Source organism: Asparagus officinalis, chromosome 3, assembly GCF_001876935.1.
Source record: "Asparagus officinalis chromosome 3, Aspof.V1, whole genome shotgun sequence".
NCBI classification, from domain to species: domain Eukaryota; kingdom Viridiplantae; phylum Streptophyta; class Magnoliopsida; order Asparagales; family Asparagaceae; genus Asparagus; species Asparagus officinalis.
The window spans coordinates 55745910-55817998 of record NC_033796.1 but is presented as its reverse complement, the minus strand read 5'-3'; the positions used below and the strand labels follow the sequence as shown (position 1 = coordinate 55817998).

At 40.2% G+C, this 72089-nt stretch overlaps 2 protein-coding genes across 2 annotated transcripts; one reads left to right on the top strand and one right to left on the bottom strand.

Moving 5' to 3' along the window:
• LOC109835153 lies at nt 34260-37603 on the top strand (the record flags this gene model as incomplete). The annotated part of the gene is made up of 3 exons (XM_020403140.1): nt 34260-34391; nt 34953-35300; nt 36547-37603. Coding segments are annotated over 3 exons (1059 nt in total), but the record flags the coding sequence as incomplete, so codon positions are not given.
• On the bottom strand, nt 39222-70259 carry LOC109835152 (zinc finger MYM-type protein 1-like). The gene is made up of 4 exons (XM_020403139.1): nt 70046-70259; nt 69023-69090; nt 41320-41553; nt 39222-40889 (listed from the first exon to the last, which is right to left on the bottom strand). Exons 1-4 carry the CDS (start codon nt 70257-70259, stop codon nt 39222-39224), a joined length of 2184 nt encoding a protein of 727 aa, XP_020258728.1.

Below are 72089 nucleotides of genomic sequence, written 5' to 3'. Positions count from 1 at the left end.
TAAGAGTAACGAATCTTTCACATCGTCGAGTTAACATTACACTTCTGACGATCATCATCCCCACAGAGTATGCATTCAATTTGCATCACTCCTAATTTGTCACGTTAACAATATACCTCTGACAACAATCAACTTATCAATCCTTGACAATAGGATTATAAGTCCTCAAAATTGCTCAAATCGCAATCTTCCCCAGCAAGACGCTAAGTCTTCAAAATCTTGTTCAAATCACAAGCATCAAAATTTATCGCTTTTGATGATAAACTCATTTAGCAAGTTTCCCCAGTGAGACACTAATTCCTAAAATCTTGTGTAAGTCACAAGAACACATTCCTGTCAAGTTAACATCAAACCTCTGACAAAATCCACTTATCAATCCTCGTCAATAGGATGATAAGTCCACAATGTTGCTCCAATCGCAACACATTCCTGTCACGTTAACAATATACCTCTGACAAAATCCACTTATCAATCCTCGTCAATAGGATGATAAGTCCACAAAGTTGCTCCAATCGCAACACATTACTGTCACGTTAACAATATACCTCTGACAACAATTCACTTATCAATCCTCGTCAATAGGATGATAAGTCTCCAAAGTTGCTCCGATCACAACATTCTTTTGTCATGTTAACATCATACCTCTGACAACCCACTTATCAATCCTCTTCAATAGGATGATAAGTCCACAAAGTTGCTCCAATCGCAACACATCCCTGTCACGTTAACATTGTACCTCTAACAACCCACTTATCAATCCTCTTCAATAGGATGATAAGTCCACAAAGTTGCTCTAATCGTAACACAAATCCAATCAAGTTAACATCACACCTCTGACGACCAGACCAACTTATCGACTCTCTTCAATAGAGCAATAGGCCCATAAAATACTGTTAGGTTAACATCACACCTCTAACAGTCAAACCCTCCCCAATGAACTTGTTAATCCTTTTTCAACAAGAATAGCAAGTTTTTATTATAAAATCCCCAGCGGATTAAAGATTTTCTGGAATTATCCTAGTGATAGTGAAGAAAATTTCTGAATTTCACTCTAAGTGAGAATTCATGCCAAGTTAATACTACACCTCTGGCACTTCCAATTTTCTTTCAGTGTTTCGAGTGAAAATATAACATAGGAAGAAATAGTAACAAAGTCTACGTATTCAACATCGTAGCAAGTTGTTATTAATAACACCAGAATTCATGTCTCACACGCATGGGGAATTTTATCATGAATCCTAAGTAGGGATAAGTCAACGCCTAACACGCGTTGCCGGTTAGTCTTTCACCGTAAAAAGGACAAAAGTCTATGTATTCAACATCATAGCAGGTTGTTATTAATAACGCCAAAATTCATGCCTCACACGCATAGGGAATTTTATCCCGAATCATAAGTAGGGATAAGTCAACGCCTAACACGCGTTGCCGGTTAGTCTTTCACCGTAAAAAGGACAAAAGTCTACGTATTCAACATCGTAGCAGGTTGTTATTAATAACGCCGAAATTCATGCCTCACACGCATGGGGAATTTTATCCCGAATCCTAAGTAGGGATAAGTCAACGCCTAACACGCGTTGCCGGTTAGTCTTTCACCGTAAAAAGGACAAAAGTCTACGTATTCAACATCGTAGCAGGTTGTTATTAATAACGCTGAAATTCATGCCTTACACGCATGGGAGACTTTATCTCGATCCCTAATTAGAGATAAGCCTACGCCAAACACACGTTGCCGGTTAGTCTTTTTCCGTAAAAATGACAAAGTCTATGTATTCAAAATCATAGCATCAAGTCTAAGAGGGTTCATTCTCTTAGCACAACGTTACATGTGAAACGGATTCAAATAATTCACATGCTAGCCCGACTCAAACGGTAGTCGGTAAAGGGTTATCAAATCCGTTGATGGCTGAGGGTTTGCCAAAAATCCTATGCATGTTCGTAGGTCCATTAGCTTAATGGATATGAGCCCAGACTTAAAACAAATGAGCTAAAGACAAGTCTCAAAGACTTAGTCAAAAATGCACGAAAGCCACTTCCATGTCTTAAGTCAAAACGCTGAGGTCAGACCCGCGATGCAAAAACCAAACGCGGAGGTCAGACGCTGAGGTCAGACCCGCGATGCAAAAACCAAACGCCGAGGTCACACCCGTGTTCCAAATTCAACATGCAAGGGTGAGTCTCGCGTCTCAAGTTCAAAACGTAGGGATACACCCCAACATTCTAGAAGCAGGATTATGGCGCATACCTTCACACAGGTCCTACATGGCAAATCCCTTCAACCAAGATACCTTCGAAGCGAGGACAGAGAACGACTTCTTTACAACAAGGAATCAACAGCTCTAGGATCAGAGTTGAGATCCAAAGTATTTCGAAAATTCGTCCCAGTCAACTGTGAACTTTTGAAAACTTTGGAGGGGGTTCTATAGGCTTTCTAAAAATCATAATAGATAGCTTATCCCCCATCAAACACCGATGATGGAAGTTACAATCTGACGACTTCCAGAAGGCTACAATTTGAAGACTTTCACGTAGATCGCTGAAGGTTACAATCTGACAACCTTCACGACAACCGATGAGAGCTCTAGTTCAACAGCATTCATAATCAACATCGGGAGTTACAATCTGACGACTCTCATATTCTCAAGGAGCCAAGACGAAGATTACAGGACAATGATCTTTGCAACGCTATGACAAAAGAGATTACTTGTTGATAATCTCTCCAAAGCAAGACGCGGAACTCATCACCGCGCTCTAAGACTAAAACGCGGAGGTCCTCCCCGTGTATCAACACCAAAACGCGGAGGTCCTCCCCGTGTGTCAACAGTAAAACGTAGAGTCGGACCCGCTTCACAACATCAAAACGCGAGGGTCGAACCCGCGTCACAACATCAAAACGCTGGAGTCGGACCCGCGTTACAACATCAAAACACTGGAGTCGGACCCGCGTTACAATATTAAAACGCTGGGGTCGGACCTACGTTTTTCAACACCCAGCGAGTACCCAACTCCGCGTCTCAATTCTAAAACGCGGAGTTAGGATCCTGAACGCCCACGTGGGTGTTTGACTCGTTCAAACACGAGCTGAACGGTTGCAGGAACTGTTCACGGGAAAAATCGTAGCTTTCTTCATTGAATTCATTGTTCTTCTCAAGTAATCGTTTATCGGTAATCGTAGCTTTCTTCATTGAATTCATTGTTCTTCTCAAGTAATCGTTTATCGGTTACAAAAAGATCCGATCTTTTTATAAGATCTGGTTACAACGAAATCAAAGAAAAAGAAATAAAAAATTACAACTTTTCTCTTTTATCGAACGAATCGCGAGCTCCTGTTTTGCGGTCACTCGCTAGTGTGGGTTCTTTGCCTGTGCCGGGGTTTATCCGTGGACCACCGCGCGATCTAGATCCGATCGGATCTACGCAGTATGACGGGTGTTATTTCACAAAGGAAATAACAGCCGAGGGTACTATTTCGCCAAGGAAATAATAGCCTTTAGTTCTCGGGATCAAAGGCCAAGCTTTGATCCGGAGGGAAACTGCGTAGATCTCAGATCTGATCTCTCTCGAACTCCTACCTTATTTGGCGTGGATGATCGCCAAGAACCAGATCTGATATCTCCAAGTCCTCAAAGTTCCAAAGCTTTAATCTTTTTAAATTTTGAGCCTTCAATCCAGCAGAGCTTCGCCTCCAAAAGTTCCAACCCTTGACAAATGAACCACTGGGGTGGCTCAGCCATGGCCGAGCCACCATGGGGTGGCTCGGCCATGGCCGAGCCACCTCCGGGTGGCTCGGCCTCCGAGCCACCCTAGGGTGGCTCGGTGGCCGCCGAGCCACCATGGGGTGGCTCGGCCACCCCATGGGGTGGCTCGGCTTTGGCCGAGCCACCTGGGTGGTTCGGCTTTGGCCGAGTCGCCCGGGTGTGGCACAGTTGTGTCCGTTATCCGGTTCCGCACTTCGTTGTTGATCTGGACTTTGATTTGGCAGTCTGAATCCTAATATGGCAGTAAATCCGCCTTGGTGTTTGAGTTCAAATCCGTTCTATGGTTGGATGACTCGTTGACTCACCGAACTATTAGCTTGATTCCGCATGCGAGTGGATGTATTCTATTGTTTGCGTGCTGTTCGTTAGCCTCGTCGCCTCGTTTATCTGCTTCGTTGCGTGTCACTTGGCTTTGGTGTTGTGGACTGACGCTCGTATTTAGATACGTCACCCGATGGTTCGTCGGTTTGTGTCGAGCTGTGCTAAGGGACCTATAAACAGTTTTATACGCCTACAGATACCCCCTCCAAAGTATTTCAGTCTTGTTCTTTTATAGAAGAGTCTGGAATACTTTTGATATGATTGTCCCAACCTTCAGTCGGTGTAGCGGGACCTTGGAATGGCTTCTGTTCTTGATTCCTTCAATCCTTCAGGCTATTCGGTGCTTTGTCGAATGTCTGTAAGGATTCCGGTGCTGCATTTATTGTCTGACCGTTGTCGGAATTTTGGACTTGAAGTCGATTCTTGGTTTTCTGATCTTTAGCTCGTGTTTGCTGGTTCAACATAGAACTGACCATCGATTGTTGGCGTTGAGTCTTTATTTTGCAACGCATTGTCCGGCGTAGTGTTGTTGAGTTATCCTTAAGAATATTTTTAGAAAAATATTCTCCAGAAACTTCTCAACCAAAAAATAGGAAATAGTTTATACTCGTATACCTTATTGGAGTATTAAGAAGCAGTTTATACTCGTATACTTTTCGGAGTATTAAGAAGCAGTTTATACTCGTATACTTTTCGGAGTATTAAGAAGAAGTTTATACTCGTATACTTTTCGGAGTATTGATTCTTTCATTGCAACGCTTTGATAGGCGTTGACCTAGGGTTACGCGTTGACCGGCGTTGACCCTAGGGTTTCGAACATCGTACGTTGACTTTTTTATCGCAACGCGTTGACTGGCGTTGACCTAGGGTTACGCGTTGACCGGCATTGATCCTAGGGTTTCGAACATCGTAGGATGCTCAAGTCACGAGATCAACTAATGAAGCTGATGCGTCAGTGACTCTTGCATTTATAGGATTTTTGGCAAACCCCCAGCCATCAACGGGTTTGATGAGCCTTTACCGACTACCGTTTGAGTCGGGCTAGCATGCGGATTGTCTAAATCCGTTCCGCATGTAACGTTGTGCTAAGAGAGTTAATTCTCTGAGACTTCGTGCTATGATGTCGAATACATAGGCTTCGCCATTGTTACGGGAATAGGCTACCCGGCGACACGTGTTAGGTGTTAACTTTAGGATTTTTGGCTAACCCCCAGCCTTCAATGGGTTTGATGAGCCTTTACCGACCACCGTTTGAGTCGGGCTAGCATGCGGATTATCTAAATCCATTCCGCATGTGACGTTGTGCTAAGAGAGTGAATTCTATGAGACTCGCTGCTACGACTTCGAATACATAGACTTCATCATTGTTATGGGAATAGGCTACTCAGCAACGTGTATTAGACGCTGACTTATCCCTACTTAGGCTTCGGGATAGAATACCCCAGAATCGAACTCTGGTGTCTTTTTCTACGGAGAAAGACTAAACCGGCGACGCATGTTAGGCGTCGGCATATCCTTTCTTAGGATTCAGGATGAAATTCCCCATGCGTGTAAGGCATGGATTTTGGTGTTATTAATAACGACCTGCCACAATGTTGAATATGTGGGCGGGTGTTCTTTTTAACGGTTAAGAACTAACCGGCAGCGCGGGTTAAGCGCAGACTTATCCTTGCTCAGGTTTCAGGATAGAATACCCCAGAATCGAACTCTGGTGTCTTTTTCTATGGAAAAAGACTAAACCGGCAGCGCGTGTTAGGCACAGACTTATCCCTGCTTAGGATTTGGGATAAACTTCCTAGGATGTATCCTAGATTGATAAAATCTTGGAAAAGGTTGGTGTGGGAAAGGAAGAATTTTATATTCTATTTCCCGGTCTTCTATTAGGGTGAAGGCGAACCCGAATAGAAGGAAGGAAGAATTTTATATTCTATTCCTTGATTCTGGAAAGGAAGAATTTTATATTCTATTTCCAGCGAAAAAGAAACTAGAAGTGGGAGCTCCACCCCGAGAATCTGGAAGATCTAGATAAACTTACCTTTATAGGATGGGTTATCTAAACTGAAAATTGGTTCTTCGTTTATCGAAGTGGTATTTCAACTTTGGCTATAACCATGGGAAGGCTTGACCAAAGAGAAAGAGAGGGAGTTCTTTCGTTTATCGAAAGGGGACTCCGAAATGAAAATGGACCTCTTGTCTATTGGAAAGAGTCAAGAGGGCCAGATTGATACTTTTGGTGGACTCACTGTCAATTGAAACTGATCAGTGAGGGATTTTGGTGGTGAAAATGATTTTGGGTTATCCTCTAGAATATTAAGTGTAATATTCTTCAAGGAACTTCCCGATAAATGAGTTATCCTGAATGTACTAGGGATAGTACTTTTTCAGGAACTTCCCATTTATTGGTATTAATTGCCTGGCGCCCTCTTGAGTAATCAGGCGGTATGCGTCGTTTGAGTAGACTGTGTCTATCACAAACGGTCCTTTCCATTTGGGTTCAAATTTACCTTTCTTCTTGGAGTTGAGGATTATCGGTCGGCGAGCAGCGAGGACCAGATCTCCTTCCTTGAAGCTTCTCTGTCGGACTCTTTTGTTAACCTGGTGCCTTCTTGGGTAATCAGGCGATATGCGTCGTTTGAGTAGACTGTGTCCATCACAAACGGCCCTTCCCACTTGGGTTCGAATTTACCTTTTTTCTTGGAGTTGAAGATTATCGGTCGGCGAGCAGCGAGGACCAGATCTCCTTCCTTGAAGCTTCTCTATCGGACTCTTTTGTTAAAAGCCCTAGATATTCTAGCTTGATAAAACTCAATGTGCTGTTGAGCTTCCAGGTGCTTTTCATCCAACCTCTCGAGTTCTTCGAGACGTTTTTGATGTCGTTCTTTTGTCATCATCTCAGTCGCGAGGGCGATCCGAAGGGATGGGATTTGGATTTCCAATGGTAGCACAGCTTCACATCTGTATACCAACGAATATGGGGTAGCTCTCGTAGGTGTGCGTACGGTGGTGCGATAAGCCCAGAGTGCTTCACCGAGTTTATCGTCCCAGTCTCATTTATTGGTCTTCACGAGCTTTGACAGGATTTTAATAATCGTCTTGTTAAACACCTCAGCTAACCCATTCGCAGCGGGATAGTAAGTTGTTGACGAAATATCTTCAATTTTGAACTTGTCACAAAACCTGACGAAGGCGTTGCTTATGAACTGTGGACCGTTGTCATGAATGATCCATCTCGGCACGCCGTATCTGTATATGACATGATGCTTGATGAAATTGATGACGTTGTTCGTCTTCACTTCTCTAAGCAGAATTGCTTCGGCCCACTTTGAAAAGTAATCCGTGATTGCGAGAATGAATCGATCGCCTTTGACTGAAGGGGGAAAAATAGGACCGACAATGTCCATGCCCCATCTCTCGAATGGCCAAGACGGCGGTTGATGCATATAGTTTGCATGTATTTGACAAGCATGACACTCTCGGGCGTATTCGATTGCGTCACGAACCATTGTTGGCCAAAAATATCTCATTCTCCTGATACGATCATACAGTTTGGGACCAGGCTGATGCGCACCACATTCTCCTTCGTGTGCTTCCTTAAGAACTTCTTCTGCTTCTTTGTTAAAAAGGCATCGGAGTAACAAACCATCGTACCCTCTACTGTATAATGTATGGGTCTCGGTATTATAGAAGAATCTTGGTGCTCTTCGGCGGATTGATTCTCTTTCTTTTACATCCTCTGGCAAAATACCATATTGGACGTAGTCAATGATGGGAAAACGCCAATCTCGAGACTCAGACCCAATTTGAGTTGAATTCACCTCCTTGGCGCTTATGTTTCTATCATCTTCCTCTTCAATATCCATATCGTATATGGGTATGCAGAGTTGATGCGTCCTTACTGTAACTAATAGTTCAGTTTCAGGAGGCTGTGCAAGTGATACCGCTAGTGCTGCCAGTGCATCCGCATAAGCGTTCTGGAGACGAGGGATATATTCAATAAAGAATTCTTCAAAAGAATCTGCCATTTTGATGGCCTCCTGGTGGTACGGGATCAGGTCTTGGTTCCTGACTTCATACTCTCCACGGACTTGTTGACTATCAATTGAGAATCCCCAAAAGCTTCGAGATATTCGACCCCCAGCTCCTTGGCAAAACTGAGTCCAATGAGAAGCGCGTTGTACTCGGCTACATTATTGGAACATGGACTAGTCAATGAATAAGCCCGAGGCATCACATGCTTCCCCGGGGAAATTAAGACAACTCCAACTCCGGAGGAAACTGTAGAATCTCCTGGGGTTATTGCCCTATTAACCGCCCTCGAAGCACCATCGAAATATAATTGCCATACTTGTTGGTGCGACGTAGTGTTAACCTTGTGGGTTTCATCCGACAAATCATCATATACTTCTACCGTATCCGTGGTCGAGTTTGCCGCCAAAAGATCGCAAATCGCTTGTCCTTTGATCGACTTCTGTTGCTTGAAGTGCAAATCGTATTGGGACAAGAGAAGGGCCCACTTCGCTAACCGCCAATTCATAGAGGCCGGTTGCGTCATAAACACCCGTACTGGATTAACGTTGGAAATGACGTAAATCGTCTATCCAACCAAGTAATGCCGCATCTTTTGCATTGCGAATACCAATGCGATGTATTCTTTCTCAATCATCGGATATCGAGACTCGGCGCCTATCAAGGTCCGACTTAGGTAATAGACTGCCTGTTCGTGACCATTATCATCGTCTTGTGCTAGTAAGGCACTTATCGAGTGGTTCATCGCCTTGAGATAAATCAAGAACGGTCTACCTGATTTTGGTGCGAAAAGAACAGGAGGATTCGTCAGATATGTTTTGATATCTTCGAATGCTTTTTGGCAGGCGTCGTCCTAAATAAATGATACCCCTTTCTTGTTCAGTTTAGAGAATGGTTGGCACTTCCCAGAAAGGTTTGAGATGAACCGCCGGATGTAAGCTAAACGCCCTTGCAATCCTCTGAGCTCTCTTAGATTTCTAGGGGTTTGCAGCTCATGTATCGCCTTCACCTTATCAAGATCGATATGTATACCTTTAGTGGTGACGACGAATCAAAGGAATTTTCCGCTGGACATTCCAAGGAAGGATTTAGTGGGGTTCATCTTCAATTGATGATTTCGCATGAGATCGAACATCGTCTTCAAGTCCTTGATGTGATCTTCTTTGTTGCGGATTTTTACAACCAAATCATCAACGTAGCATTCGACTGTTTTTCTGAGATGTTCTTAGAAAATCTTAGTCATTGCTCGCTGGTACATGGCGCCTGCATTCTTTAGACCGAAAGGCATTACGGTATAGCAAAAGACATCGAGGGGCGTTCTGAACGTTGTATGCTTCTCGTCATCTGGGTGCATCTTAATTTGGTTATATCCTGAAAAACCATCCATAAAAGACATTCTCTCAAATCCACATGTATTGTCGATAATGACATCTGTGATTGGGAGAGGAAAGTCGTCTTTTGGACATGCCGTGTTCAGGTCTCTGAAGTCGATACAGATCCTGATTTTACCGTTCTTCTTCATGACTGGAACAATATTGGCTAACCAGTCTGGATGTTGCTCCTCTCGGATAAATCCTAATTCGATTAATTTTTTAACCTCCGCCTCAATGGCTTCCATAATCTGCGGACGAAACCGTCTTTGCTGTTGTTTGACAGGTTTGGCATCCGGCTTGATATCGAGGCGGTGCATTGCCACGTTGGGGTCGAACCCGGGCATATCTTCATAGTTCCATGCGAAGACGTCGATATATTCCCTGATGAGAGCAATTAATTCCTCCTTCTCATCTGGGGGAAGACTATCGCTGATGAATATAGGCTTTGGGTTGGCCTCATCACCCATGTTAACTTGGACTATTTTATCTTCAGTGGGGGGTTCCCTCTGTTCGAACCTATCACCATACTGCTTGTTCAGGTGATGAACCCACGGGTCTTCCCATGTTGGCATTTGATCGTCGTCTTCCATTGTGAACGGATTAGCTGTAGCCATGTTCGCCATTAGGGCTTTGAAAGCTTCCCCCAGACTTGTATCGGAATCCTATTCCGAGGAATCTGACGAATTTCCATCTTTGTATTGCTTAGATGATTGGTTATTGATTAACCAGCAGCATTCGTCTTCCGAAGAAGATTCATACCCTAACCCTTGTCTGTATTTATAATAATCATCGGGTTTCCCTTTTGGTACATACGTCGGTTTGGCTGGAGTACGAGGGCCTCGATCGAAGTATAGACCTTCTCCGAGTGTGAAATCATATCCCTGTTTTTCCATGAGCTTGCGCGCTTCCGGGCTATACTTAGATAGATACCGACCAGGTTTGTCATCATCCTCATCTTCCCTTAAGAAATGATCTGGTAATGGAGAGATTTTTCCTTTACCGTAAATCACTTCTTTTGCGCCTCCTATTTTGTTCGGGACGACCAGGGTTATTCCGAAAGAATGCTGGAGGCATTCCTTTGTTACATAGGACGATCGGAGCGGCATATACAAACCAGGATTATCATACAACTCTTTTATCACATCATCAAGAGACAGGGAGTACTCTAAATCGTTATTTATTTCATTATTGGCAAGTTGCCAGTTACAACTGCCCTCTGACAATTGTTCATCGTCAACGTTGATTACAAAGGGTACAATATCGTTTAAAACATAACCTCCATTGTAATCAAATCCGGCTTCGGTATCAGCTTCTTCTCCGCTGTCCGTGCCATGGGCCGATGATTCAGTATCGGATTCGTTACCATAAAGGAGAGAATCAGTGAAATAATTCTCATACCCTTTGAATGGTTGCTTATCCGCGACCACCGTCCTAACCTTATTATCAGTGTCGACATACTTTAAACACTGATGGAGTGTGGAGGGAATTATAACATTACTATGGATCCAAGGCCGACCCAATAGTAAGTTATATGAAGTCTCGGCATCGATCACATAACATGTGACTTCTGTCTTCAAATCTCCCATTTGACACTTTACCCGGATCTTACCCAAGGGTCTTGACCCGCTAGTGTTGAATCCATAGATAACAGTGCCCGTGGACGCCAACTTGCTAACTGGAATGCTGAGGAAATGCATCAAGCGAAGCGGCATAATACTCACAGCAGAACATGGATCCACTTGGATTCGGTTGACTTTGCTGGAGCCGATGTACCCGATGAAGTATAGCGGTCGATCGTGGTTCGAATTCTTCGTCTGCATATCCTCTTTGGTGAAGGTAATACAGGGAAGGTTTTTAGCCGCTATATTGGCTCACTAGGTGGTGGATAGTTGTAGTGATACTCATTTCCGCTTCGGGTCGCAAAAACTTCTTGTTCTTCTTCAGAGAGCGGGAAAGCTATGATTCTTTCGTCATCTTCTCCTGGGATAGCAGAGACTCCGCAGCAAGACTTTCCTTTCCCTTTGGACTTCTTCTTGGATGACGACCCGGCCCATTGTTCATCTTCAATGAGATCGGGATGAACCCAGAGGATTTCGCCGTTTGGGGCTGTGTGTGGAACAAGTCCTTTTTGGCGCTGTCCATGTGGGTCATCGTTCACTGTCTTCATTCCTACTTTGGTGATGCGCTCTGGTTTGAACCATGTTGTGGACACCGATCCAAAGCTGATTGAAACCGCGTTTGCTCCAACATTCTTGGACGGCTTCGGGGTTATGACGCCTACATCAATTAGCGCCTGGATCTTGTCCTTGAGGTGGTAGCACGACTTGGTAGGGTGATGGACCGCTCTATGGTATGCGCAATACTTCGGATCCGTCACTTTGCTAGCCCCTTCTTGATCCACGATTGCTGGCAGCTGGATTTTGTTATTCTCCAACAGGTACTTAAAGATGCCGGGAACTTCATCATCTTTGAAGGAGTACACTTTAGGAAACCTCGGCTCTGAAGATTTCTGCTTCTGAGGCCGTTGTTGCCATTGCCCTAGAGATTGCTGTGGTGCTTGTTGTTGCGGCTGTTGCTGAGGTTGCAATTGGAAAGTTTGATTAGTATCAACTGCATTAGCATGTGCATTACCTTTCCCCCGTGGGACGAAATTCTGTTGCGGAGCGTTCGTCGCCTGTTGGCCTTTTTCCGCCTTCTTCCTCCTGAGGAACCGCTCGGCTTGCTCTCCTCGGACCTTCAAATCCTTCCAGGTTTTGGACGGTGCTGTCCCCATTGCTTCCAACACGTCCAGTGCGAGGTTGTTGTGGTAAGTCTGGAGAATAAACTCCTCAGTGATCGGGTCTCGGCAGTTCATCGCCTTGTTTCGGAACCTCTTGACGAAGATGTCCACCAATTCCCCGTCCTTTTGTTTCTCGTCGAGCAACGTTCCGATGGATATCTCGGTGTCGTCGTCAAAGAAGTTAGCGAGGAACTTAGTCTCCATGTCGTCCCAGCTATTCACGCTTCCTAGCTTGAGGCGACGATACCAATCGAAGGCGGCTTCATGAAGAGTGCCAACGAAGGACCGTACCATCAGAGGCTCATTACCAGAGATAACCCCCAGGTGTGATTTGAAGTAAATCAAATGCTGAGTGGGTGAACCCATCCCATTAAACGGCGTGAAGTTAATTAGACTGAACTTCGCCGGATATGGGATCGATTCCCATTCTCTTGGGTATGGACAAGGAATGCCCGTCTTCTTCATCTCTTGAGCGGAAATCAATGTATTGATTTTGCTCTCGAGGTTCTTGATCTTCAAGTTTTCACCCGAGTCTTCGTTGGCATTCTCGTTACCACCCCCTGCATTGACGGGAGGATTATTGGCATTATGAGCTTCATTCGCATTTGTGTCCTCATCTTCCTGATTAACCTGGTTACGACGACTTGGTTCGCCTTGTTGGTTTGTCAGTGCTTGGATTTGTTGGTCATGCATTTCTCTCATGTTCTGCATGGCCATCTGCATTTCGAACCTGAAGGTCTCCTATTGTTTAGCCATGGCCTCTTTAAGCATCTTGGCCACTTGTTCCGCACTTATCATAAGTGCCTCGCGGGGTTGTCCCTCGCTGGATACCGTATTATCTGATGCGACCGCGGAGCCGGCATTAGATTTTTCATCTTCTGAAGAGAGTCTTGTCCGAACCCTACCATAGGTTGCTCGCTTGATGGTTCCGGACTGCAGACGGGTTATAGACCGGGATGCTTTCAGAATCGACTCGAGATTATCCCGTGCCGATGTCCCCTTGCTGGTCATATTGGTGGTGACCCTCGGAAATTCTCCATCTTCAACCACCGTTCTTCTTCGTCGGAAACGCCTAGGCCTTGATTTTGGCGTTTCGGTACTAAGTCTTTCGAAAACCGAAACTCTTTCAGGAACTGTCTTGATGCAGTTGCACTCAGACAATACTGCCCGAATAAGTTTGGAACAGGGGCATTGGGTCTCTAGTCCTCGAGGACTCTTCTTCCTGGTTTTTCTCGTACTTCCATCACGATAGTATAACTTGTTAGGCCCAAACATTTTTGAACTGGAGCTTTGCCTCTCTCATCGTGAATTGGACCAAGGCGCTCCAAAATTGGCTTCTTTCTTCGGGATGATTCTGCATGATCTCCCAGAGTAGCTATGGGAATTCTCAGCGATTTAGCTTGGTTCGCCGGAGGTTGAACTTTGGTTCGAGGCTGCAAAGGTTGCTCCTTAGCCTGAATCGCCACTTCAGACTTTGGCCTCCAAACTTGGCGGGTTGGTGGCGGCTTCTTCGCCACCTCCTTCTGCAATCTCCTGCGGGCTTCCTGGACTTGAGCCCGTGCTTGCGCTGACAGTGCGCGACGCTTGCGAATGCGCTCCTCAAGTGTCGAACGGTTCCGTTTGACACGGACCCATTCGTTCATTGGCGGCTTAGAGGAGTCGCCATTCATCAGTGGTTGAGGCTGTTTGCCTCTCCTGTTCTTCAGATCCGCGTGATAGCGGACTCCGTCGGTGGACTCCATCGCCTTTGCGAGTTGCCACGCCAAGCGTTGACGTCGCCTTTGGCGGGCTCTCTTCGAGAGAGTCACAACGCCCTCAACGGTGGAGGCGTCGGCGAGAACAGGATTGACCTCGTTAGAGGTCGGCGGAACTTCACCCGACGCAACTTTGGCGTCAGCTGGGGTGAGAGCTTCGTTGGCATTCTATACTTCTTCATACCAACGGACTTTTCTCTTGGAGGAGAACTTCTTTGACTTGCGGGGGGGAGGTGGATCCGGACGATGATGAAAGATACTCCTCGAACTTGGCCTGGTCGAATTCATACTCGACCTCCTCCTCGACTGGGATTGAGATCCGCGGCTGCGACGCGACGATCTCGGCAGCGAGATCGTTGGCTCCCACTGTGGTCGCCAGATTGTTCGCGGGAAAAATCGTAGCTTTCTTCATTGAATTCATTGTTCTTCTCAAGTAATCATTTATCAGTTACAAAAAGATCCGGTCTTTTTATAAGATCCGGTTACAACGAAATCAAAGAAAAAGAAATAAAAATTATAACTTTTCTCTTTTATCGAACGAATCACGAGCTCCTGTTTTGCGTTCACTCGCTTGTGTGGGTTCTTTGCCTGTGCCGGGGTTTATCCGTGGACCACCGCGCGATCTAGATCCGATCGGATCTATGCAGTATGACGGGTGTTATTTCACAAAGGAAATAACAGCCGAGGGTACTATTTCGCCAAGGAAATAATAGCCTTTAGTTCTCGAGATCAAAGGCCAAGCTTTGATATGGAGGGAAACTGCGTAGATCTCATATCTGATCTCTCTCGAACTCCTGCCTTATTTGGCGTGGATGATCGCCAAGAACCAGATCTGATATCTCCAAGTCCTCAAAGTTCCAAAGCTTTAATCTTTTTAAATTTTGAGCCTTCAATCCAGCAGAGCTTCGCCTCCAAAAGTTCCAACTCTTGACAAATGAACCAACCTCTCCTATTTATAGGCACTCAGATCTGTGCCTTGGCACAGATCTGGGTCGGCCATAGGTGGCCGGCCACCTATGGGTGGCTCGGCCGCCTGGGTGGTTCGGCTTTGGCCGAGTCGCCCGGGTGTGGCGCCGTTGTGTCCGTTATCCGATTCCGCACTTCGTTGTTGATCTGGACTTTGATTTGGTAGTCTGAATCCCAATATGGCAGTAAATCCGCCTCGGTGTTTGAGTTCAAATCCGTTCTATGGTTGGATGACTCGTTGACTCACCGAACTGTTAGCTTGATTCCGCATGCGAGTGGATGTATTCTATTATTTGCGTGCAGTTCGTTAGCCTCGTCGCCTCGTTAATCCGCTTCGTTGCGTGTCACTTGGCTTCGGTGTTGTAGACTGACGCTCGTGTTTAGATACGTCACCCGATGGTTTGTCGGTTTGTGCCGAGCTGTGCTAAGGGACCTATAAGCAGTTTTATACGCCTACAGGAACCGTTTTCCCTCCACGATTTGAGGGATTTCCGCCCCACTATGGAGAGAATTAAGGGGGCGGTTACACCCCTTAATTCCCTATAAAAGCGAGTAAACTCAACTGAGTTCGAGGTTGGCTTCTTGGTTCCGGAGTTCAAGGCTTGTTCAGGCTGGCATTTTTCGGATCTGAGACTTGGCAGCGAGGAGGGAATTTCTTGGCAGCAGGAAGAGGAGATCTTTTGGCTTGGCAGCAAGGGGGAGATCGACGTTCATCCTCAGCAACGATCGACCACCGGAGATTTCTTTTAGCCTTGGCTTATTAACCGATCTTCGGTTCAAATCAACTCTTTCACAGAGTTATTCTAAACTCGTTCAGAGTTCTCAAACTTGCCACGCAAGTTCTCCACAGCGTCGAATCGTGAGGAGAAGACATCGTTCCAGTGAAGCAAAACGTCGGATCATCAACGGAGAGCAAACTCGACGCGAGCATTCGAGGGAGGCACTCCATCGCTACCGTAAAGAACCCAGTTTTAAACAAAGGGGAGAATCAAATTCATTCTCCTCTCTTTTGTAATTGGAATCCAAATTGTAATCGATTTTGAGAGAATACAAGTCAATTTTCTTTCATTGACTTTTTATTGTAATTTTTCCAACATACATGGATATTGTTGATGAGCCCAGTTCAGTGCTACAAAAGGTAGTGCGTCGATATTCCACATGTACAGGCCATTGAGTCGGGTTTGGATGTTTTGTATAGCAATCCGTTCGCACGAGTATGCGATGAGGGTGGTAAGCTATCTAATTATGGTGATTGTGAGCCATCTATTTGGATACCTAGGTGGTAGGCCATCCCGCACTCAGGCTACGTGTTAAGATCGCGATGAGACTAATGAGTCATGTACACAGTTTTGGATACCTACAAGATAGTCCATAACTTTGAGACTGTTGATTTATAGCCTAAGTTTTAGGTGGATGTTAGTTATGAGTTCAACTCATCTTTGAGATATATGACCGAGATACTTTGCTCTTGAAAGTATACGGGATTATATGTCGGGGATTAAGGGGTGTAACCACCTCCTTAATTCGCTTCTAAGTGGGGCTAATGGAATGTAACCGCCCCTTAAATCACTCCTGAGTGGAGTTGTGATCCCCTCAGATCGTGGGAAACGGTTTTGAAACCGTTCAGCTCGTATTTGAACAAGTCAAACGCAAAATCCGCGTTCTGACATGAATTTTGCGTTCAAACATAGTGTCTGGAAGCTTGTTTGCAGTGTCTGAAAGCTACGTTTATAGCATTTGGAAGCTGCGTTTGGTGGCAGATGGAAGCTGCGTTAGCAGCTTTCGGAGGCTGCGTTTGCGGTCGAACATGAGCTACGTTGGCAGTTGGATCTGAGCTGCGTTTGCAGCGTTTGGAGCTGAATGTGAGTTGCGTTTGCAACCAGGTTTGACCTGTGTCCACGGTCGAATTGGTGTTGCATCTTGATGATGGTACACGGGGAGGACTTTCACATCTTGGTTTGAAGAGACTGTCGATTTGTAGTCTCTTTCTGTCAGAGCATTGCAAAGATTATCATTTTGTAATCTTTGCTTTAACTCTTTGATATGTGAGAGTCGTCAGATTGTAACTCCCGATGTTGATTGATTTTGTAATCTTTGCTTTAACTCTTTGATATGTGAGAGTCGTCAGATTGTAACTCCCGATGTTGATTGTGAAGGTTGTTGATTAGAGAGAGTCGTCAGATTGTAACTCCCGATGTTGATTGTGAAGGTTGTTGATTAGAGCTTTCATCAATTGTTGTGAAGATCGTCAGATTGTATCCTTCATCGATCTACGTGAAAGTCTTCAAATTGTAGCCTTCTGAAAGTCATCAGATTGTAACTTCCATCATCGGTGTTTAATGGGGAATCAGCTATCTATTGTGATTTTTAGACAGCCTACAAACATGAACACATGTACTAATTAGTTAATAAGTTTGTTAATAATTTAAGCTAGAGACAAGAACAATGCCAAGAATCAATGTACTAAACAAAGAAAGCTATTAGCTATCTTTGGTGTATAATAACATTTCTAATCATTTATAGAAACAGTCAGAGAACTAATTATATGAATGGATTTAGACTTGATCACATATTTGTCTCAAGTTTTACAAATTGGTGAGATTTTGAGGCAGACAAAGTAATAAACCAAAAAATTTAAAAATTTGGCCCAATCATACCAAAAAATGTTGATTTTCACCAAATTAAGGTTTACAAGTTTGTGTGATATCAAGAGTTGATGATAATTATATGTTCAAGTGAGTAATAAACCCAAAAAATTTTAAAATCGGCAGAATCATACCTCTAATTGCCGACTTTCACCAAATCAAAAAATAATCCGAAGAAATCCCCTAAGAAAGGCACTACTTTTCTACAAGATCTAGCAAAAATCTGAATAAACCAACAGAGATTTAAGGAAACTGAGTGATTTTCCCAAAATCAGAAGAAATCAGAAAAAATCGGACAACGACAAGCCACCAATTTCGTAAATCCGACGCACAAAGAGAGAAGAATTGGCGGGACTTGGCGGTAACCCTAGCTAACTGAGTTATTTCCCTAAAATTTTGTAGATCTGACAAAAGGACACAAGAGGAGTGTTTTCATGGGTTTTCCACTCAATTTTGAAGTAAATCGCGACCAGCGATTTGGCTGAGGTGAAGCAGTTTTCCGCCGCTGCAAACCTAACTCTCTCTACGAACCAAACATGCACAAAGAAGCAAAAGGGAAATAAAATGTCGGAGGTGTGCACTGTGTTAGGATAGGGAAATGGGTTTCCAATCTCACTTTTAACGAATCAAACAGCCCCTAAAAAGAGAATAATGAAACAAAATAAAATGTATGATGTGACACTCCCACTTTAGTCCCATATGAACTAGTGTGAAGAAATGTTATTGGCTTAAATAGAAAATCCCAAGACCCAAGAATAAGTAGTGTTAGCATTTTGACAGTGGGTTTTAGCCAACATCAAGTTGCTCTCGGTAGGTCTTACGGCTTGCAAGCGCCAACAGGCCCGTGGGCCCGGGGCATTACAAATAGTAATAGAGCAGTTACCAGCCAAAAATATGAAGCTAAGTGCTATACGGGGCTGTTTGTTAGAAAAATTGTAATAAGAAAATGAAAGAATTAAATTTGATTTATTTTCTCTAACAGCTTAGTAAAAGAATGTTTACAACTCTCTCAAACTTAATTATAATTCGAATTTTCTGATTACAAAAGAAAAGAAAATTGATGTGAATTCTCTCATTTGTTTAAGTCTGGGTTCTTCACGGTAGCGATGGAGTGCCTTCCTCGAATGTTTGCGTCGAGTTTGCTCTCCGTTGACGATCCGAACAACTCGTTGGAGCAGTTAACTTGCATGGCAAATTGGAAGAGAACTCTTAACGAGTTCATGAACTCAGATATGAAAAGAGTTATCTTTTGAACCGAGAATTTGGTTAATTAGCCAAGTACGAAGATTCATTGTTGCTGACGAATGCTCCAAGATCTTCTTGTTGCCAAGAATTCCTCTCTAGCTGATCTCTTGATGAATTCGAAACTGGTTTTCTCAACCAATTTCCGAACCAAAATCTGAACAAAATTCCCAACCCTTTACTCAGTTGAGTAAGGTGGTTATTTATAGGGGGGTAAGGGGTGTAACTAACCCCTTAATCCACTCCTAAATAGGTGAGAATCCCTCAAAACATGGGATAAATGGTTCTGAGGCCATTCGGCTTGTGTTAGAATAAGTCAAACGCCCAAGTCGACGTTATAAGACTTAACTCTGCATCTTAGACTTAAGACACAGAGTTGTGTGCCTGCTGAGAATTGAAAACGCAGGGGCCGCATGTGTTCTGAGTTCAGAACGCAGAGGTGAACTCTGCGTTTAGAAGTGGTTGTTGACTTATAACCTCTTCTATTATAGTGTTTGTGAAGATCGTTATTTCGTAATCTTTGCCTTAGCCATTTGGGGTGTGAGAGCCGTCAGATTGTAACTCTTACGGTTGATTGTGAAGGCTACTGAATTAGAATTTTCATCAGTCGTCGGAAAGATTGTTGAATTGTAAGCTCTCTAGATCTACGTGAAAATCCTCTATTTACAGCTTTCAGGAAAGTCGACTGATTGTAACTTTCTTTGTTAAGATGCTGATGTAGAAGTCGTCAAATTGTAACTTCCGTCATTAAAATTTGGTAGGGACCAGCTATCTGTTGTGATTTTTAGACAAACTACAGAATTCCCTCAAAAGTTTTTGAAAGTTCGCAGTTGACTAGGACGAATTTTCAGAATACTTTGGATCCCCCAGTTTGTTGAAAGATTGTTCACTCCATCTTATTTGAAGACATTACAAACTTAGTTGTTGAGAATGTAGTTCTGCTTCCTTAAACCAAACAAGATAACTTTTGCGCCTTGATGACAATGAACTTAGTCAAACAAGCTAAAGCCCAAGTCATCGTTGTTAAACCAAACAAGGTAACTTTTGTGACTTGATGACAATAAACTTAGTCAAACAAACTAAAGCCCAAGTCATCATTGTTAAACCAAACAAGGTAATTTTTGTGCATTGATGACAATGAACTTAGTCAAACAAGCTAAAACCCAAGTCATCGTTATTAAACCAAACAAGGTAACTTTTGTGCCTTGATGATAATGAACTTAGTCAAATAAGCTAAAGCCCAAGTCATCTCAGTTAATGCAACAAGAGCGATAGTGATAGCGAATTTGTTTGGATCTTTGAGATACTCCTTCAACTTATATGGAGGTGTATTCTATGTCAACAACACCAGTCAGAAGATTCTTGTAGGCATTAATGAATACTCAACGCGCAGCCGTAGGAGTTAAGTAATAAGAGAGCCGATGATAGCGAAACCACTATAGAAACAACAACTATAAATTTGTCAATGAGGTCTTCTTCAGTGAAGTTGAGCACCTTTTGGCTTTGTTAATCTTGGTTGAAATGTTAAACCAATTAGAAGGATGAGCTGCGCAACAGATTGAGCTTGATGGTTTCATCATCATTAATTATAACTTGCATGTACTGATCCAAGAGGCTGCATAGTTTCTTATTATAGGCTAGTTTCTTCTCGGCCTTTGTCACCTTGATGGCTAATGTTAGCTTCTCTTTATTTATTTGAAGCTATGTCATAGCTTGGGTCATTTAAATATTCGTTTTGTGATGCTAAAACGCACCAGTTGACTTTGTTCTTGAGCATTAAGACGCAGGGTTGAATTCTGCGTTCAGAAGTTCAACTAACTTTAAACACAGAGGTCGTGTTTGGTGGGATTATGGCCTAGAATCTCATCCTGATTTGACAACTTACAGTTGTCTATAAATAGACTGCTAGGGTCAAATCTAGAGTATTCGACTCTTTCTTCTCCAAAATATTTTAATGAAAAATTTTCTTTTTAAACTCTGGTGAACCCTGTTCATCTTCTTCCTCAAGCGATATCAATGACACCCAGGAAAAAAACCATCTCCCGACCCATCAAGCCCGCTGTCACCGCGGCTCAGAGCTCGCCGCCGACTTCGTCGGTCGATGCTGCTATGACTCAGGAAGGCATGTCGCCACCTCAATTTCCTTTGGTCAATGGTAAGTGTGATGTTCATGACCATAAAACTTGCTACGACAAGTTCTGAACTTTTGAATCAACGAGGAAACTCGTTATGATGATGTAACACAGGATTGGGATTCTGTCTTTTGGAATTCAAAATGCGGAATTCAATTTCTGCGTTCGTGTTCGCCAACGCGGGATTCAACTTCTGTGTTTTAAATTCGCTAATTGCAGGATTCAACTTCCACGTTTGAATTCACTAATGCATATTTTGACTTCTGCGTTTGAATTTGCTAACACATATTTTAACTTCTGCGATTAACTTGGATATCGCAGGATTCATCGTTTGTGTTTGAATTTGTTAACACAGCATTCAACTTCTGCGTTTGAATTGAGTCTTTTTAATTATGCTTCTGTATCGACTGGTTGTTTTCTTTATTTGTAGTGTGTTACGGTAATGAGCCTCTCCCTTTCCGCCATCATTTCGGCCATGAGGGCGGTGTGGATGTAAATATGATTTTTAATCTATGCCAAAAACTTCCCGTTTTCCGTATGCCTGACAAGGAACGTGTCGAGGTGATCACTCGGTCTTCTTCTAGAACTCTGAGAACGTTGGTCACGGATGTCAGGTTCGAGAGCCTGAGTAGGAAGTTGTTCATTAAACTGGCATTTCTTTTTTGGGACTTCATTGATTTTGAAGCAGGAGTCGCTTATGACGGGGACTATAAATGGCTAAGGAAGGTTAGAGATCGCCATCTCTTTCTGCCTAATATAGAGATGATATTCCCAATGTCATATTTCCAATGTGCTTCAATTCCTCATCATATAGATTGGGATCTTGTCAAGGAACAAGATAGAGTTGCTATCGGAACTTTAACGTTCCAGGGTGTTCACACAATGGGCTATAATAGGCAAGTGACGGCTTTGAGACCGGACCTGTTTACTAAAGAATACCTAGTTGGTGAGGTGGCCAGCCCGGCCGACACCCTTGTCAGAAGATTCATGGCTACAAAAGGGGAATTCTCTATTCAAGTGTTTAGATCCCCCGGTTGGGTTCATTCTTCAGTGATGGGATGGTGGACCCGCATGAACAAGTTTGTTTTGGAGGAATTGGATGCTCCTCTCACTCGAGCTGGCTTGAAGACTTCGGTGATGGCTACCAAGTACGGGATTGCCCAAAGTCACTACCATTTCTTCTCCATCTTGGAGCGATACAATCCCGAGACCTGTACCTTCTTTACACCGGTTAGGGAATTGGGTTTCTCTCTCCATGAGAAGTATGACATTTCGGGTTTGCCTTTTGGGGATTTACCTTATGAAGAATTCATTCCCGGCTCAACAGAACTAAAGATTTTGAGGAAGACCAGTCCTGATGTCTATTCAACCCTTTGGGAAGTCACGTGCCACTTCCATATATGTACTCAACAAACAGGGGTCCGAGGAGGTGGTGTGAAACAAGTCTCTTGGGCAGAGTACTTGTTTCAGAATCTGACGAAGAAAGAAGCCCAAGTGACTAAGTTAGCTGCTAGTACTCCGGAGGAGATCCAGGCCCGGATTGACGCTGCCACCTCGTACTACACCATTGAGGCTAGAGAGGATATTTTTCCTGCTTACACGAAGTTCGAGAGCTTTCATTATCAAGCTCAGATCCCCATCTCTGACACTACATTATTGGCAGGATTCTTAATGTTGTGGTTGAAGCGGTGCATCGTCCTTACTAGGCCGATTGACGCCTTGGTTGCAGAGGTGATTTATCCTATAGTTATTTTGGCTCATGGGAAGCCGTTGAATCTCTTTCCAGCCATGGTGTGCTATCTGTAGAGTGGGATGAGGGAGTTGGCTTTGGATTTTGTCCAAGTCCCAAAAGTAGAGTCTAAGGAGGGTAAAATTTTCAAGACGCCCAACCCTCGAGTGCCAATGTCATACACTTATTTAATGGCATGGTACATTTCTCATTGTCCCTCATTGATGAGTGCAGCTTCTTCTTGAGGCGACTCATTCATCCCACTTGTGCAACGACTGGAATCTGCAAAGTAAGAGGGGACTTATATGGTCAGAATCCGTCATATTTTGACAAGGGACACCCATTATCGTATTTTTCGTTGCTTCCTCGATTTGGAAGGTGGGGGTATATAGAGAAATGTTTTAGGACATAGCAGGCCCCAACGGATTCACTCAGTTGAGTGGGGGTGTTTTCCATTGGCTCCTTAATATAAGGCCATGCTACTTGATTTTCAGGCAGGGTGGCAAGTGCTTCATTGAGCCCTATCAGCCATACAGATTTTCTTGTTAATTTGGATATGACCAGCTATATGTCAGGAACCCCCGACCTCAACTTGCAATCATGGGAAATTTGTATGAGGGAGCCAAGGTTTGGTACATTCGGTGGCCGGTTGTACAAAGGTCGTTTTTAAGCTTCCCCATAAGACACCCAATTCTTATACCTCTATAGGTTTCTGCAATTGGTATTCCGCTACCTCCCAGAATCCGAAATACAACTTGAATATGTCTTGTCTAAAAGAGATCGGACGTATATATGCTTCAAGGAGGGGGTCTAAGACATCTCGTCTGAGAGGGATTGACGAGTACTTGTCTTTTGAGGGCCCGTCTGCTAAATCAGAAGAGGAACAAGCAGATGAGCCTGTTCGGGTGGAAGAATCCCAAGTGGTTGATGCTCCTATGACAAGAGCTGCTGAGAAAAGAGCTCTAATAGCAGAAGAGGTTTGCCAGTATGAGAAACGGACTCGCCGAAAGCTGATGGTCGAATCCTTTCCTGCTAAAGGTCAGCGAAAGCCAAAATTGATGGTCGATGCTTTCAAGACTCTGGAAGAAGAAGAACATCAAGAGACTTCTATTGCGGGACTTCCACATAGGCCTGGGCTTCGTTCAAGTGGTCCTACTTTGTCCAGTGAAGCTTCTTCTTATCATCCTCCTGAAGAGGAAGAAGAAGAATTGATAGTTGCGGATGCTGAATCGAGGCCGGTAGTGGGCTCTCTCCAAGCTCCGGTATCAGCACCAAGGGAGCACGAGGAGAAACACTCTCCCTCTCCTTCTATAGTAATACCGTAGGTTGGTGAGTCAAGGCTTAGCCCGACAACAGTGCTCTTGGTTAGACTGGTTGCGGCCATTAGTTCCTCTGAGCATGATGATAAGAAAAAGGTAGATTATGAAGTTTCCTCCGCAGAGGATAGGGATGAAGGCACTAAGATTGACATAGGTGGTGATGATGGGAACGAAGAATATGATTCTATAGGCAATATCACCATTTTTTATGATGCCCCAAGACCACGTCGGATAAAGCGTCCGCTTTTGTGCCTTTTTCTGCCACTGGTAAGGCTAATTTATTTTGAATTCCTCTGCATCTCCCTTCTACGTTCTGACCATTTTTGAATGTAGGTTCACCCGCTCTCGAGACCATTGCTAAAACTCCTCCCGCTGAGTAGCCACTTATTCAAGCGGTGATTCCCCAGCAAGAACAACCCCAGTCGAGCTTGGCAACGAGCCAGTCGGCAACACTGATGAGGATATCACTTGCACTAACAGGGATCGTCAGTGTGTCGGATCCATCTCAGGCGGGGACCATGATGGCTTTGACATCAAGCCCTTCGCACTTGGATGTTTCTATTGCTTTTGCAACTTCTACACATAGGTTACCTGCTAGCCCTCGCTTTGACACGCCTATCCCAGGGGCTAGGGTACCATCTCCGATTACTGTTTCAAGCCTTGTAGATGTACTTGGCTTCCTCCATATTTCTTTGGGGTACTTGAAAAGTCTCACGAAGAAGGTGATTGAAGTTGTAATGGCTGGTTGGGGCACTTTTGGCTCCTTCAGGCCTCTTCTAGAGGTGTGCTTGAATGGAGTTAAGAGTGTGGGTGACGCTCAATGCTTTGAGCGTTGTTCAGAGCTTATTTCCCATTTGGAATCATAGCTACAGAACTTTAAGGCCTTGGGACATACGGATATTCAGACGCAAATTGTGTCTACTTTTGCCGACCTTCAGATTAAAGAAGTGGCTCGTCGTGAGGCGATGGAGCGGGGTCTGGACGAGAGAGAGCGTCAGGTTGCACACCTGCGAGAGCAGAGTGCCTATAAGCAAAAGGAGTTGGAGCTCTCAACTTCTTCTTTGGGCTTCATTCGTACAAAGCTCGTTGAAGCTGAGGCTGAAGTGCTATGATTGAAGGCTCAACTCTCTCATGAAGAAGCCATCGTTAATATCCTCAGCGTTAAGAATGCGAACACTCTTTTGAATTATCACAAGGAGGCTCAAGCCTTAGAGCGAGCTAAGACGGAGATAGCTACCATCGTCGTGCCCACCGAAGGTGAACTGCGGGAGAAGGCTGAGGCCATAGTGCAGGCTAATCACGAGGAGAAGCTATCTGAAGTCAAGGCTCAACTCACTTCTTTTGAATTAATGAGCGAGTGAATCCTAACTTTGCAATATTCTTTTAATAAGAACAAGTCTGTTTTGTATCATTTCATTTTGATTTATATTAGTATAAAAGAAAATGATATGGGTTTTCCATTATTCCGTGTGTTTGTTCTGACTTGAAATAATGAAATTACTCGAGAGATACCAGAGGTGTAATATTAACTTAGCATGAATTTTTACTTAGAGTAAAAATTTTCTTATTATCCTTAAGGGTAATTCTGGAAAAAGTTTATCTCATTGGGGATTTTATAATGAGAACTTGCTATACTTGTTGAAAAAGGATTAACAAGTTTATTAGGAGGTTTAACTGTTAGAGGTATATTATTAACATAACAGAGATTTGTGGACCTACCGCTCTATCGAAAAGAGTCGATAAGTTAATTTTGTCAGAGGTGTGATATTACTGTGACAGGAAGAATATTATGATCGGGGTAATTTTGAGGACCTGTCGCTCTATTGGGAAGAGTCGATAAGTTGATTTTATCAGAGGTGTGATATTAACATGACAGGAAGAATATTACGATCGGGGCAATTTTGAGGACCTATCGCTCTATTGGGGAGGATTGATAAGTTGATTTTATCAGAGGTGTGATATTAACATGATAGAAAGAATATTGAATAAGATTTTAGGGGACTTAGCGTCTCGCCGGGGAGAATTGCCAAGTGGTTTATCATCAGAGCGATAACTTGTGATACTTGTGATTTGAACAAGATTTGGAAACTTATCACTCTGCTGAAAAGGGTTGATAAGTTAATCATTTATTACTCTACTGAGGAGAGCTAATAAATTGATCATGATTTGAGCGATTTTGGGGATTTATCATTCTATTGATGAGAATCAATAAGTTGATTGCGACAGAGGAATTGTCATCGCATTGGAAGTGATGCAAGCTAAATTCAAACTATGTGGGGATGATGGTCGTCTGTAGTGTAGTATTAACTTGATAAGAATTTTATCAGCTGAAACAACTTAGATTCTGCTGAGGAGATACAGAGGTTTAACAACACTGCGTTAAAAGAATTCATGATCTTTAAAGAACAAGTGTCATGTTTGAGAACATAAGGGTGGACCCTTCGTTTAGAATAATTGCAACGCAAAGGTGGCATTTGCGTTTGAGGTTCGAAACGCAAAGTTAAGAACTCTCATGATGCAGGTCTGGGCCTAGCGTTTGGAAATTGAACGTAGAGGTGAGCTCTACGTTAATGTTAAAGTCTAACTGATTTTATCCATTAACGCTGAAGATTGCATTTTAAAACAGTTGGGATTCTCTCCTAGAATCCTGTACTGCCTTAACAGCTTGACGGCTATTATAAATAGACCTGTGTGGTCAAATCAAGAGTCATTCGACTTTTTCCACTTCCGTCTTGATTCTGCGAATGAGAATTTCTTGTTAATTTCACCAGAACATTCGACAATCTCTACCTTATCCGACCAGCAGCATCAATGGCGCCACGGAGGATGAGTTCAGGCTCCAGGAAAGTCGCGGGAACGACTCCAGCAACGCCGTCGGCTAGGGGCGTCGGCGGTGTTCTTGTTTCCATGGGCACCACGTCATTGTCATTGCCACCATGCAGGCCTTCCTACTATGGTAGGTGTCGGTCGTGATAACTTGGTTCGACGAGTTTTTTCAAAACCCTAAATGGGCTTTCGACAATGAGGAAGACGACTCGTTTTTTTAAATTTAGACGCAGAGTTGGAACTCTGTGTTAATTATAAAATGCAGAGTTGGGACTCTGTGTTAATTATAAAACACAGAGTTGAGACTTTGTGTTAATTATAAAACGCAGAGTTAGGACTCTGTATTAATTATAAACTCTGAACGTGTGTTTTGACCTCTGCATTTAAGGTTGAAAACATGGGTCTTGAACTTTGCGTTCAAGACTAAAAACGCGGGTCTAGACCCTGCGTTCCAAAATTGGAACGCATATCTTGACCTATGCGTTATAATTTAGTGTCTTACATTAGTAACTTTTTTCATTTACTAATTTATGTTCCTTGTTTCGTAGTGCTTTTCTCCAATGTGCCACTTTCACAAGAGCATCATTTTGGGTACACTGATAATCCTGATGCGGTCGAAGTTTTTGGTTTATGTAAAAGAATTTCGCTGTGTAATTTTCCTGATTTAGAGCGGACATACCAGATTAGAGAAGCCAGATGTTCCACTCTTAGAATATTGATCACCAATTTGGATATGGAGGTGCATGTGGACCATGATCAATTCATAAAGCCAACATTTTTGTTTGGAGATTGTATAGCAGCGGATGACAAACTCATACATGTAGAAAACTCCATGTTGTAGTGAAGAATCAATGACAGTTTCTTCTTCCTCCCAAGCATGAGGAGAATGTATCCGTTTTCTTATTTCCTGAGCGTCAGCTGCCGTAGGGGCTTGGCTTTCGACCTTGTCAAAGAGAGAGAGAATGTATCACTTGGATCTAATCTATGATCTCGTGTACAAATTGACGGGCAAATTAAAGGTCAAAGGCCTGGCAGGTTTGAGAAAAAAGATATTGCTCAAGAGGCGCCACTTCCAATGAATGTCTTCATTCGCCAATTTATTACTACCCGAGGGGAGTTCCCTGCACAAGCTTTCAAGTCTCCTGGCTGGGTATATTCAGGAGAAGGGGGTTGGTGGACTCGGATGGCAGATTTTGTTCTCAATGAGCTCAAGGAGCCACTTGCTCGGTCCGGCCTTACAATACCAGTGCTGGCCACCCGGTGTGGGATTGTTTAGAACTATCCCAATTTCTTCGCTATGCTGGAGTGGTATAATCCGAATAGCTGCACATTCTTCATACTTGTTGGGGAGTTGGGATTTGCTCTCCATGAAATGCATGTGGTGTCAGGGTTGTCCCTTGGAAAGATGCCCTATGAGGAGTTGATCCCTACTACTGAAGAACTTTCTATTCTAAGAACGACATGTCCAGAAGTTTATACAACTTTCTGGGAGTTGATGTGCCATTTTTAGATCTGTGCTCAAGTGGTGGGGTTACGTGGAGGAGGTATTATGCATACTGCCTGTGCAGACTATCTCTTCCAGAACTTGGGTCAGAAGGATGTAACGGTGCCCTGTCTTGCTGTAAGCTCTTCCAAGAGCATCAAAGCTCGCATCAAGGCTCCTAACACTAGCTATAAAAACGAACATCCGGAGGATGGATTTGAAGTTGGTACTAAATTCGAGAGTTTTCACTACCAAACTGTGACTCCCATTTCTGACACTACTCTTCTTGTCGGCTTCCTGATGATTTGATTGAAGCGGTGTGTCATGCCATCGAAGCTGGTTGAGTCCATCTTGGTTGAAGTAGTATACCCCAGCCGTTCTCCTAGCCCACGGAAGACCTTTAAGTCTTCTTTCTGCAATAGTAGGCTGTTTACAAAGGGGCTTGCAGGATCTAGCTTCTGAGTTCCTCACCGTCAAGGAGATGAACGTTGCTGGGAGGAAAGTTTGGAAGACTCATCAACCTCATGTACCAGTGCCCTACACTTATTTAGTGGCCTGGTTCGTGTTACATTGTCCCTTGTTAATGACGGGGATCATGCAAGATAGTGAGACCTTTGTTCCTTTTGTGCAGAAGCTTGAGTCAGCCACATGGATGACTGTATACATAGTCCGGGCCAGACAACTCTTGTCCTTAGAGGACAATTATGAGGTTTTTTGTTGCCATCCTTATTTTGACGGGACTGAAAGGAAGGCACCAAGTTTGTAGACGTGGTCTTCGAAAGTTCCTCATCCTTAAATGCAGGAATTTTCCAATGGCTCCGCACAATCAGAGTGGGCTACTTGGCTTTTTGACTGGGCGAGAAATACATTATTAAACCCTATGTTCCTTCTCCTTTTGCTTGATAATTTGAGTATGACCAACTTTATGTTGGTAACCCTAATCCGCAATTAGCCCACATCTAACTTTTGTATGAGGGGGCTCGCGCTTGGTTTTTCTTCTCTGCCAGAGGGACCCATGCGCAATTCATCTTGCCCAACTTGTCATCCAGCTGCTCTACTATTTCTGATTTTTGTGACTAGTTTTCTAAAGCTTCCCAGATTCCGGAGTATAATATGTACACTTCCTATATACACGAAATCTGAGAGCTTTATGAGTCTAGAAAGGATTTTACAAGGGCTCTCCTGTCAGGGATGGATGAATATTTATCTTATGAACGAGAAGCAACCGAAGCTGGAGAGGTCCAAGAGGAGCCACCAGCTACCAAGTCATTCGAAGAGAAAGCGACCGAAGAAATCTTTAAAGAAGAACCCCCTCTTAAACCTCGCTCACTAATATCGTCGGGAAAGAAGGCCATCTCCAAATCCTCCCCAGCCACCCACACGAACTTCTCCTTCCATTCCTTATGAGAATCTGGGAGGTCTACGATCAACTTGAAGGACCCCCAACATCTGAAAGTAATAGTGGGCCTCCTTCTGACTTGCCTTTACAACCACGAAATAAGCAAACAGCTTCGTGGTGGGTTTGATGCTCAACCAACTGCATATAACCACAAAAGCCACCATGATGGCTATGGCGTTCGGCTTCATTTGTGCCAGCGAAACCCCCAAATCCTCGAACAATTGCTTCAACAACGGAGGCAAAGGCAATCTCACGCCACACTCCAAATGGTTTAGATAGAGTGGGTGCCGCCCCGGCCCATGGTCATAAATGGCCTCCTCTCCCTTTGGGAGGGACAACTTATATTCCTTAGGGATGTCAAACTTCGCAGACATCATCTTCAGTTGGGCCGAGGTCACCTTCGAATGGATGATCTCCAGATATTCCCGACGAGGCACCGCTTCTAGATCCATAGAGAGACTAGGGGGCAATCGGCAGGAAAGATAAAATTAGAAGAAGGTGAGGAAGAGGAGCAGTTAGATCGGATGAGAATTTTAAATGACAATATATGATCTCCTACTTTACAGCTGTCAGCACATCTAAACCGTTAGAGCCCATCTCACCCCACAGCTAAAACCTAGCCTCGGAATTTGAAATGCTGCTGAATGACATTTCACCTCTTTTTCTCGAGGAAACCGTGATCTGACAAGAGAACAACCTAAGCAGCCTTAGTGATGCCTGATGACGTCAAACGTCCAAGTGTCCAGAAGGGACGCCACTTCACTATCAGAATCAATTCTACCCAGTCTTTGTTCATTTATTTTTCCCTTGCATCCGTCCACAGTCGCTTCCAAGCGAAAGGGGCTAACTGTTATAGGGTGCTTCCTGTTACTTACAAATATGCCATCCCGAGAATAGACCCAGTCGAGCTGGCGTCACTCCCCAAAGACGACTCGAAAGGCAGACTCAGTCGGGCGAAAGATTGCTGCTCTGTAACAAGCTGACACTTCCCCCGAATGCGACTCAAAACATTACTTCCCAGTATTATTTTACTATTTATGGTTATCATTACGACTCCCCGTCACTCGCAGGTAAGCCTCAATGGCTGCTGATTCCCCATGTCACAGAAGTGACTCCACATCACCCGCTGACAAGCCTTAACGGCTGCTGATTCCCTATGTCGCTAAAATGACCCGTCATCACTCATCAATCGACACGAATAGGGCAAAGGATGACTCAGCCTCCAACTCACCCCTCGCCATCATCATGAGCCGCCTCCTCACTAAATACATGTTTTGTCCTTGACATCCTATATAAATACAGACGCTATTCATCCTGAAGATAGGTTCGATCTCTCCCTCACTACCAAAAAAATTCTCTAGTCACATATTAGAAGGAGATATTATTCCTCTATTGCTGGACCCAAGTCCACCAGCTGACTTGATCGTTGGATGTACCATGGGGGAAACAAGCCCGTACTCCCGTGATTCTTGTGTGTGCAGGTGATCCGCCCACCCCGAGCTACCAGGCATAAAGTCGAAGAAGGAAAGCGGCCCTCCATCACTCTCGACGATCCAATCTCTCGACGATCCAGCAACTCTGCAACCCCCATCGACTGTTTGTTCACGAGCATCAACATCGGCATTATAAGCCTTAACTCTGCGTCTTAGACTTGAGACGCAGAGTTGGGTGCCTACTGAGAATTGAAAACGCAGTGGCCGCCTGTGTTCTGAGTTCAGAACGCAGAGGTGAGCTCTGCGTTTAGAAGTGGTTGTTGACTTATAACCTTTTCTATTATAGTGTTTGTGAAGATCGTTGTTTCGTAATCTATGCCTTAGCCATTTGGGATGTGAGAGCCGTCAGATTGTAACTCTTACGGTTGATTGTGAGGCTACTAAATTAGAATTTTCATCAGTCGTCGGAAAGATTGTTGAATTGTAAGCTCTCTAGATCTACATGAAAATCCTCTATTTGCAGCTTTGAGGAAAGTCGACTGATTGTAACTTTCTTTGTTAAGATGCTGATGTAGAAGTCGTCAAATTGTAACTTTAGTCATTGAAATTTGGTAGGGACCAGTTATCTATTGTGATTTTTAGACAGCCTACAAGGGCTAAGTACTACACTGTATGGATGCGGTGGGAGCCACCTCTAGAGCCCGTAGGAGCCATCTCTAGAGTCCATATCGCTTAGCAGTGATACTGGGATATGCCAATTGTCATGTCATGATGAAGATGACTTCGTCTTTGTAAGGTGGGATGATTGTTATACCCTTACTTTAGTCCAACATGGACTAATGTGAAGAAATGTTAGTGACTTAAATAGGGAAGCTCAATGCCCAAGAACAACTAGTGTTAGCATTTTGACAGTGGGTTTTAACCAACATCGAGTTGCTCTTGGTGGGTCTCACGGCTTGTACGTGCCAAGGGCCCGTGAGCCCGGGGCGTGACACATGACAAGATGGTAGTTTGATTGTGAAAAAGGACTGTCAAACAAAGCTCTTATCATCAAATTTCTGTTGAGAAGGTAGGAAATAACTTCTACATTAGTGATCCATGGCAATCTAGTGAAAATATTGTAAGTTGAAGAAATGCAAACCTAAGGTTTGAAATTTGTTTGCCTAAGAGGAATATAATGCAAATTTGATAGCCAGCTTGTTAAACAGCATGTTAAGGTAAATTACACTAAACCCTTGTGAACTTTCAACATTTTGCACTAAACCCCTATTAACTTTCAAAATCACTCTAAACCCCCGGTACCCTTTTGGCATTACAGAAAACTAGCAACAAATTTTCACAGTTTGCAGAAAAACTCCATAAATTAGAACGGGAAAACAACATAAAAAAATATTTTTGGAAGTTGCTAGGGGTTTAGTACAACTTATCCAAAAGGTATTTGGGATTTTCTGCAAAAATTTTGGAGGGTTTAGTGTGATTTTAAGAGTATTGAGGATTTACTACAGAACACCGAAAGTTCCCGGGGATTAAGTGGAAGGTACCCTTCCTCTAATGTTAGTGCAGCTATGTTGAGGCCATCCTCTATGACAATTAGTTCTACTTTGAACTGAGACAAAATGCCGTTGAAAATATTCTTTTCTTTTGTCCCAATGAAATTTTAGATATTTTTTTAATGATGTTTTCTTATCTAAGAATAAAATAGTAAAGAAGAACAACAAGTTAATAATTTTTCTATGCTAATGACAATTATATATCGAAGTGACTCTGTCTTCTTGAGATATAACGAACAATGGTCCGGTTTTTGAATTTGTTATACGTGGAAAATGTCTATATTACAATATTCGTTTCTACGACACGTAACAGAAAAGAACCTAAAAGCAAATAAATACATAGCATAATTATTCATTAACCCAATTCCCATTTATAAACACCATTAGAAACCAGTGACAGATAATACATTTCCAAATAAAATTCCTATTCGGGTACTTGATGGGTATCGCAATTTCCAAAAATACAAAATAAATTAAAATAATAATGTCCTGTTTTTGTTCTCTGATGAGCTGGCCCCACCACACGGCTGCGTGTGGACCCGCGTACTCATTTTTTTTGCCGTGCAATTACCCTCATTTCGGCCCCAGTTACTCCTTGGGTGAAAACTTGGGGGTAGCCGTCAATTAAAAATGATCAACGATTCTCTTTGTGGACGGTATCAAGATTATACCAAAAATTAGCCATCAATTAATCATGCTTAAATCAAAGAAAAATATGAAGAATACGAGGAAAAAAAATTACTCGATAAAAACCATGAAATGAATCTCCTAAAATGTGAGTCACATTAATCGATAAGAATTTAACACGTCATCATTTTTTTTATTTATATGAACCAAACAAAATAAAGAAAAATATTATGAAAAACTTACAATAAATTGTACCTTTTTCTCTATTTCCTTTCTTTTTTCTTCATTTTCTACGATTTGTGGGCAAACCAAACAGCCCCTAATCCTCTTCAAAATTACCTCGCGTTCCTCTCTCCGTCAACCGAGTCAAAAGCAACGCAACCCTTCGAACTTCCCATAACGGCGCCGTGAGCCCATCCTTTCCCTCACCTAAAACCTTACGCTCACCAACGGTGACCGCACCGCCGCCTCCCTCCTTAACCTCTCACTCTCCTCTTTCTCACTCGCGCCTCCAGCTTCCATTTCTCTCCTCTCCCTCTCTTTCCGAATATTACAATTGAGCCCCAAAAAATTTACAAAAAAGTCCAAAATGGAGAAAAAACAGGGGTTTTTCTCAGCCGTCGCTCGTAGCTCTCGCCGGCGGGTCTCGATCACGATCACAAAAGCCTGTTCGTTCGCCGGGTGCGGCCTTCCTGCGCGGGAAGGGCACGGACTTGCACGAGAATGTGGGTGGAGTCGCCGATGCGGGATCGGCGAGCGGGCGCAGGAAGGGAGTCCGATCGGGAGCGGGTGCCCGCAATGTTTTTTGTTTTATAGTTTACTTACGTTTTTGGCGGATCTGGTGAGGCTAGGTGATGGTGGTGATCCGAAAGGACGCGGAGCTGGTTCGGCTGACGATGGCGGCCGTCGTTGGCTGGATCGGGTCACCGCCGGTTCGACCTTAGGGTTTTGCTTGGGGTCATGGGCCCGTGGCCTATACACGTCAGCTGCGGGGAGCCGTTGCCGCATCTCAGCATTAAGGATACTCCCATTGTGAGATTTCTATTTTAATGTCTCTTTGTTTTGTTGTTTTGGTTTACTCGTTCGAGAAAATGTCTGGATGGGTTTGGTGACGTTTTTGGGTTAGTGTTCTTTTGAGGGTTTATTAGTGCTTTGATTCTTGATGGGTTTCATTTGTCTCGTTAGTTTTGCATTGATTTGACGACATGGGCTCACTAATTTGCGCTATTTTTCTTCATTTTTTTTAAATCTTTTGTGAGTTATGTTCTTTTGTGGCGATTCTTTTTCATTTCTTTAGGTGATATCCTGCATCCCTTAAAGATTTAAGAGGCCATGCACTGTCTATTATTATATCCAATTACAAGTTTATATTTTATTTTTTAAAGTTACTAGACAATGCAAATTAAGATATCACTTCATTTCCCCGAGTTTTAAATGCTTGTTTATGCAAGTATTTTCATTTCCTGAGGTATTACTACTTGAAAAATCCATCTCTTTTTAATTATTGCCAGCAAAATGTGTTCCGTTACAGTTTGATGGGTTTGAACCATCCTCAAGTTTCCTAAAATCTGACAATCCCTCTTCTGATTTCAGGAAACCTCCTCAGCTCAGTACATCCTCCAGCAATACACAGCAGCATCAGGAGGTGTAAAGCTCCTGAGTTCGATCAAGAACTCTTATGCCATGGGCAAGCTCAAAATGATCACATCAGAGCTAGAGACAGCGACGAGGGTCGTGAAGAACCGCCACGCTTCAAAGGCTGCAGAATCTGGTGGGTTCGTGCTTTGGCAGATGTCCCCTGAGATGTGGTATGTTGAGCTCGCAGTCGGGGGCAGCAAGGTTCATGCTGGATGCAATGGGAAGCTTGTGTGGAGACATACCCCTTGGCATGGTGCTCATGCTGCTAAGGGCCCCATTAGGCCTCTTCGTCGAGCTCTTCAGGTATACCCAAGAACAAAATTTGTTATTCTTCTACCGCGATTGATGCTTGAACAATCTAGGTTTTCTTATGAATTGATTTGAATTATTGGTTCTTTTAGCTAAGTATATAGTTTAACTCTTAATTCGTGCCTTTAGGTACATATTGCTCATTTTAGTGTTTTTCCTTTGTTTTTCGTGGATAATCAACCTTTTTATGGATTGAATTGAGTTATTTCCTCTGATCAATAATGTGAGCTTCTTTCAACATGATGCCTTCATATTTGTCCCTTTTTGTTTTAGCCATCATATTGTTCAAATTCTTAATTTGAACACTTTAGATACATATTGTTCAATTTTTTTTTCTATTTTATACTTGGATAATCAACTTTTTTTATGAATTGAATTGAGTTATTCCTACCAAATCTTATTATTAGTGTGAGATTTTTGTTTACACGTGATGCCTCCCTATAGTTCTCTTTTAGCTTTATTTTCCAAGAAATATACTTGCTTGCTGATCAAAATTGTCTTAAAATAGAAAAGCATTTTTTTTTAATCCTGTTATAAGTTTATAACAATCAAGCTCTTTTCTATCTTACCTGGAGATGTGGCATTGAGCCAGTGGGGCTTATATCCAACGTTATTCTTAAAAAACAATCCAACATTGTTCAATTGAATCCAAGAATGATAAAAGGAAATGTACGTTCCCCCTCATTAATGCTGGAGCTATAACAATTGCTTACTGCTCAAGATTGTGGTCTTAAATATAGGAAACATTCTTCTTTAATCACGTTACAACAACCAAGTTGCTTTTCTTATTTGGAGATCTATTGTTAATCCCTTTAGAGTTCTAACCACTGTTATTCTTTTAAAACATCAAACTTTGTTTTATTGATTTAAGAAAGATAAGGTTTTCCCCCCTGTTTGATCTTGAACCAATGCAGTCGGTCTTTTTAATAAATTTGAACCGAGTCTTCCAGTCTTTATGGTGAGTTTTGTTAAAACATTCTGCTCAATGTCGTTACCTTGTAGCATCATTCAATCAAAGAAGTATACTTGCTTCCTTATCAAGACAAGTCTTATAATAAGAAGATAAGTAATACTTGCAAAAGATAAACAATAGCTAAACAGATCTTAATTGGGGTCGACCTCATGAACCTTTCTTCTCAAAGAGCATCCTATGGCCACCTCATGGGCAAGGTTTTTCACTTTGTCTATACCAATTAAAATTTATGACTCTGACAAAGATTTGATACACTATTCTGACCAGGGCCTCGATCCCTTGACCACTGCAAGCATGTTTGCAAATGCTCGTTGCATTGGTGAAAAGAAAGTAAACGGTGAAGATTGCTTTATCCTCAAGCTCTCTGCTGATCCTCAAACTCTAAAAGCAAGAAGCGAAGGCCCAGCTGAAATCATAAGGCACTATCTCTTTGGTTATTTCAGCCAGAGAACTGGTCTCCTCGTCCATATGGAGGACTCACACCTAACTCGAACTCAATCAACCACTGGGGGTGATGCACTATATTGGGAGACCACAATCAACTCGTTTCTTGACGATTATCGCTCTGTTGAGGGCGTGATGATTGCTCATTCTGGTCGTTCTGTTGTAACCCTTTTCAGATTTGGTGAGGTTGCTATGAGCCATACGAAGACTAGGATGGAGGAGTCTTGGGCGATTGAGGAGGTTGCTTTCAATGTCCCTGGCCTTTCAATGGATTGCTTCATCCCTCCCGCTGATATAAATAAGAAAGCTATGATGATGGGGAGTCATCAGGCAAAGGCTGCAGCTCTCGAGAAGCAAGATGGTCAGATTGGTGATAATGTCTTGTGGAGGGTGGAAGTTTAAAGTTTTGGATATTGTATGTAGGATTTAAAAGGATAAGCGGAACTGAATCCAATTGTTCATAGTAGAGGATTCAGAGTTCAGTAACGAGAATTGTTCTCTGTATATAAGAGCATAACTTTTCACAAGAGGGTCATTTCCTTATTTCTCTCAGGCCTAGGTGAATCTTTATACTCTCAGAATGCAGAAAAGTTCTGTAGGTCGATTTGATTCGGTTCTCCTTCCATTTTTTTTACGCAGGAGGAAAAGGATCACGGCGATCCTGTAATACTAATTGTCATCCTGGAGGCAACAAAAGGGTATGCCTCCAGCGATCTGTGACTGCTTTTGATTTGTTTTAGGGTTCGTGTTCTTCGTGCTATGTGCGTTCTTTTGTTGTTCGGAGCTAATGGTCATGGGTGGATGTAATATGCTCGGAGCTTGGCATTTCCTGTTGCGTGCTGTAACTGAATATCCCCTTATACTACGTGTATTTTTGATATTTTAACCTATCTGCGATAGTGAAAGTATCGGGTTAATAAGTGCAAAACACGGACACTTAGGGGGGGCTATGTGCAATTACAATTTTTTTTTTTTTTAAAAAAATCTATAGACAGCTGTGGATGCTCTATCTTCAATTCCCTTTTCTTCTTTTGGCGACTTTCTTCTTGATTTAAGGTTAATCATGAGTCTTAAAAAGACATTTCTAGAACAAGCTATCGTAAATGATTTCTTTTCATAGGGGTCGCTAGCTGAACTTTCAGCCTTCGGATCTTTTTTAATTTTCTATGTTTGAGCATGAACGAGCTTTATTGACTACTCCCAACAACGCTACGATATCTTCGAGCTTTGTGCGTGCGAAAGCATCATTCCTGCAGCTAAACTTTAGGAAGGCAACCCATGTGGTTCTCAATTTGCACTCATTGCCTGTGCTTCCTAATAGAACAAATTTTTTAAACAGACTCATTCCAACTTTTTATTTTCAAAACCGACCCTTTTTTTTTTATTTACCAAAACCGACCCGATTTTGTGATTAGCAGACTAATCACCTTCCTAAATAGTCGGGGTTGGCAACCCCGACTATTTAGGACATTAATTTTTAGGGTTTAATGCTTCTAATTAGGGTTTAACACCGTCCTAAATAGTCGGGGTTGCCAACCCCGACTATTTAGGAAGGTGATTAATCTGCTAATCATAAAATCGGGTCGGTTTTGGTAAATAAAAAAAAAAAAGTCGGTTTTGAAAATAAAAAGTTGGAATGGGTCTGTTTAAAAAATTTGTTCCTTCCTAATATTCACTAATGACTTCTAAGATATATTTTTTTTTCACGCTTTTTGGTAGACATAATGATACAACATCTTGTTACTATTGTTTTTGTTTAATATAGCGGCATGCAACCTTTTCTCAATGGAGTTGATGTTTTCTTAATTGATTTGGAGTTTGTATTGGTAAAAAAAATGAACAGGGTTTATGAAGATTTATCTATCTAGTGTATCGTATCGCTTAGCCCCTTCGCTCGAACTAGTTTGGTTGCATGTTTTGAGCTCATTTGATGTAGGGACAAAAAGCATGATTGTGCGGCCTAGAGGCATGATGACTAAAGGTTTCCACTTTGAATTGAAAGAGGGTTAATTACAAACGCACCTTTTGTAATTACGGGTTAGCCACTTATTCCGCTTACACTTTCATGAGCTTAGGTAGACTCGTTCATGGTCAAATCGAGTTATCTCTTTTCTATTTATACAAACGGTTGATGATCGATATCAAACAGCCGATTAATCCAGAAGAGGGTGGTTGTGGGGTGATGAAGGATGTTGGAGGATCCGCTCCCTTCTTCGACTTTATGCGCGTAGCCAGAAATTTTTTTTTTGTCCTAGGCGAAAAAATAACAAAGCAAAAAACAATTAAACAAACTAAGAGGGCTTTGATTTAGATATTGATAAAAAATACAAAGTTGTATCATACACATTCAAAATATGAGATACACCAGAAACAGAAGTATCTATCTAAGTCGAGCTCTACGAGTATGTCGTGAATCAAACTCCTCTACTATTTCTTCTGTGTCAAGGCTGGAAGTAATTTCTTTTTCAATATAAAGTGTCATGTTATTAGCAAGCAATTCATCTCCTATCTTGTTGCGCAATGATGTTTTTTATGAGTTTCATTGCCGAAAATGCTCTTTCCGTGCTTGCAATCGAAACAGGAAGAGTCAACACTAGCCGAATCAACCTATCAATAAGAGGATACCTTTTGGATTTTCCTTTACTTACCAACTTTTGGCATAATCCTGAGAGTGTAGTAATATTTTGAAAATCAGGATCACACTGCATATCATGCTCATAATGTTGCAATTGATGCCTCAGCTGATAATTAATCTCCATTTCACTGAAATCTTGGGGATAATATTTCTTCGCAAGCATGCAAAGATCAACTTTAAATGATTTGAAAGAATCTTTTGGATCCAAAGCAGAGCTAAGACTTAGAAGTTCTACTGCTCTATCGGAGAATCTTTCACTTAACTCCATCACTTGTGTGTTAACAACTTCATATAATATATCAAAGCGATAATGATGCTCAATTGTAATTTCATCACTCTGCTGACAAGAACGACCTGTGCCCTTCACATAACGAGAACTCATATCGGGTATATCAATTTCATGTTTCATACAAAAGGATACTACAGAGTGTAGAAAATTTTGCCATTTGTCATCACCTTTCAACTCACAGAGAAGAGTTTTTGTAATAGAGATAGAATCCATACCAGTTAAAATATCATGATCCTTTCTTTGCAGTGATTGACAAAGTACTTCTGTTACTCCCATTATTTCAACCATTAAGTGTAAGTTAAAAACAAAGTCAAATGAACCCATTGTAGTAAACCCACCACTAGCTTCTGCACGAATTTTTCTATTCAACCCATCTGTCTTTATAATACCAAGAACTTTCCACACAGGTTTATACAAACCAAGCAAACTACAAGCAGAAGAATAGTGTGAGCCCCAACGAGTAGAAGCAGGTCGACTCAAAGTAGTATGCTGATTACCTCCCGTACTTGTTTGTAATTCACCTCTTTCCATCAAATTTTTAACTTCTTCCCTTTGTGCAGCTCTTAGTTGTTGATTCCGCTTAGGCGAAACACGAACCAAATTCACAATGCAATTTAACATCTGAAAGAATAACTCAATGATAGATAATTCCCCTGGTGCTGCAACTAATGCAAGTTGTAAGCGGTGGGCAAAGCAATGAACATAGTATGCATATGGACATTCTTGCAAAAATAAACTTTGTAACCCACTCCATGCACCTCGCATATTGCTAGCCCCATCATAACCTTGTCCTCTTATATTCTGTACAAGCAATCCATTACGATCAAGTATAAGTGAACACATCTTTTTGAGAGTTTGTGCGGTAGTGTCTTCAACCCCTATTACATCAAAAAACCTCTCTCTAATAAAACCATCTGCATCAACAAATCTTAACACGATAGCCATTTGCTCACAATTGGATTCATCTCGAGATTCATCAACTAAAATACAAAACTTAAAGTCACCAATTTCTTCACAAATCTTTTTCCTCACCAAGTCACCCATAATTTCCATAATCTGATTTTGAACCATCGGTGAAGTATAACTAGCATTCCCGGGAGCATTTTCTAAGATAACCTCTGCAACTTGCACATTAAGAGTTGCACTATATTTGAGCAATTCAATAAAGTTTCCACGATTTGCTGAATCAAGAGATTCGTCATGCCCTCGAAGAATGCCCTCGAAGAGCACATCCTTGACATGCTAGCCAACGAATAGCATTAATCGTAGTGACAACACGCAAGCGATTTTTCTTTATTTCAGCTTCATTTTGTAAGGTCAAATGTTTCTTAATGTTTTGAGATGGCTTTTTCAAAGCATCAAGCATTAAAGCATTTTTTTAATGTATTGATCCTGTTTCTCCTTCATGCACTCGAAAATGACTATCTTTTCCTCCAGCTCTCTTCCAACTATTAAATCCTTTCGAAGTCCAAGCTTCTTGTTTATGTTGTTGGGAGGAATTGCTCTCAAAAAGAAAACAAGGAAAGCAATAGGCACGGTCAGTTGTTTCAGAATACTCTAACCAATCATAAGTCTTGAACCAATCATATCGAAAGCTACGCCCGTCTTTATTTCTTGGATATTCTTGGAGGTTTGGTTGGCATGGCCCTATTGCTATGTAACGACGTCGAACCTCATCTTGTTCTTTATATGGATATTTCCATATTGCTTGACGTAATCCTGGATCATAAGATACGGTATCCTTGACCTTTTGAATTTTAGGGATATTTCCATATTGCTTGACGTAATCCTGGATCATAAGATACGGTATCCTTGACCTTTTGAATTTTAGGAGGATGTTGATCTTCTTCTTTATCATCAACCGTTGGCTCCGTCGGCGGTGCCTCGCTTGAGGCTCCAATAATGTCTGTTTTGGAATAAAATGAAAATAAAGTTTTCATTCCCTTTCCAGACATTTTAGCTTCAAAATTTTAATAGATTGTGATTAGGATATTAAAAGATTGCATGCATTAAGAAGCACATTAAAAGATTATGATTAGGACTGTCAGAGTCCAATTATGAAACATTGGTGAGTGATTCGTTAGAATATGATTGGAACAATGTAGTGCAATTCGTTGACAAAGTGCTAGGGCTATTTCACAATTCACTGACAATGTGATGGGCATGAAAAAAAGACATTACCTTTTGGTTGTTTCGCAATTCACTAACAAAGTGCTAGAGCATGAAAAAAAATACTTCTGTTTGTTTCACTTCTGGAACACCTCTAAAGTCTAAACTATCCATGCCATGGATGCACCTGACTTGATGATATTTTCTTCTCTAGCTTTTACTTGATTGTAATGTTTTAAACTTTAGAAATTGTTACACATCAAATTTCAATGTGAAATTGAACGAATAAGTGACTGGACCCTGGTATTTCACATTTTTATATGTGGCTGCATGATGTTAGTCTGTTTGATCTATTCATTGCTAGTTGATTATTGTGTTTTAATCATTACCTTAAGACAGATTAAACATCACAAGAAATGCCAAAGCTTGAAGGAGGAACTAGAAAAAACAAGTGAGACTGTGAGAGGTTGCTTACTCAAAGCCTGTGAGAGGGCTTGCTTTGGGACTTGGGAGGCGAGGAGGTGAGGGGAGCCGGATCAGCCGGTGAGACTGTGAGAGAGGGCTCAGACTCAAAGCCTGACCAAGATCTCCGCCATTAAAATTTTGAAACCCTAGGCCTGGGTTTTTTTGGCCGTCCCTTTTCTGTTCTTGAATCTCTGCTCACTTGGAAAGTTGGAAATATGTGGGGGAGAAATAAAAGGCAGGTGGGAGTGACGTGGGACCGTGGGGGGATGCATCTGGCTGGGGGTATTAAAAAAAACTTTTTCTTGCCCTGGACAGCTGCCCAGGGCAAGATGTACATAGCTACTCCCCTGGTTCTTGAACGAGGGCTTGATGTCCACGTTGCACGGACTAGGAGAACTCGTAAGAGGGTGGGGACCGGTTCCCCCGTGGTTACTCCGACAGTCAAGTTAATGAAACTCGAGTGGGGAAGGGGAAGGTCAAGAACCGATATGGTTCTTAATGTGATAAAGTGTATGCCCAAAGGATCTACATGAGCTCCTTTGTCTAGACGAAGAACTGTATGTTCTTCTTTTTGTGTCATCTATGCTTTAAGGGGTTTTAGATTGCGAACCTTCTTTTTTCGCTATGGCGAATAGCATTTGTATATAAATAAAATGATCCTCTGTAGATTGATTCGTTCGGCCATGCAAAATGACGGGCACCAAATGTGAGCTGGAAGGTGAGTCATCTCTCATTTTACAAGTGTCGGCTGGCGACCGGAGGGGAAGCCACTTCGGTATGGGAGAGGGCGTCTCCGTATTTTTCGGGAAGTGGTTGTTAGACCCTAGAGGGGGGGTGATTAGGGTCTTATGCTAATCTAATCCGATTAAATACCAATTAAAAACTAATTAATAAGTTATCCTAGCAAGTATGAAATGCAATAATATATATGAGCTAGGATAAGCAATATACAATATGATATATCCTAGCAAAGAGATATATAGCAAAATATATATGCAAGGATATATAAACTAGCACAAGGGTAAACAATATAAACTAGATAGTGGATCATAAAAAGGATGAGTAATGCACAATTGGCGATATAAGATAAATGCAAAAACAACTACGCCAAAGACAAACTCAAACAAGCAATATGATCACGGAGTTCGGACCTTCCGTCCTACGTCTCCGCTCCCAACTCCCGGGGAGAAATCCACTAACACAATCCGGTTTGGAAGCCGGAACTTCTTCTACACACTCGGTTTTCTAGCTAACCGAAAACTCTACAACTCACACTCTTGCAATCACACTCTACACCCACTAAGTGTTGGACCTAGCCGTGTCTCCCTCAAGTGCTCGGTTACAACCTCTCCCTAGGCACGTCAACCGACGCCACTCCTCTTGGGACGATCCCCGACTCTCACCACACACTCCTCACTCGGTGTACAAGTGTATTACAAAGTGATTCTCACAATAAGCACAAATATGACAAATGATTGTTCTCAAAACAAGGTGAGAACTCAATTAAGCACAACTCTTAGTCACAAACCCACAACCCCAAATTATACTATGAATGTAAATACAATAAGCTCAAAAGGTTGTGTGTGAACAAAGAGATATAAATCAAAACTAAACTCAATGTAGTTCTAGCTTAATAACAATGATAATCAAATATATAAAAAAGCTAGAAATAGAGTTTAGAAAACTTCTCAATATATCAAGAGTTGGAGGGAGAATAGTTGAATGCCCAAACACCAATAGATGATCTCCTCAAGCTCTTGTAGAATTGAATCACAAAAACAAACTCTCAATTTGCTTAAAAGCTTTTTAAACACACTTAAACCAAACTAAAACCCTTGTTAAAAACTTTATTAAACTTGATTAAAAACCCTCTTGGTTAGTTTAAGAGTTGAAGGCAATGGGGTACTTATACCCTCTCTCAACTCAGCCAAAAACCTGAGCAAAAGACAAAACACAACCCCAAGGCAACGGTCAAAAAACTAGCCGTTGCAAACTGAAGGAACACTCGTCGGTCGACCGAAAAATTCGTCGGTCGACCGAAAATTTTCATCGGTCGACCGGACCGGTCGACCGACAGGCTTCTGTCGGCCAGGAAACTTTTGACCTCAGGTTCGGTCGACCGGTGCGGTCGACCGAAATCTGACATATTCAAAAACTGTTTTGCTGATTTTAAAACCCTGTTTAAAAATATCAAATAAATTCCAAAAAATGTAAAACTTTGGGGAATGATTGTAGACATGATAATAAACATGCTACAACGACTGGTTTCGAAAAAGGACTTCCCAAATGAAAAATATCATCATTTTACAAAATAGTCCAAAACATGAAAACCTGAAAATTGATATTTTGATATTTTGACTTAAACAACATTTTGAAACCTTATGAAATGATTGTATAGACTTGATAAAAGATATAACATGTTGTTATGAAGTCTATAACCTAGAAATACAATATTTTCATAAAATTGCATATTCTATGCAATATATTCAAAACACTAAATATGATTTCATTAAATATAAGCTTGTTAAAGGTGAAATCATATATAGGCATATAAACATGAAACAAAATAGTATTTTCCAATTCTATTCATTTGTTTCATAGTAAAACTTGAAAACTATCAAACCAAAACATATATGTATATATATAACTATATATATACAAAAACCAAAACGTGTATGTGTGTATATGATTGAGCTTAAAGTACTAACACACATAATATAAATTCCTAAACTAAATTACCCAAGCAATGATCTTGATCTTCAATAAGCTTGACTTGGTAATCTCGCGGATGAAGCTTGAACTTGGATCTTGAACTTTGAATAGCAAGGCTTCACCGACATTCCGCCAACCTCCTTTGGATATGATCGTTGAAGCTCTATTCCATCCATCCTCCAACAACGTTGTTTGTCTACAAAACATAGGAATGCACAAACACTAGACAAACAACATTAGTAATAAATTGTTTGTTAAACATCATCAAAACAAGAAGGCCAACAATCTCCCCCTTTTTGATGATGACAAACAATTTACAAAAAGGATATATGCAATGAAGGAAAATGAATATACAAAGTATAATATATCATGCATATAAGCAAGAAATGATATACTCACAATATTTCTCCCCCTTTGACAACATCAAAAAGGGGACAAAAGGATTAAGAGAGCGAAAGCTCCCCCTATCAATAAGCATAGGTGAGTATAAAACAAACATAGACTGTGGAATAGCTCCCCCTATCAAAATGCCATATAAAATATATGCAATAAAGATCAAGGCAAATATGTGAGCAAGCATAAAAGATATGCTAACAATCACTCACATTCAAACAAGATAAGGAGAACACGTAATGATATGTCACGATAAATAGGTGTCTCAAAATACAAGCCTAAAAACCATGTATAAAAAATAGATTTATGAAATCAAAAGAGAGAAAAACATGAGAATCATGCAAAAAGAGTTTTCGAATGAAAACAAATCAACCAAATGAAATCATAAATCAACCATTTAAACCAAAAATGATGTTTGATCAAAAAAAAATTTGTAGGACTTAATCAAATCACATATAGAATACATTATAAGGCACGAATAGATGATCCATGAGCACAAACATATAACTATCATCATATAAGTGAAATATAATGAATTCAAAGCAACATATCAAAAAACCATATCTAGCTTTTGAACTAGTAACAACCCATATAAACATTTTTAGCACCCGGTAAACAATATTTGGGAATAAACACCCAATAACTCCGGAGGGTTATATAAACATAGTCCTCTCATAAAAATCAACACTAATAATCATGAAAACAAAAGATTTTATCAATTATAAATTGTTTTCATATAAAAAGATTTCAAAGCATAATTTTCAAAAACAAAGATAAAGAAGGATAAAAACATTAAAATTCTTAGTTTGAAAATCAAATTTGTTTTGATACCCAAGAACTCTTGGTACCAAAAGATTTAGGGACATGACCCCTATCATTTAAGCTCAAGGCCCTAGGGTTATGAACCCTCTTAGGCACATTTAGTGCACGGGTCCGGTCATAGCAATAGTTATGCAAATGACCCATTCGATTGCAATAAGTGCAATGAAGAGGATGACCATTAGCTCGTGCACGGGAATCATTTGCAAATAAAGATGGTCTTTTAAGATTATTTTGCAAATGTGAAACATTATCAAAACAAAACTTTCCTAAGTGGCCATATCTACCACAAACATCACATCTAAAAACATGTGGCCTACTAGAAATATTTGGCAAATAAGATTTTCTTTTTAAATCAAAACAATATTTGGCCAAATGACCAAAACGACCACAAATATCACATTTAAACACATGAGCATGCTTATGATGAACATGATGAGTATGTGCATGTGTATGTGATGAAGAAGCCTTATGAGATGCACAAGAACCATTGATATTACTATTTTGAGATTTTTGTGCATCATAGCAAAATTTAGATAAATAGCCTTTACGACCGTAAATAGAGCACTTGTAAACTTTGCTATATATATGTGCATGGTGTATGGGATGTCTAGATATGGTAGCATGAGACTTAGCACATATATCCATAAGTTTCTTGTGATTATTAATGCATGTAGTAAGAGTTGAATCTAAATAAGAAATACGGTTTTAACATCATTCAACTCATCATTAGGCATATGTGCATTTTTATTAGAAGTAGAACATATATATAGTCATCTATAAAAGAAGCCGTATCATTTTGTATGTTCTTTACTTCTAACATGGTATTATCTCTTTCATGAGTTAAGCTAGAAATGGATGATGTCAATTTTCCATTTTCCAAAATTAACATGTCATTGTTTTCTTTAAGCATGGTATTTTCTTTTGCAATGACATCCAATTTTGACACTAGCTCCTCATGATCGGATTCTAAATTATCATGCTTGCATTTTAAATTAATAAAATCATTTTACAATTTGTTAAAGGTATGCAATAATTTTTCACTAGCACAAGCAAGTTCATCATTAGATAAATCACTAATAGATTCGAACTTGCAAACCTCACTAGGGCTATCGCCTAGTGCTCGTGTGCATGAAACTCCTTTAGAACTTGAAGCGGGATCCTCCAAAGCTTGTCGGATCGCCTCCAAGTCTCCTTGATGCGCTTCTATGAATTTCCATAATGTATAAGCGCTATCAAAAGAATCAAGCTTGTTAGACATAAATGAATCAAATGCATTTAATAAAAATTCTAACATAAGCTTGTTCATAATAAACATCTTTTTATCATGTTTGCTCCACTTGGATTTCTCCAACGTGGGCATAATATAAGCACAATCAATGATTTCCCATAAATCGATATTTTGAGATTGAACAAATATTTTGAATCTAAAGCACCATTGAGCATAGGGGAAAACATTGAATTTAGGATCAACACTAGAATCATAGCCTAAACAAGATGTATCATTTATATCCATAATTTGAAAATGTATGCAAGCAAGATACAAATAAAGCTCAAAATTAGATTAGCACAAATAAGATAACTTGGATCTTTAACTCAAGGCGGTTAGACCTTAAATCAAAGAGCACCAAGCTCTGATACCAATTGTTAGACCCTAGAGGGGGGGTGATTAGGGTCTTATGCTAATCTAATCCGATTAAATGCCAATTAAAACTAATTAACAAGTTATCCTAGCAAGTATGAAATGCAATAATATATATGAGCTAGGATAAGCAATATACAATATGATATATCCTAGCAAAGAGATATATAGCAAAATATATATGCAAGGATATATAAACTAACACAAGGGTAAACAATATAAACTAGATAGTGGATCATAAAAAGGATGAGTAATGCACAATTGGCGATATAAGATAAATGCAAAAACAACTACGCCAAAGACAAACTCAAACAAGCAATATGATCACGGAGTTCGGACCTTCCGTCCTACGTCTCCGCTCCCCACTCCCGGGGAGAAATCCACTAACACAATCCGGTTTGGAAGCCGGAACTTCTTCTACACACTCGGTTTTCTAGCTAACCGAAAACTCTACAACTCACACTCTTGCAATCACACTCTACACCCACTAAGTGTTGGACCTAGCCGTGTCTCCCTCAAGTGCTCGGTTACAACCTCTTCCTAGGCACGTCAACCGACGCCACTCCTCTTGGGATGATCCCCGACTCTCACCACACACTCCTCACTCGGTGTACAAGTGTATTACAAAGTGAATCTCTCAATAAGCATAATATAACAAATGATTGTTCTCAACTATGGATGAGAACTCAATTAAGCACAACTCAAAGTTACAATCTCTCACCACCCAACTATACTATGTATGAAAGATACAATAAGCTCAATGTGGGTGTGTGTAACAATGAGTAAAATAAAATCTAACTCAAATAGCAAACTAGCAATAGTAAGAATATGAAAATCAATAACGAAATTGCTAGAGAAAAGAGTTAGAAAACTTCTCTATAAACACAAAGAAGAGGATGAAGAGGATTGAGAATGAATCCCTCAATCTGCAGTGAAAACTTCCTCCTTTGTAAACAGAAACCCAATCTTTTAAACAAACAGTAAAACCCTAAACCCTTGTTTAAAAACTTTGTTTAAAACACTTCTTGATTACTTGAAAAGAGATCAGCAATTGGGTATTTATACCCTCTCAAAACTCAGCCAAAACTCCCAAAACAAAAGACCAATAACACCCCAGCAACGGTAACAAAAATAGCCGTTGGAAGCAGTCAGAACAAGCGGCGGTCGACCGAAGAAATTCGCGGTCGACCGACAGAAACGATCGGTCGACGGACCGAAATTTTGGTCGACCGCTATCCAGGTCAAACACGAGAAAAACATCAGCTGACTTATCCGGTCGACCGAAGGAAGCTCTCGGTCGACCGAAGGAAGCTCTCGGTCGACCGCAGCAAGAAACCTTGAACTCTCTACTGCCCAGTGAGGAATGAACACAGATTCGGTCGACCGGTGCGGTCGACCGAGAACTGATATATGAAAATCAGGTTCTGAAAACTATTTTTCTGATTTTAAAACACTGTTTAAAAATATCAAATAAATTCTAAAAATGTAAAACTTTGGGAAATGATTGTATACATGATAATAAACATGCTACAATGACTGGTTTCGAAAAAGGACTTCCCAAATGAAAAATATCATCATTTTGCAAAATAGTCCAAAATACGAAAATATAAACATGTGAATTTTGACATTTTGGCTAAACCAACTTTTGAAACTTTACAAAATGATTTTATAGACTTGAAGAAAGATGTAAACTATTGTTATGAAGTCTATAAACAATGAATGTAGTATTTTATCAAAATACACATATAATGCACTAAAACATGATTTCATATAACTAACTAAAATTGATATTGATGAAATCATATATATGCATATGAGTATGAAACAAAAATATGTTTTCTAATTATATTCAATTATTTCATAGTAAAACTTGAAAACTATCAACCCAAAACATATATGTATATATATATAACTATATATAAACAAAAAAACCAAAACGTGTATGTGTGTATATGATTGAGCTTAAAGTATTAACACACATAATATAAAATCTAAAACTACATTACCCAAGCAATCTTGATCTTCAATTAAGCTTGACTTGGTACACTTGCGGATGAAGCTTGAACTTGATCTTTAACTTGAATTGTATAGGCTTCAACCCGACATTCCGCCAACCTCCTTTGGATATCATCGTTGAAGCGCAATCCATCCAACCTCTAACTACGTTGTTTGTCTAATATATAAGAATGTACAAACACTAGACAAACAACATTAGTAGTAAATTGTTTGTTAAACATCATCAAAACAAAGAGGCCAACAGTGGTTGATAGTGTGGCAGGAGGCATGTGGGCATACTGAATCATCCCTCGTTTTACAAGTATCAGCTAGCGACTGGATGGGAAGTCACTTCGGTATGGGAGAGGGCGTCTCCGTATTTTTCGGGAAGTGGTTGATAGTGTGGCAGGAGGCACGTGGGCATACTGAATCATCCCTCATTTTACAAGTATCAACTGGCGACTGGAGGGGATGTCACTTCGGCATGGGAGAGGGTGTCTCCGTATTTTTCGGGAAGTGATTGAGTTGATAAGTCATGGAGACCTATCAGGCCAAATCTAGATAAGGCTTGTCCAAGGTGGACGAAAATGTCGACATATGCTCTGGGATAGAGCTTTGGAGCTGAGTTCGAATTCTCAATTTAATTGGTAGCAGGGAATGTCCCTCCAGTTGCTTCTGAGAATTTCCCAGTGAGTGGTCGAGTGCCCTAAGTAGGGTGGTCATTGATGATGGGGTCGACCGACACCACCTTTCGAGTCGACTCAGGAATGTCGGCATGTCCGACTGGTTGGAATGTTGTCTCGTCTTAGCTAATAATCGTCTCTTGAGTCAATATAAAGATGTCGACTCGTATGAGAGGTCAGGATCTCTCGTGCCGACCAATATCGTCTTTAGTGTCGACACCAGAGAGTCAACTTGATAAGTCGATGGGGGACGAGTCCTCTGTGATTGTGCCTTGGTTTTACCCCTGATAAGGTTTCAAGGTCTTATAATTAGTCGTGATGGTCGAGTTGCACCGGAGGATTCGACCATCTGTCGCGCCTTGGGCTCACCTTAATAAAGAGTCAAGGGCTTGTAATTCGACTAAGGAATTAAATGCCTAGAACTTTTGAGAGTTGACTAGGGCTTTGCTTCCCCTAAGGCCGAGAGAATATTATGATAGTCGACCAAAGGGTTGTGCCTTGGGTTTATTTCTAATGAGATACTAAGGGCTTGTCCATGATGATCGATGAGAGCCGGAGGAATTGACCATATGTTGTGCCTTGGGCTTACCTTGATAAAGAGCCAAGGGTTTTGTTTTTCGACTGAGGAATCATTGTGCCTTGGATTTACTTTGAAGAGGTACCATGATCTTGAAATTCGATTGAGGAGTCGAATGCCTAGATCTCTTGAGAGTTGACTAGGGCTTTTCTTCCCCTAAGGCCGAGAGAATATTGTGGAAGTCAGCTAAAGGGTTGTGCCTTGGGTTTATTCCTGATGAGGTACCAAGGGCTTGTCCATGATGATCGATGAGAGCCGGAGGAATCGACCATATGTTGTGCCTTAGGCTTATCTTGATAAAGAGCCAAAGGCTTTGTTATCCGACTGAGGAATCGTTATGCCTTGGATTTACCCTGAAGAGGTACTATGGTCTTGAAATTCGACTGAGGGGTCAAATGCCTAGAACTCTTGAGAGTTGACTAGGGCTTTTCTTCCCCTAAGGCCGAGAGAAGATTATGGGAGTCAGCCAAAGAGTTGTGCCTTGGGTTTACCCTGAAGAGGTACCATGGTCTTGAAATTCGACTGAGGAGTCGAATGCCTAGAACTCTTGAGAGTTGACTAGGACTTTTTCTCCTAAGATCGATAGAATATTGTGGGAGTCGGCCAAAGGGTTGTGCCTTGGGTTTATTCCTGATGAGGTACAAATGGCTTGTTAGGATGCCTAGGTCTTACATGACGCCTAGGTCGTTGGCCATAATGAAGCCTCGATCCTTACGAGATCAAAGTTAATTTATATTGAATAACATTTTATTATTTCTGTATTTTACATCATCATAAAAAAATCCTTCTGCAAGCATCTGATGCTCAAAAAGAGATTGAACCACTTGTGATCTTGCTTTGGCTCTGCTTTAAAGGTAATTTTGTAGTGGACGAGGCCTCCAATATAGAACATCTTTTAGTTGGATTTTGCTTGCTTCCATAGCGGACAATTTGTTGATAAACAAGAATGAGTCGAAACTTTATTTACCGTCTCATCGGCCAAGGTTTCTTTTGAGTCTGAATCTTTAGTAAGGCCTTGAAGGCGAAAGGTTGACATGCCGGCTTTGGCAAAAGAAACTGCCCAGACGTCATGAATCATGTTGAATGACGTTCTCCAGGTCAAGTTCGCAAGGGTTGAGGGCACGACTAGAAGCTACATGGTACCTTTTGTGGTGGAAACTCTCTTGGAAAGAGAATCCACCAACTGGTATTGTACTCCCTAAGAATGACAAACCGTGATGGTTTTCTTAAAGGAGCTCTGGAAGTACTGGGGACTGGACCATGTTGTGAATGGAAAACTCTCTCTTATGGGGATCATGCGGGTCGCATGCTTCGCCCACCAGAGCTTAGGCAACTGTAGTGGTGAAGACGTCGGTTGAAGGGCCAAGATCATTCTTCCTGAGAACAATCAGCTGACAGGCCCTAAGTTTTTCTCCCAATTTCACCCCTGGTATAGGGGAGTTTTCTTCAAAGAGTCCTAATGGTCTCATGTACCTATCACATACTTGTTCACTGCTCCTATGCTCATATGAGCTATCGACAGTTGGAGCTTTAGTAATATTTAGCCTCATCAAATTCTATGCTCTGGCCAGATTTATTCTGTGATGGCGATTAGAAGTTAGGGTTATTTTTTAAGAAAAACAACCACCCTTATGGTGGGTCTTCTGCTAGAGGGTTTTCTAGGGGGATTGAAGATAGTTGTGCCATCTAATTGATGGTATGCTTAGCAAATACTCCCCGGATAAGTTGCTGAGGCTTTTGAGGATTGTACCGATGTTAGTGTTAGACCCTAGAGGGGGGGTGATTAGGGTCTTATGCTAATCTAATCTGATTTTATGCTAATTAAAACTAATTAACAAGTTATCCTAGCAAGTATGAAATACAACATGATATGTGAACTAGGATAAGCAATATGCACAATGAAATATATCCTAGCAAAGAGATATACTATGAGATATATATGCAAGGATATGAAACTAACACAAGGGTAAACAAAATGAAGCAAGATAGTGGATGATATAAAATAATGAGTGCAAGGATATGAAACTAACACAAGGGTAAACAAAATGAAGCAAGATAGTGGATGATATAAAATAATGAGATAATGGCGAAATGAGCAATGAGCACAAATAAGAATAAACGCCAAAGCATACTCAAACACAATCAAATGATCACGGAGTTCGGACCTTCCGTCCTACGTCTCCGCTTCCCACTCTTGGGGAGAAATCCACTAACACGACCGGGTTTTCTACGTTCACCCGAATAACATGTCTCCCTCAAGTGCTCGGTTACAGCCTCTCCCTAGGTTCGCCAACCGACGCCACTCCTCTTGGGATGATCCCCGACTCTCGCCACACACTTCTCTCGGTATACAAGTGTATTACAAAGTGAATCTCACAATAAGGCTCAATACAATAAATGTTTGTTCTCTACTATGGATGAGAACACAATGAAAGCTCACACTCAATGTTACAACTCTCACAACCCAAAATATATTATGAATGCAAATACAATAAGCTCAAGTGGGTGTGTGTAACAATGAGATAAAATCAAATCTAACTCAAATAGCAAACTAGTAATAATAAGAATATGAAAATCAATAATAAAATTGCTAGAGAAAAGAGTTAGAAAACTTCTTGATAGATGACAAGAGATGGAAGGAGAATAGTTGGATGCCCAAACACCAATAGATGATCTCCTCAAGCTCTTGTGAAATTGATTTCACAAACTCAAACTTCTAAATACTTAAAAGCTTCTTAAACCAAACTTAAACCCTTGTTTAAAACTCTTTAAACTTGTTTTAAAAACTCTCTCAATTGTAAATAGAGAGCTGAAGGCAATGGGGTATTTATACCCACTCAAAACTTCAGCAAAAACCTCACTAAAAAGACAACAAAGCCCCCAGAAAAACAGCTCAGAAAATAGCCGTTGGAGTCCAACGGTCATATCGGCGGTCGACCGCGAAGAACAAAAAGACGAAGAACTGTTCTGGACAAGCGACGGTCAACCGCGGCGATCGACCGCTAAACTCTCGGACTCGCTACGGTCGACCGCCACGGTCGACCGCGAGCAATATAAAACATTCTGATTTAGAACTCTTGGTGCGTCGACCGTGGCGTCGACCTCGAACTGACACAACAGAAAAAACAAGTTTGAAAATATATTTTTTGACTTTTGAAAATTGTTAAAAATAACAAATGAAGTCAAAAATTATGAAACTTTGAGAAATGTATATAAACATGTAAATGAACATGTTACAAAAAGAATTTTCCAATTGCATTTCCCATTGTATGAAAATCATCATTTTGAAAAATCATCCAAAACACGAAAATGTAAACATCGTGAATTTTTTGACATTTAGCCTAAACCAGTTTTGCAAACTTTACACAATATTATATAGACTATATAGACTAATAAAATATGTATATGATTATGTTAAGTCCAAAACTAAGAAAATAATATTCACAAAATTGTAATATCTATGCAATATATACTAAAAACACAATAATAAATATGAAACATGTGATTTCATATTATAAAACATGAAAACTCAAAAACACATATATTATATATATAACTATAATACGGCTGCATAAAACCAAAACTTATTGTATATAATATATATATATATATATATATATATATATATATATATATATACGAAGAAACCAATAAATGTGTGTGTATATGATATTGAGCTTAGAGTATTAAACACATATAATATAAACCTATACTAAATATACCCAAGCTTGATGAAGGTCTTCAATGAGCATGACTTGGTAAACTTTACGGAAGAAGCTTGTAATTGGATCTTTAACTTGAATTGACGTTGCTTCACTCCACAATTCCGCCAACCTCCATTTGATATGATCGTTAAGGCTCGATTTCATCCATCCTCCAACTCGTTGTTTGCCTAGAGTAAATACGAAACCACAAACACTAGAAAAACAACATTAGAAGTAAATTATTTGTTAAACATCATCAAAATAAGAAGGCCAATAGTTAGTTCCTCTTAGCCAAAGCTAACTCTCCTTAGATTGGATGATGCAACTTCTGACTTCATTTAGCTTGGATGATGCAACTCCGATGTTGTTCTTCAGGGTGAGTAAAATCAGGTCATTGATCAGAACTTGGAATATGTCTTCTCAAAAAAGAAGAGTGTCCCCATGGTGGGCACTCCAAGTCGCATGTCTCTCGAAGAGTCGAGGAGGGACTTTGAAGGGTTGCAATCAAAGTTTCAGGCGTCCATGGCCCTTGTCGATAAATTGGAGGACCAACTCGCTCATCTAAATTCGAAGGAGTATAAAAAGAATGTGGTTGACGACTGGCATTATGGTCCTATAAAGAAGCCCGAAGTAGCCTTAGCATGTAAAGTTAGGGTCGATTATTTCGCCTCCTTGGTGCCTCGTGACTTTCATCCTATGCAAGATCGCTTTTATCCTTCATGCGTCTCTTGTTGTATTGGCTTGTTAAAGGATGTCGAGAAAATTGGAGGCGGGTTGGATTTATCAGTGAATGATGATGAGGTCGAGCATGTTACTAGGGCCCCTGGGGAGTCTTCTTCGATTGTTGCCATTAGGAGTCCGCCAAGTCCGACTCCCGAATTTGGTTGAGAGCTTTGATGACATGCATGTTTCTCTTCCTTCATTTTTTTGTAAAGGAGTTTGTAATGAAGTTTACTCTTATTGAATAAAAGTTAACTTTTGACTCTATTTTTTAGCGTGCCTTCATTGTTTATATTCTTTTAACTTTGTTGCTTTATTCTCATCTGAGATGTTAGCTGAGGTAAGTTAGTTGTAATATGTCGACCCGTGATGGGGACTTATGACAACTAGTTCACTTGATGCCTTATCTTGGCTGAGCGTTCAATTGACCAGAACTCGACAGATGACTGATCAAGTTTTTAGATCAGTTAAGTATTGGCCCTACACTTAATACTCATACCTTAGGCTTACCAATACCTTTTTGGCAGAATGACAACCCTGAGGTTGGGTGCTTAGGTCTTACGGAGGTGCCTAGGTCTTCATAATTCCGATATGATCGAGTAGTGACAGTGGGCCCCTTTTACTTAAAGTCGGTTTTCAGTCGATTCAGAGAGAAATAAGATATGCTCTGATTAATACAGGCCTGCTGAGGACGAGAAACTGAGGAGTCTTTGTCTTAGAGATGTAGCTTATCATCATTGACCACCGCTCCGCTATTCATGGCTGATGTCATCCAAGATTTGAACCGTCTTTTTGGGAGACGAAGTGTCTTGGATATAAGGAAGGATCTTCCACTTTTCAAGTATTAGGATGCGAGGCATTAAATGAGGGTGACGCTTCGTGTTTTGAATGAACTGCTTTAGATTTTGAGGTGGATCTAGCCTGGTCGCTTTGAAAATCACAGCATCATTTGCCATTCATCTTTACTCTTCCTTGAAAGCTTATAAATAGCCTCTTGAGGCCAAGATAGCTCTTTTACGAACTTTTGCTTTGAAAAATTTCTGATATTCCTCTAAACTCTCTTAAGAAAAAGTCATCCATGGTCTCTCAAGTTTCAAACTCCAGCCGTAACAAGGAGAGTCTCGCTATTTTTTTACTTATCCGCTCAACGGTTCATATGGACAATCTGGTGGGGTTGTATGATCAATACAACATCCCTCGGACTCTCACATTAGCAGCGCCAGAGATAAGCGAGCCAGTATATTGTAATGGCGAGGGTCGAGTACCGCTGTACTTGGTCCACTTGGGGCATGATTTATGGCTGCCCTTACACCCTTTCATTAAGGAGGTGCATGCCACTCTTGGAGTCTCCCTTTCCCAGTTCTATCCGAACGCGGTGAGGGTTTTGGTGGCTTTCATCATCATTTGTCACCGTGTAGGAGTCTAACCAAGCTTGAGATTGCTTGGGTATTTGATCAGCATGGGGTCAGCTGAGAAGAACCCGCATTATTCTTTCCATTATCGTGGAGAGTTCCAGCTTGCTTCTGATTTTTTAGAGTTGGATGAGGACTGAAGGAGGCGATTCGTATGGGTCTATGACGGCGACAACGTCTTCGCCTGCTCGGAGCGGTCTGAGGTGAATGAATACGCTTTGAGGCCAGTTACCCTTAGGGGTTGTTTGTTTCAAATCCTATAATTTTAAGATATGGATTTCATCATGGGATTTGAAATCCATAGGTAATTTATTATGGGTTGGGATTCCTAAAACTTTGTTTGTTTCAACAATATTTTAGGATTTGGAATACTATAATTTGTAATATTTTTGTTTGTTTCAAACTTTTTAGAATTTGAAAACCTTAATTTGTCTAACACTTTTAAAATCCACCCCACATCCCACCCAAAAAAGAGGATTTCACATATCCTTAAATATAATACTTTTTTATTATTTGGGGATTTGATATTCTAAAATTTGTTTTAAAACAAACAAGTTTTATGGAATTCTAAAACCCAAAATAACCCACTTTTTGATCCTAGAATTTAAAATCCCACCCAAATACTAAATTTTTTTGAAACAAACACCCCCTTAGTGTTTTCGAGATGATGGATCTGGAAAAGGTCCATTCTTATGCCAGGCCACGAGAGAGCGAGGATCTGTTTGATGATATGTCTCTCCAAACGGCGGGCATATCCATGATCTTGTCTTCCACTAGCTTCTAGGCCAGGACGAGCCTCATTCCTCTATTAGCGGAAAATCACAAGAAGAATATAGGGGTCAAGGGGACGAGCTCTACTGCAAGGCCCCATAAGAAGCCTAGGGGGCTTTCAGTGCTAAAGAGGTGATTGTCTTGATGCCTCAAGCAGCTAACATTATCTCTGAAGAGAGGAAGGACAAGGGTTGAGGGGCGGCGCCCAATCGGATCGGTTGTGAGATCCCAACCAGCCGAAATGGGTCCGCTGGTAACTCAGCTTAACTGCTTGGAAAATGTGGAGCGGATAGACGAGTCTTCTCGGAGACAACGGCCTTAGCGATCGAAAAGGATGATGTCGGCCCCAGTACTATCTCTGAGGCGTCTTGTCGTCCTGGCAAGGAGCCAATTGGGGTGGACGACGGCATCGAGGGGAGAGCTGAAACTCCGTCGGACCAGATAGAGAATGGTGCTGATAAGAGGATTTTAGACGATATGCCAAGTGTTGGCATACACCAAGCTCTTCAAGCTTGTTTAGCTCGGGGGACTTTGCTAGGACATGCCATGTTCAATCGACGTGAGTGTTCCTTGGAATGCCAAGGAGGGCTCGCGAAGGAGAAGTCGGTCAAGGAAGAGACAGAGAAGAGAATCGCTGTCTTGGAGGCCGAATTGGCTCATAAAGAAGACATTTAGCGTCGGAGTCTGGATGAGAAAGAAGAGCTCCTCAAGAGCTTTCGGATCCAGTTCTCCAAGCAGGTGGGAACCATCGAGGATCTTCAAAGGGGGATGGTTTATCTACAGGCGAAGGCCGAGTCCGAGAAGCGTCACAGGATTACGACTGAGGCAGAGGCTCGATCAAGTCGTCTGTCTCTCGAAGAGTCGAGGAGGGACTTTGAAGGGCTGCAATCAAAGTTTCAGGCGTCCAAGGAAATTCAATTACCTCTTATGGTTAGGATCTATCCTTGGGGCGCTAAAGTAGACGTGTCTTCAACACCTACGGAAAAGGTCGCTCTACAATACTATCGGAATACCATGGATTTTTTTTCCCAAATCGCAGGGAGATAACTCAATCTGAAATATCATATGGTCTAATTGCTAATGAAAAGTCAGGATACTGAGTAGCTAACAATCTACAGGATAAGAGTGTGTCTGCAATTAACTCTTAAAAAATCCTATATTTTCTAACATCAACCTTTTTCGCAATATCCATGGACTCGCATCATGGAGGAAAAAAGAACAAATACAAAGATGTATGAAGGTTTCTCGAGTAAGGTAGTGGGAAAATAGCGTGATAAATCACTTGGTAGCCACTCCCCTTTTTAGTGAGATTTGAACCGGGTGAGCTCCAAACTATTCGAGCACATGGGCCCCTAATCCGGAAGGATGACTGGATGGGGTTCGGATGGGCTTTGATCCACTTTGGTAATGGGTCATCTGAACTATCCCTTTCCTGATGTTCACACCCACGTGCAGTCGGTGGAGATCCTAAAGACGGAGAGCGTCGGGCTCGTCCACTTGCTTTACGGCTGTCCTCAATTGAGAAAGGTAGATGCTCATAATTCAAAGGCCAAATAGCACTTAAGCAACCCTATTCTTTCAACTACTCGCCACTCATATCCTAACTTGTATTTGGTAGCAAAGAAAAAAATATCCTAAAAATTTTTAAACTTGCACGTATATACACTCACTTTTTTTTAGCGGCACTTAAATACCCCCTATCGTTTTTAGGGTTTGGGGATAAACTGGGCCCAACCTAGAGTCAATGGTCCTTAAACAGAACTTAGGAATCAATTTTAACCCAAAAGCTATAGCTATCAGGTATTGACCCAAACTACTATTTAAACTCATCACTCTTTCTTGTCTTATCTGATGTGACACTATACTCACATATTAATCACTTCAACATTTACAACTAGCACTTAAATACTCTAAAGTTTTTACAAGTAGCACTTATATACCCTTAGTTATGTAAACTTGAGGGTATTTAACTGCGAGTTTTAAAACCATTAGGGTATTTAAGTGTAAGATTTAAAAACTTTAGGGTATTTAAGTGCAAGTTTTAATGACTTTAGGGTATATAAGTGCTACAAAAAATAGGTAAGGGTATATAAATGCAAGTTTAAAAAGCTTTAGGTTATTTTATTGCTACCAAACACAAGTTAAGATATATAAGTAAAAAGTAGATGAAATAATAGGATATGTAAGTGCTATTTAGCCTAATTCAAACTTGGTGATTCCGTATCTTGACCTTAATCTGTTTCAATTTTGATGGCCAAAACCTAAACATGTAAACAAAAGGAGCCACTTGTTAAGTATAAAATCATTACTTTCATGCTTGTTACATGTTCGGATCTCTAGTATATTGATATAGCCTGTAAGATCATGTCAAAGCAATTTAGATTTAATTCCTAATGGACTTGCATCTTGAAAATCAGATTTAAAGACTATAAATAAAAATAATTCTGAGTTAAAGATATCAACATGTAAAACGTTCAGATTTTAATCCATAAAAATGATACCAACCTGTAGAATCATCCACAGTATAAGTTTTTAACTCAGTTTCTACGTGCTTAGCAAATCCAATTAAATTGGGGTGGGTGTGGGGGAGACAAATTAAGTCCTGACTCTAGACTGATAATCAAAAAAAACAAAAACAAAAAACTAAGTATTAAAATAGATGGGCCCGTTGCCCACTTTGTCAAGACCATTGGGCCTGAACCCATTTAAAGGTTTTGGTCAGAAGAAGAGAAAAAGTTTTTAACCTTTTGGTTTTTAGTTTTTTTTTTTTTTTTAAATCCAGTTTAAAATCGAACTCAAAATCATGATATAAATCGTATTGAAAATTTCCAATCGTCCAGGTTATACGCGATAGATGCCCCTAAACTTTTGGTTATGGCTAATCTTGCTGATTTAGATACTGTGATAGGAAATATATTGTTGGGCTCATATTTCATATATCCAGCCTACTGTGTATCATATCAATCTGGAAGCCCAAGTTTAGAAATTAAACCAGCTGCATGTTCGCCAAACTCCAACGTATATCCATACCGGCCCATAACGAAATGTCTACCTCGTATTAAGAAATAGCACATGAATTGCATAAAAATTACCCTTTACGAGCTTACTGTTCCTTTTACAGTGAATTTCATAGAGCCTTTTAAGAATAATCATATGATTCAGACAATCTTTTGGGTAAAATATCATCGTTATCTTGGTATTTATTTATTTATTTTTCTTGTGATGCACTTCAAAACTTAATTAAACTACACGACACCGTAAAAACTACAAGTAGATGATAAAAGGTTCCCGCTTCTTAATAGAAATTCGGCAAGGAATGAGATTCTTCATAAATAAGTGATGTGTAAGGATCATCACTTTGATAACTATTCTCAAAATTTTCTATTCATATACTTCGTATTTCCTAATTTAAGTTTTATAGGGGAATATGCTCATATACCCTATCCATAAGAGTGGTATTTTACGGCAATAAGCTTCAATCATGAGAAATTTATTCTCACTTGGAATACAGACCAAAAACAGTAGCAAAACTTCTGATTAATTATTGGAGCATTTGAGCTCATCCTTGAACTTTACGTGAATAACAATGGAACATATTCTTTTAAAATTATTCGGGGAAGGCCTGGGATTGCGTAAAGCATATTCCTAATCCTCAAGCTCTTCTTCTTCTTTTTTTCCAATACGTTTCTCATTTTTGACTTTATTTTCTCAATTGTTTGAACAAAGAGAACCAAAACGCAATACTAACTTTGAATGAATTAATTCTGAACATTGAAAAACTTCAAATGTTCTTTTTCTTTTTTCTTTTTTCTTTTTTGCAACACAATGCTGAGGGGATCATGAACAACCAATAAAATCTTAAGAATACTATGAAAATATATTCTTCACCAGAAGATGCATTGTGATGAACATAATTGTGTAACTTCGGCTTTTAGTTTGTAAGCGGCCTCTTGGTTCAGCAAAGATTTGAATATGCTCCTAAAATACTCTTAAGTGATCTCATCTTGAATTTAAGGGTTCATTTCACTCAATACCCCAAGAAGGTTGGTTCATTTTGAGACAACCGTAAAAAGTTTGGAGATGCCGCTTAACTGTCAATATATATATCTTCAAATAACCCCCAAAAATCTAGGGGTTACCTGAAAATAGATTTAAGAAAATGCAGTATTTTTTTAAAAGAAATGCTGAAGTCTCAAACTTGACAACCCAAACAAATATCATATACGGACCTTCGTCGATTATAAGAGGATGATCGTCGTAACATACGGTACCGTACGCATCCTAAAATCACAGTTACCCGAGAGTGACCCATTAATTATCAGGCCTTACTTGATTTTGTTTTAGAGGAATTGGGCATTGTGCTTTTATTTTTTTTAATAGAGGTTTGGGCTTTAGTTTGTTTTCCCCAACTTTTCTCGATAATAATACGTGGGCCTTAGCTTCGTTCAGCCTAGTCATCTCACTGAAGTTCGGAGGGAAGTATTTTGATGTGGTTCCTATTCTCCTAAGCCCTTGCCTCCTCCCCCTCGGGTAAATGAAATTTTTTTAAAAAAGTAAGTGACATGTTCTATTAAAATCCAAAATATTGAATTGTCGACTTCAAAATAACTATTTTCATATATTTATTATATGAGTTGTAATTTTTGTGTTTGTACGAAATACGATAGCAAACCTATTCACCCCTCTCTGGGCTTGCATCTCTGATTCAACATGTACTCACATTCAGAGATCTGCACTCTTTTAGAGTCCTTGTAGTCCCCCCACAAAGTCATTGCACTCTTTTAGAGTCCCCGTACTCTTCCCGAGTCTCTGCACTCATTCAGAGTCCCTATACTCTCCCCGAATCTCTATAGTCATTGGGAGTCCCAGTACTCCCATATGCCCATTAATGTTTTCAATTTGATCTTATAATGCTTTGACAATTGTTTTGACAAAAAGAAAAAAAAAGAAAGAAAAGAAAAAGGAAAAGGAAAAAAAAGGAAAGCAAGATCTATAAAGAAAGCAGTTCATGCGAGGAAAAGAGAGAAAACAAAAAAAATATGAATTAAAGGAATTCGCAATTATTTTAGAGAGCGAGCGATTAAGAAATTTATATACCTTTGGACCAAGGCTCGTATTCTTGATTGATTCTTCTCTGCGATGTTTAATGGATCACAAGCCTAATCATACATATAGGCATCTCTCAAGGGAAGTCCTGCCAGAATTTGGAGACATAATTAAGATGGTTCATAAATTTGAGATTCCTAATTATAAAAGAAAATAAGAGGGCTATAGTTCTATAGGTCTAAAGAAACTCATTAACGGGAACTCTATTCTACAAATAATATGGCATCAAGTTGCTATTAAATTTCATACAAATTAATTGCGGTAGCATATATTCGCACAAAATGTAGGGATTCAAATAAGCCCTTCACAAATTCCATACAATGTAAACAATGTCGTGCACAAATTCTGTAAATTACAGAATGGTCTCTCAACTTCAAAAAATTGTAAATAACCTCTAGAAGTTGCAAATAGCCCCCTGAAGTTTGTTAAAACCAGTCCGAACAATTTCGAAATTATGAAATTAATCCAGATTAGTCTGAAATTTGTGGAATCCATCTAAAAGAAAATTGCAGACATTACATTTCAGTCCAAAAAAATTGCAAGAATTGTATTTCATCCCAGTTTTGTAAAAAAATCTAGAATTTGTAGCTTACACCCTAAAAACTGTAAAACTTGCAGAATTCGTAGTTTACACATTGGAAAACTACAAAAAAATATATTTCGGCCTAGTTTTGCAATCTAGTGTAGAAATTGCTGTTTGGTCCCCCTAAAAAAATTCAGAAATCACGGAAAATTGCAATTCAACTAGCGATAAAATTTTGAAACTGCAGAAATTGTCCGTTCGTCAATAAAATTCCATGAATTGCAGATTGATTCCTCAAAATGTTGAAATAAAAAACAAATCCTATAAAATATGAAAGTCACTGCACTGACCTTTATATCCTTAAACTCGGTAAAAATTTGGTGTTAAAAGAAAAGGCTAGAAAATAAAATGCGGTGTAAAAAATACATCACAAGATATATTCGTATAAAAATGTGAACACAATCAAAATCAAAAGGTTTAATTGTGTCTACCCCTAAGTTGTTAAACTAGATGAAAATATACAATTTCAACAAAAATCAAATTTAACCTCTACATTGCTAAACTGGAACCCAAACCAAATTTAATCTCTACGTTGCTCAATTGGAACTAAAACCAAATTTGACCTCTACGTCCTAAACTGAAAAATATCGATTTGACTTTTTCATTGTTAAAATGGGTTAAATTACAAATTGACCTTTATGTCGCTAAACTAGAACCCAAACCAAATTTAACATCTATGTCACTAAACTGCAATCCAAACTAAACTTGACCTGTACGTCGTTAAAATAGGCGAAAATTAAATTTGGCCTCTATATAGTTAAACTGGATCTTAAATATCTCAAATAAAAATTGACCTCTACATCATTAAATTGTGCCAAAATCATATTTGATCTCCATGTTGTTAAACTGGATCCCAAATCAAATTTGACCTCACGTCATCAAACTGGAATCCCAAAATCTAAAATTTGACCTCTATGTCGTTAAACTGGGCCAAATTAAAAATTTGACATGTACATTGTTAAATCGGAATCCAATAAATTTGACCTCTACGTCTTTAAAGTGGATCAAAATAGATTTGATTGGAATCCAAATCAAATTTGGTCTCTTCGTCGTTAAGCTGGAATTTTAAATCTAAAATTTACATGTACGTCACCAAACTGGAACCTCAAAGTCCAAACTCTATCTCATGTCTCTAAGACGAACCCAAATTCAAGTTTCAAACGCCACATCTCTAGTCTAAGATTTCATATGGAAATATATACACTTGGGGTACGCGACCATTTTTTTAAAATAAAATCATGGTACTTTCTTGCTTTATAAGTTTTCTTTTATTTTGATGATATTTGTTGACTCCTAATCGAAGAATTCTTTCTTTAGTAATTAACAATAGACTCTTCAGTCTATTGAAAATCTTGAACCCACGTAAAAAATAAAACCCTCTTTCGTAGGGTGAATTTGACAAGATCAATATGTAAACTAAAGTTATCTACCTTATTTAGATGTGCTAGTTAACATAGATGATTTTGACCATAGTGTGTATTATATGTTCATTACCTTATTTCTATGTTCACATAGTCATAAAAAATAGTTGGACTAGGCTACTATTTATAGTATCCTGTAAGTGGATACTATCAATCCAGATTTCAAATACTTTTTAAAATTTTAAAATCTAAGCTATTGGATGTGATCTACTCTGCACATTAACTATATAGAAATCAAATTTCAAATGATTTCAACATATTTAACACATGTATCATATGTCATCAAATTTAACTTTTCAAGATTTTCGTAAAGTTGCTGGATTTTTTGCCCCTTGATACATGATGGAGAACACACTGGAATCTTTTAAAATTTATTTCTATGAACTTCATGTATATTACCTCACATCCAACAAAAATAAAAAGGCTAAATTTCATTTAAATACCTTATTGTATTCCTAAAAAACACTTATACACCTCAAATTTCATCATGTGAATTTGCTAAACAACATTAAATTTAACCTTTAATGATAGAAATACCCTTCTGCCTAAATAACCCCCCATTGTTAAAACCCCAAAACTTTACAGTTACAACTAACTTTCTTAAAATCTCTCTTTCTCTCTCCTAGTTCTACAATGAAAAACTAGGGTTTTTAATGTTCCTAAAATCCAACCCCCACCCACCCCACTCACCCTTAAAAAAATCTATCTCCCAAAGTTTCAGTTGAGGAATACAACGAGCTGCAGCAAGTCACCCCAATTCTAGAGTTTCGAATTGGAGTAAAATGCTTAGATTTTGAAGGTTTTAAGGCTTGACGATTCGTTTTGAAGGTAAAGTCACCTCCTTTGATTGATTTTGACATAGCATGGGGGTATTAATTAGATGAAAAATGGAATTGTGTTTACATGGAAGAAGATGAAGATGAAGAAAGAGGAAAGATATTTAATAAAAAGAAAGGAGTTGATAGAAATGGTAATTAATACAATACCTAAGATAGTTGGCAATTAAATTAGTCACATGAGGCAGCACGCTCAGAATATTCTCACGACTAGTTAATAGAAAGTAACTAACTGCACTTTTTTTTTATAACTTGGGTTTTTTTTCGCTCCGCTTTAAAACTTGGGGTATATAAGTAAATTTTTTTTTTAGAAACAATAGGATATGTAAGTGCAATTTCGCCACAAAATAAAATGGATGTTTGAATTTTCAATCTTGAATTCAAATTTTAAGCTGGGGCTGATAGCCCTGATTATCAAGTATAAAAAAAAAAGCCCTCTAATAATAAATATCTTTCATAATCGCTATCTAATTTCTGTTCTATGGATCAAAATTATGAACAAATTTTACGCTACAATCACAACAAAAACTTAAGAATATATCAAAAAATAAAATGAAATACTAGATTTTTGAAAATGCGTGCGCCGTTATTGTGCGCATTGAGCCTCATTGTCATGAGAAAGTATCCGATAAATCAATTAAACCCTTGAATTGACGTAAAGCAGACGAGTTATAAGAATAGGTACCCCCCGTCCAAGTATTCTTCTCTTTTTGAACTACGATGACGTAGAGAGAGCGAACGCGTTGCACTCGGAACACGTGATCCGCTGTGTCTTTGCGTTGGATAAACACATTTGCCTGCTGTTGTCGTTGTGGATGTGGGGGCCATCACCGACAGCGGCCGGTGAGTTGGCATTCTCGTCGTGACTCAGATTGCCAACTCAGCGATTGGAGTGTTCACTGTATACTTTAGTGTATACTTTCTTCGTCGTGACTCAGATGTGACTACAAGTTTTTAGTTCACTGTATACTTTCTCAAGGACCAAATTCAATAGACAAGAAGAAATCAAGTGTAGGAGGAAGGATTAATATAAAAGGGCATGTATTCAAGGGAGAAGCATGCACGCATGACACTACTCATATGAACCTGTTAAGAATTACTCTAGCAAACTATTCAGTTATGGCTAACAATGTATATCAAGCTAACATAATTTCTAAAAGCATGTGAAAATGGGATGTTAAGGTTCTGTTTGGCAAAACTAGCTGAAAGCTATGAGATTATAGCTGAAAGCTGTAAAGCTAGCTGAAAACTGTGAAATTGTAGCTGAAAGCTGTTAACTGTGTAGCTAGCTGATTGACTAGAGCTGTTTGGCAAAAGTAGCTGTACAACTAGCTTAAATTTGTTAAATGACTAAAAAAGACATACAATAATATTGATATAAAATTAGAATTATTAGGGGCAAAAACGGAAGAAGAAAAATTGGCAGCTCCTTCCCAAAGACAAACGCTACTTGAGATAGCTTTCCAAAAACTACTTGCAAAAGACACAATCTCCAAAATAATCTTCTCCTATTTTTGTCACCAAACAGCTCTACTAGCTTATTGATCAAGTCAATAAGACACAAGCTCTTAGATAAGACACTTTTTTTGGTTGCCAAACAGTGCCTAAGTCACTTAGAAAGATCCCCAGTTTGGTAGATCTAAAAAGTGCAAAGTATAAACTGTCCATAAGCTGAGTATAATTGTACCAAAAAAAAAATGTTCTCAGGCAGTTGTTTTCATCAATATATATAAGCACAGTCGCAACAATATGATGTAAAATCCATAGTAATAATGTTCACCGTTGGTTGTCCTTAGTAAAAGTTACCTGACACTAGTATGATTATGAATATTGGTTCATACCTTCACTATTGAGTTTAAGAATGATATACGTTTCTAGCAAACATCATGTTAGCAAAAAAAATTTATACAATTAACAAGTCAAAAAACCAGTGCATAATATTTATAATAAAATCAAGTCACACAATAATCTAGTTGAAAAACCAGTCTGACCTATCCCATGAACATCCCTACTGAAAGTATATACCCGTGTAATATGTTAATAGCATAAAACAATTAAAAGAAATCATGATTTTAAGATTTCTTACAGCTTGGTCAACGCCATAGTGAATAATCTGTTTAAAATAGCAACACTCTTGAAAAAAAAAGCACTTTTTCTTAAAACATTTTTTCTACACCCCTGACATGTTAAGAATATGCATCTTATGCCGAACAATATTATCAGGCATTTGATGAAGCAATTGCGGAGCTGGACACTCTTGGAGAAGAATCCTACAAGGATAGCACCCTCATAATGCAGCTCCTTAGAGACAACCTCACCCTTTGGACTTAAAATAGCAATAGCATGTTGGACAACAACTCTCTTAGCAAGCCAATATGTTGAACAGAAATATGGTTAAATGCGTATTAATGGAGAATCGAAATAATTGACCTTGATAGAAACCCCTGTGTTCTAAAAGACTTCAGAAATTGAACCATTACTAAAAAATCAAGCTTTATGAAAGATTTGTACAAGTAATATGGTAATATTTCATGAATTTAATTACAATAAAAATCAAATTCTTAACTTTTACATACCTTTTATATGAAGCCAAGATGAAGAACGATGAAGAAGGAAGGGGATTTTTTGCCGCGAAGACGGCGGGGAATAGAACCGCGAGTTTGAGGAGGAGCAGGCGAAGATGACGAAGTCGTTGGGCGAAGTCGGTTGGATTTTGATAGAAGGAAAGGAGATGGCGAAATCAGTTGTGATTTTGATAGAAGGAAAAAGAGATGGTCGGTGGGTTTTGAGGATACAGATAAGGGTGAAGTCGGGGTGAAATTCTAATTACAGTTTTGAGTAGCGTTTTTTTTGGGTGGACCCCACTTTTATCAACTTCGGTGGTTTTTCCGAGTCTTTGAAGACGAAAAATTTTCAAGGAAGTGAAGATGCCACGTAGACTCCACGTCATCAGTTAAGGAAGTAGCGGAAGAAGATTTTCAAGAGAAACAAACATATATTTTTACCTAGAAGTAGGAGAAGTAGCCTTTACTTCATCTACTTCCGCTATTTCATAGTTACTTCAGTGCAAACAAACGGGCCCTTGGGGCCCGTTTGGATAATGGAAGTATTGGAAGTAAGAAGTAGGTTTTGGAAGTAACTTCCAAAACTATGAAGTAGGAAGTAGCGGAAATAACATTTTTTTTGTTTGTTTCGTATATTTTTAGAAGTAATGGAAGTAAAACTTCTTCCTCTTCATTTACTTTTTTTGTTTGGATAATATTTGAAAATATTACTAAGAAGTAATTAATACTTGTTGCTTCCATTTTATTCTTGTTTGGATTGTCATTGAAATAGAAATAAAGTTGTTGTTGCCATCAATTGAAGACCAATATTCATAGTTGATTTGCTTTATATATATATATATATATAATAAAGTTATTCTTACCATTTTCGCATCAAAGGGTATGATACGCAACATTGAGGATAGCAAGGGAGCATCAGCAAAAGACAAATCTATAAGAGCAAATACAAGTTGTGCACATGACCATGTTTTTTTGAGTTCAAACAAGTCCTTAGGCCTGCTCTACCTAAAGAACAAACTCTCAAAGTCCCTTGCAAATCAAATGCCACCAAGTATCTCGATATCTCCCTGTACGTCACATGCCACCCACAGAACATGAGAAAGAAATTTTCGAGCAAATACAAGTTGTGCACATAACCATGTTTTTTTGTAAAGAGAAATTTTCATTGATATATTTAAAAGTTACATAATGTTTCCATGAACTTTGAAGCAACCACATTATCAAGTAAGGCATCACTCACTTGTAACAAAAGGTTACAAAAACACATAAGAACCTATTACAAAAGACTATTGAGCTATGAACATAAAGCTCCTGAACAAAACCAAAAAAAACTGGAGCCAACCTATCTGCTATACATGAAGCAGCTACAAAAATGTCCCACCTAGTGGGGTGGACCAGGCAAGCCAAAAACCGAGCAACACCAAGAGTAGGCCAAAACCATACACCATATGTCGCTGCTACAGTAATTTTGTTATGATAAAAACAGCCATTTCTAGGGGGAAAACTAAATACTGCTAAGGTAATTCCCAAAGTGCAAAATAGCCATTTCCAACAACATAAGCATGTTCAGCAAACCATGACCAGCAAAGCAATCTCTAAGAAAAAATATATTGAGCTGAGAAAAATAAAAGTGCTATTAAAAATTAGCTGAAATTAATAAGAATCATAGTCTTATTGTAAGCTCAATTCATATCAAACTCCAACACACATAATTGACAATAAACTAGAATCATTAAGTTTAAAATAAAATAATAAAGTGCAATCTCTAAAATGACTATCCATACTAGAAAAATAATTTAAACTGTGAACCATTTATTAAGGGGTGCTATCCATGTTTCCGAAACAAGTAGTTCCTCTCTAAACGTTGTCCATAGTTGGTCGCCTACCAATCCTCTCCAACACATTAAGAATCCTCTTTCTTTGTATTGGTTCAGGCAATACCATAAAAGCCTTCGCTTCAACTTCATTCTTGTAATATTCATCGAAAACCAGTTCAAGATCATCTATGGAAATATCTTGAAAACCAAAAACCTTATCAGCAAGAACCTCAACCCAAGTTCGCTCCTTCAAACCAACAATGGCAGTGGCTACCTTTCCCATTTCCTCCACAAGTTTCTCAATGAATCTCTCAACTCGGTTGGTTCCCTAGGAGTTAGTTCTCTTTTATTCTCAAACAACATAAAGTAAGCACACACTATACATGCCACATATGCAACAAAGCAACTCAATGTAGCATCTCTAGTTTTTGAAGGTTCCATATTCTACATAAAACAAATAAAACAATGTTATAAAATTAAAAAAAATCAGCTCACGTGGTTATTAAAAATGGCATTCTCTCCATATAACAAATAAAACAATGTCCCTAGCACATATGCTTGATAATGTGACCAACTCATATTAATACGCAAGTGAAATGGTAAGCTAATATGTTCAGTACAACTAGAAAAAAATTGTAGCAGTCATGCAATAAACAACTCTGAAAAATTTCATACTCAAAATTATTTCAAGAGAGACCCTCATTTTCATTAAGGAAGCAGAACAAAATAAATTATACAGAAACTAGAATTTTGTCACGTTCAAATATATGTGAGAAGAAAAAAAGGGAGTTAGAACTAAAAAACATTAGAAGTATAATCACGTTTATAATCACGTTTATATGGGAAAGCTAAATATTGAGAGTCAAAATTAGGGTATAATCACGTTTATATGTGGCGTTCTCAAACAGTTATTTCCTAATCTAGTTCCGACCGCTTAATTTATTATTGGAGATATATCTAATGATGATCTCATACACAGATCACTAACAGTCAAGTTAACTAAAAACATCCGCTTTTTGTAATTTTTATCCCCTGGATTATAGTTACATGAATGTCATGAAGAAATGGCGAGCACAACGACGATGACAGGAGGAAAAACAGCAAGAGACATTTTGGCAGTTCTGCGGTCGACCTCGGATGACGCGGCGATCGACCGAAAACGTGCACACGATTGAGAAAAGTCTCTGGACTTTTCGCGGTCGACCGTGATGAGTTCTGCAGTCAACTGGGAAAACCCTGTAGGGTTTTTAGTCTCGGTCGTTGGATCCGGTCGATCGCGCGTGGTTCTGCGGCCGACCGTGAGTCGGGTCTGCAGTTGAGTTTGGTTTTCTGACCCGTTTCGTTCTGAGTTGATATATAATCTTAATCCTAATTAATTAGGGCTAAGCAAGGACGTTTTTTGAGCAGTTTTGAGAGAGGATTGTTGCATCCTATTGGGCAAAATGGTCAGATTGGTATAATTTATAGAGGCTTGGTGACATGTTGGTATAATTTCTTTTAGTTTTGTCAGATTAGTATAAATTTTTAACTCCGGCGCCATATAGACCTTAAATTTGGTCGGAGTTACTGTACCGGCCAGGGCTGATGGATTTTTTTGCAAAAAACCCCCTCTTCAAATTTTTTGTTCTCTTGTTCATCTCAATCTAGGGTTTCTCAAATGGGAAAAGGGGGCAAGATCTCGGATCTTTCCCCGCCTGGGCCTGATCCATCCCTGAATGTGAGCCCGCGTTCGACGTCTCCGCCGACCGCGACCTCGATGCCGGAGACGTCCCCCGCTGGAACGAGCTCGAGAAGCACTCCGGCCCCTCCGTGTTCCAACACGTCCTCGATCAGTTCAACGACACCCTCTTCCGTATCCTCCTCGTCGACGCCCTCGTCTCCTTCATCTTGTCCTTGAAGTCGTCAGCCTCTCCCAACTGATTCGCGTCAAGCCAATTGATGGCTTCATCGATCGAATCCTCAATCCTCTTCTTATCGTTCGTAGCCAACTTGGAAGCAATCTTCTCATCCTTGATTGTGTTCCTCATGTTATAAGCGTAGTTCTCAAGTGCATTCTTGGCCTCCACCTTCTTCTTGTGCTCGTGTTCCTCATGTTATAAGCGTAGTTCTCAAG

Bases quoted from the DNA above. Each gene is read 5' to 3' on its own strand.
- LOC109835152 (XM_020403139.1), bottom strand. From the start codon at position 70,259: ATGGGAAAGGTAGCCACTGCCATTGTTGGTTTGAAGGAGCGAACTTGG. The intron at 69,091-70,045 runs GTAGGCGACCAA...TTGCTCTTATAG, and splicing joins TAATGTGTTGGAGAGGATTG to ATTTGTCTTTTGCTGATGCT. The intron at 41,554-69,022 runs GTAAGAATAACT...ATTCCAAAACAG, and splicing joins TACCCTTTGATGCGAAAATG to ACATTATTGGAGCCTCAAGC.